General features: G+C 38.0%; 2 protein-coding genes across 2 annotated transcripts in view; both read right to left on the bottom strand.

Moving 5' to 3' along the window:
* Positions 1–14,428, bottom strand: part of LOC129744568 (ubiquitin-conjugating enzyme E2 R2) — a 77,490-nt gene extending 63,062 nt beyond the window's left edge. Inside the window, exon 1 of the mRNA XM_055737154.1 lies at positions 13,678–14,428. The gene's annotated coding sequence lies outside the window, so the exon portion shown is untranslated. The remainder of the gene's footprint in view (positions 1–13,677) is intronic.
* A 20,035-nt stretch (positions 14,429–34,463) lies between these two features.
* On the bottom strand, positions 34,464–65,093 carry LOC129750146 (titin). The gene is made up of 5 exons (XM_055745389.1): positions 62,388–65,093; positions 45,899–46,051; positions 45,732–45,829; positions 45,029–45,126; positions 34,464–44,962 (listed from the first exon to the last, which is right to left on the bottom strand). The coding sequence occupies exons 1-5, from the start codon at positions 64,425–64,427 to the stop codon at positions 34,674–34,676; spliced, it is 12,678 nt and encodes a 4,225-aa protein (XP_055601364.1). The 5' UTR covers positions 64,428–65,093; the 3' UTR covers positions 34,464–34,673.
* Between the last annotated feature and the right edge of the window lie 6,996 nt (positions 65,094–72,089).

Raw genomic sequence — 72,089 nt, 5'->3', positions numbered from 1 at the left:
CCAACACAAAGAAGAGAAGAGGGAAAAAAACTTTAGTATGCGCATAACTGCCCCAACAGACACACAAAAGAGTTTCCCGAAAGGTTGTCAGTCCGTCGTCATTCAGTCAGTCAGTCTGCATCAGATACCCAGAAAAATCGGCCAAGTTCTCGACCGTCGACCGCGATTCCGCCTTTTTTTGTCGGCCTAATTTATTACTCGGAAAAATCTATGTCACCCACAAAGAAAGATGATCCTTGTGTCAACTGTAATTCCCTTCGAAATTGGAAAAACAAACCCACTTCCCTGTCGCCGGAGGAGAACAAAAATAACAGTTTGAAAACCTTGTGTTTTTTTGCGCGGCGAGATTGAGTCAAGGTCAAGGCACATGTATCTACCGAACAAAAATGGTGAAATGCATTCCGTTATTTGCACGTAATGTAAGATAGGTTCAATTAAACCTTTTTTTTAGAAGGTGAAGATGGAACATGTGTGCTCTGTTAAGGGTAGTTTTGTAAGGTAACAGTTCAGCTGTAAACTTACACCCGCTCTTGACTGTCAAAATGCCGCAATTGGAAGTTTGACAGCTTGTAACTTTTTTAGGAGCTTCCAAATAAACAATAATTCTGGGACTCTAAATAAATTAATGTTGTTTTTAATTTTGCATCATTCATTTTTTTATGGACGTTCTCTGAAAGCGCATACTAAAATACACTCTAATGATATGATATTTTTATTAACCCTAATCCTTGAGTGTAAATATGATACTGTTGGAAGTTTGGCGGCTTGTAACTTTATTCGGGTGCATCCAAGTAATACAATTTCTTGGGAGACCCTCAATGAATTTTCGGAATCTTTAATTTTACATCATTAGTTTTTTTAATGACGCACCCTGAAAGCCTAAGAAAAAAACTTAATTAGACCTTGAGTATAAATTTGACACTCCTCGCTTAAACAGTTGTATCTTTCTTGTTTCTAAGACGATTTTTCAAAATTTATAGTTTTGGAAACCTCGTAATGCAACTAAAATATTCACCTACAACACTTCAGTTTTACGTTATTCAAAGTCTAAGAAAACAAAATCCAAAAAAACATGCGTCGGAAAAAATGTAAATCAGCTACGGAATGCTCAAAAAAAATTTTCACTTAGTGTAAAAGAAAGCTCAATTTAGAAGCTATACGTTGGACATAAGTATAAGTTTTTTTTGGAATTTTTTTAAGATCATGACCACGAGAAAAGTTATAAAGTGGTGTTAAAACTGTACTTTTTAATAAATGAATCGTCAAAATTGTTTAAGTTATACCAGAGAAATTTTGAAAAGAGGATTGCAAAGTTCATGTAATTTGGCAAAATTTCGCATCTCTCGAATGTCAAAATATGAAACACAGAATTTTGACGAATTCTCAAAAGTAGCTGTTTTCCGAACTTTTTATCAATTTGCAACTTCTCAGATTTTCTTGCACTTAAATTTAACTTTGCACTTGATTTTGAGTATAGCAAGATTGTCGCAATAAATATATATTCATCAGAAGCTAGCCGCCTCAAGCTTGAAATTCTGGGACTGAAAGAAGTCCGTTGGCCTAACGCTAGAGAACACAAGACACAGTCCGGGCAAGTCCTGCTTTACTCTGGCAGACGAGGAGAACATGCTTACTCGGGAACGAGGAGTTTGGTTTCCTGTTAAGCCCGGAGGCCCATGCGGCCCTCATAAGATGGGAACCGATAAACGAATGATCGTAGCCAGACTTAGAACACGGGTTAGAAACTTTACAATGGTCCAGTGTTATGCGCCAACTGACGTTGCCGATTTACAGGAGAAAGAGCAGTTTCACAGTCAACTGAACAGCGAGGTTGAGAAAATTCCGAAGGGTGACATTCAAATCCACTTAGGTGACTTCAACGCAAAAATTGGTTCCGACAATCAGGACCTTGAGCGCATCATGGGGCGCCATGGTCTAGGACAGATGAGGTTTTTGTAGAATTTTGTGGCAACAAGAACATGGTGATTTGGAGTTGAAGATTTTTAGATAAATTTGACCTGCTCAACCATATTTTTTATCAGTCTTGTGAAGAAAACATCCCAAGAACTGACGGAAAAGTAACAAGAAAGGCCACATTCTGGTGGAATGAGGAAGTCGCACTCGCAGTAAAAACTCGTAGAAAATATCTTCGTGCTATGAAAAAATTACCTCCAAACTACTCTAAATTTTATGAATACCACAAACAATATTGTATCGCACGGAATGATTGCAGGAAAATCATACGCGAGAGTAAGCAGCGCAGTTGAGAAGAATTTTGAACGGCATAAGGTCACAATCAACCTTCACTGGGTTGTGGAGACGGGTGAACTCATTAAACGGAAAAAGAAGTGTAAAGGGTGTCCACGATGAAATTGTCACACACAAAATTGATTCGCAAAATTCGAGTTTTCGTCCGATTGCCATAAAATTTTCAGGGATTGAAAAGTAACTATTAAACTTAATTTTACCATTTTACTCGTATTTTATTTACATTCCATACGCAAATGCCCGAGCCTTGGCCTTAACTCCGGCCATAAGATTCTGCACAACCTGTGAATAAACCGTTTTTTGCATGTAAACCCAAACTTTCTTCAGTTCCTCGAGCGTCTTCACTACCTTAGATCGTTTAAGAAGGTGCTGCTTCATAATCGCAACATTTTCGGCACGAAATTGACCTTATTGTTCACATACCAGGAATTTATTCGCAAATTTGGACATGCTCAGAAACGCTGAACTTATCCTTGGCCGCGAAAAACAGGTTGCCGGGGATCTGTTTGAAGTCGGCCTTGACATATCTTTTGTTGTCAATTTTTCCTGTAGGGAAGAGCCCACTGCGACCAGTAGTTGATCTATTGTGGTGTTTACCCTGCGTTACTATATGCTATTGATTGGAGTGACAGTTGATTGCTGACAAAGCATTTTATCCCAATCGGGTATGATATCAAAGATGTATGATATAACCTTCTTAGGGCTTATATGCAACCATATGTCTTGTGCGCTTATTAACTTTGCCCCAAGTACACGCTCTCTCCTATTTAGGAGGGCGCAGCAGTTGCATAAGAGATGCTCTGCAGTTTCTTTTTCGAACCCGCAGAACCGACAGTCATCGTTTAGAATTATGTTTATCCTTTTGAGATGCTGTTTTGTTGGACAATGTCCGGTCAAGAGACCTGTGTAAGTACTTAATTCGTGCTTACTTAAGTTTAACATGTTTTTTGAGAGTCGTGCGCTTGGTTCAATGAATCTTTTTGCCTGAGTTGCTCTCTCCGCTGTTTTCCAGTTGGAAACAACAGTGGTGCTTTCCCAGTTCTTGAGCTTCATAGTCAAGACACTTCTCGATACTCCGCAGAAAGGTTCAGGTCCAATCAACAGTCCCTGAGATCCTTCCCTAGCTAGTTGGTCTGCTTCGTCGTTCCCTAGGATACCGCAGTGGCCTGGTACCCAGAATAAAGATACTCTGTTCCTTATGGCCAGGTTTCTTAATGCAACTATACACTCCCAAACTAGTTTGGAGTAACATGTGAACGTACTTAGTGCTCGGAGAGCAGACTGGCTGTCGGAGAACATGCAGATACTTGTGTACCTGTATCCCTTTTTCAAACAGGCTAAAGTGCATTCTAGAATTGCTTGAATTTCAGCTTGTTGGCCAGTTTCCCATAGGAATTGAGATCCTGAGTCTAGGTCCGAAAACCCCTGCCCCAGTTCTTTTATCCATTTTTGACCCATCAGTGAAGAATAGGATCGATCTGGGAGGAACAGCAGGTCCACCTGACTCCCACTCGTCCCTATCATTGATAGTTGCATTGTATGGTATGTCTAGGTTGAAAATGGGCTCCATCCAGTCATCATTTTTCACAATAAGTGAGTTTAATTTAAATTTCTTTACGATTTTGAGGTGTCCTGTAAGATCTCCTTCATAGAGAGTTTTGTGTTTGGAGAGTCTCAAGGCACTACGTTCCGCCTCTTGATGTAGAGGCAGAATATTTAGTAGTGCATTTAGAGCCTCATTCGGTGTGCTGTTATAGCTAGCGTTGCTAGTCTTTGGAGCTTCGCTAGTTTTTTCTGGGCCGTACTTTGCATAGTTTTGGTCCACCATACTAAGGAAGCATAAGAGATTTTGGGTCTTATAATAGCTGCAAATATCCAGTAGATAATTTTCGGCTGTAGTCCCCATTTTTTCCCTACTCCTTTGAGGCAGACCCATAGAGCTGTTGTAGCCTTAGCGATTACATGCTCTATCTGTGGGTTCCATGATAGCTTTGAGTCTAGTACTATGCCTAAATATTTCACTTGTGATTCGAGGTTTAACACTTCCCCATCTAATGTTAGAGGTTTTAGTGTAATTTTTCGTCTCCTAGTGAAGGCTATCACAGTAGTTTTGGAAGGGTTTATGTTTAGTCCCTCTTCCCTGCACCAAAATAGTGCGTAGTTGAGTGCAGTTTGCATTCTATTAGACAACACATTCTCGTGTTTTCCCCGAACTATAATAACTACGTCGTCTGCAAAGCCAATAACTTCGAATCCCATGGATACAAGTTTGTTCAGGAGGTCGTCCACTATCAAGGACCACAACAACGGTGATAGGACCCCGCCTTGGAGACATCCCTTCCTTGGTGTGGCTTTGATTGTAAGTCCTCCCAAGCTTGCATAAATGGTTCTGTTTATTAGCATCGCACTAGTCCAGTTAACAATTGCCGAGTGGCACCCTCGTCTTTTCATAGCTGTTTCGATTGAAGTGTGAGATGCGTTGTCGAATGCCCCTTCAATGTCTAAAAAAGAAGCGAGTGCTATTTCTTTTGCCTCTACAGTCTTTTCTAGTTTTTGTGTAAGGGTATGTAAGGCCGTAACCGTGGACATACCTTTTTTGTAAGCGAACTGGAAGTTGTTTAGCTTACTTAAGCTAAGATACTGCGATTTAATATACTCGTCAAGTATCTTCTCCATTATTTTCAAAATAATGGACGTTAGGCTAATAGGTCTTAACGCCTTAGGTTGTGTTTTATCTTTTTTCCCTGGTTTCGGGATAAAGATCACGCGCACCTTCTTCCACTGAGTTGGAATATGACAGAGGGTCATACTGGCGACGAACATCTCTACCAAGGCAGGTGTTACCATTTGTTCGTCGTCCATGATGCAGCATTCAATTTTTGTCAGCATGTTGAGGTACAACTTCCTGTCACGGGTTTTGGCGGACTTGTTCTGCATCTCGTCACGATTGGGGGCCTTTTGTACCTCGAACGTTCGAAGCCCAGCCTTAGTTTCGGCCTTCTGGACAAAACTTCGTCTTAGGTGCAACTACTTAACCACATCCTGAACGGAGGCCTTCGGGTTTCGGTTGAAGGCCCCAACTACGCGGTTGTGATTTTTGGTGTTGTACGGAATACTTTTTCCTTCACTTCTGTGCTTCCGAACGGTGGTCAATCGTTCCTCGAACCGCTTAATCACTCACTAATTCTACCCAACGGTTAAAAAGTTAGAGCAATTCCATCGTGGACACCCTTTAAAAAGCTCTTATAATTCTTTACAGTGTTACTAAAAAGTCCTGTTTCAAGACTATTTCAAGTAAAAGTTTACAGAAAATTTGTTAAATTTCATTCAAATTTTTTGTCCGGATCCGGTAAAAAATCAGTAACATTCTTTTCTCGTTAAATATTCAAGTTTTAAAAAGTGTTACTTGAAGTTTTTTGGATAATTTATCCACTCATATCTGTATCGAAAAAAAATTGAAAGATCAACATAAAAAATTTCAAGGATGATTTTTCCCAAACAAACCTTTCGTACGAGATAGTTTCCTATTTAAAAGCCCACAAATTCAGGAGATATAAAAATTTTCGTTATTAGGTAATTATGTTAAAAAATACACCGTGCCGTGCGTAAAGATGATTTTTAGATTTATTTTTAATTTTTATGTCTTGTGTTTAACCTTGAATTAAACGCTATCACTGGAAAATTGTAATATTAGCCCTTTTTTACATATCCAAGTTTGCAACATTGATTTCCGGTATCAAACTTTGTGTCAGAGGTCGGTAGAGAGGGTCGTCGATATTTAATGTTCACTGTTTTGCGATATTGACGTTATTATGCATAGAATTGGAATGGAAATTTGCATATGAGTGTTTTTTAGGGATGGACAATTGATTTCTGTTTTCAAATTTTGTCTCAGGGGTCGTCCAGATTAACTGTTCACAGTTTTTGTGATATGGATGTTACTAGGGGTTATCGACACATCGGGGTTTTACGAGACGGGTAATTGATTTTAGGTATTAAATTTTGTATGAGTGGCCGGAAAAAAGGGCCGTTCATATTAACTGTTTATTGTTTTTGCTGAATTGATGTTATTCTGCATCGGATTTTCATGAAGCTATCACTTTTTGTGTAAGGTGTCGGCAAAAGGGATCGTCCATTTTACCAATTCGTATTCATATTGGCTTATATTGGCTTAGTTGTGTATGGAGTTGGACTAAAAATTGCGGAAAATTAGAGTTGAGAGTCGAAAAAAGCAACGAATAGATTAAATAAAAAATTAACACGAGGGTTTTAGACCCGTCAGTTTAAGGGTGCTGTTATAACTCAACGTTTTTTGAAACACGAGGTTCTCCGACTTTTACAGTAAGTAGGCGAGGAGTGAGCGGGGCTCTCAGTGAGTTTGTTTACAAACATTAGATTTCTGCTTGAATGAGCGCCCAATCGGTTGGAGTAAAATCGGTCGGGATTGAAATATTTTGTACAAACCATCCAGGATGATCCTCCCAATCGGGGTGGAGATGGTTTTTTTTTTTTGTTGCTGTTGCTTTTTTCGCCAGCAATCGTTTCTGCTCGTGTGAAATATGTTTGTATAGTGTGTGGGCGAGCATAGATCAAACAATCGTCGTAGAATCATCGAATTTGTACAGGCCATTTGTGTTGTCTATGGCCCCCTTAATGATAAATTAAAAAAATCACCTCGGCCAGGAATTGAACTTGAGACTGCTGATTACCTCTCCGACATCTTATCAATAGGCTAAAGCGTCAGATGTATATGAGTCAAGCTGTAGCTCTATAATTCAGTTGACTTCATCGAGATGAATTCGCTGCTAGATTCTACGGCAGAAAAATCAAATCGTGCCTCGATCAAAAGTGCTCTGTTTGCCCCGAGTCAACAAATTAAAGTAAAAACGCGTTTTAAAATTGATTATAGTGAAAAATTTGATAATGGTGAAAGTTGAGGTTCAATGTGTACATCATGTAGCAGTGCATTATAGATCGAAATGATTTAGCGATCATAAGAGCTTATTTTCTGGTGCTCAAAAATTATAATATTTCCGTCACTTGATAACCTAGTTGGTTTTTCTTGAATATTTCTGTAAAGATGATAAGGAGATTTCTGGTTTGCTGAAAAATTAATACTACACGAAATATGAAACTAATCCCCATTAAAATTTATTTAAGAAAATATCGGTATCGAATTTTGAAAACGGCGAATGCGCCAACTGTAAACAAATCCAGATAATCACATAAATGCGTTAAACTCTTTATTTTACATCCGAAAATATGATCTCCTTTTAATTTTTCTTATTTTAATGAAGTTAAATTTAATTTTTTAACCCTCATCCGCATTAGGGTGTCATTTTGACACCATTGCAAGTTTGAAGGCTTGTAACTTTTTTCAGAAGCTTCAAAATACAAAAATTTCTTCGGGGACCCTAAATGAATTCAAAAGTTCTTCAATATTGCATCTTTACTTTTTTTTTGAACGAACCCTGGAAGCCTGGACAAAAAAACTCCCTTTTCCGACTTTGGGTGTCATTTTGACACCACAAAAGTAAAATCTATTTAAGTCGTTTGGATTATTATAAACTTCATATAAAACTTATATCAATAGACACCTTGTAATGTCAGTAAAATATGTTTAGAACATTATATACAGCTAATGTTACAAGTTTTCTCGTTATTCAGCATGAAAGAAAAAAATCCGAAAAACATGCCTCACGAAAACTGCTGTAGTTCATATGTTACACGTCCAAAAAAATATTTGCCTTGTGCATATGAAAGCTGAAGTTAATGCCTACATCATGAAGACAAGAAATTTTTTTTTAATGAAATGGTCACAAAAAGTTCAAAAGAGTGGTCTAAAAAACCTACTTTTCATTCGATTGCTAGTAAATACTGTTTGAGCGATGGTAGAGTTTTAGAAAAAAATATGACAACAAACTTTATTCAAATTCTAACATTTTGCTGTCTTTAGATTTTTGATGCAACAAAAATTGAAATAACTGGAATTTTTCAAAGTTCATTACTTTGCGCATTTTTTTTACAAATTGAAATTTCATCTCTTTTTGTGGTCCACCGTCAGGTTGTACCCGGATTTTCAGTGCTTTTACTTTGTTTGGACCAATCTAAAGTATATTCATTGGAAAGCACATTTAATCTACATTCTAGTGAGGTGCAACAATTCACGCTGTAAAATTTCACAAAAATATGAAAATTATAAACGTAAGATCATTCCTGAATTTCTAGAACCACAAGCAGCACGTCCAGCAAAACGTGTTTGTTTGCTCTCCGAGTAGGTACGGTGGGTGGTGATTTGGAAAGAGAGCCAAGCCGAGAGCCGAAATAATGCCGAAATCCAACCAAGAAACGTACGACACGCATCATTATTTCGGCTCTCGGCTTGGCTCTCTTCCCAAATCACCACCCACTGTACCTACTCGGAGAGCAAACAAACACGTTTTGCTGGACGCGCTGCTTCTAGAAATTCAGGAATGATTTTACGTTTATAATTTTCATATTTTTGTGAAATTTCACAGCGTGAATTGTTGCACCTCACTAGAATGTAGATTAAATGTGCTTTCCAATGAATATACTTTAGATTGGTCCAAACAAAGTAAAAGCACTGAAAATCCGGGTACAACCTGACGGTGGACCACAAAAAGAGATGAAATTTCAATTTGTAAAAAAATTGCGCAAAGTAATGAACTTTGAAAAATTCCAGTAATTTCAATTTTTGTTGCATCAAAAATCTAAAGACAGCAAAATGTTAGAATTTGAATAAAGTTTGTTGTCATATTTTTTTTCTTAAACTTTACCATCTGTGGTAACCTATCTTATACTTTCCGGACGGATAAAAAAATACAAATTTATAGTTCGGATGCACAATGTATAATATATATTTTCTTTGACATTTTATCCAAACCTACTATGATACTTTTCACAATGTTAGATCGCACATCTCGTTTTTCATATAACTTTTAAAATTAATTGAAAAGTAGAATCGATATTACAATTGAATTGCAAAACAAAACTATCTAACTTTCATAGTAATCTTCTAGTTCATTATTTATTCTTCAAATCTTGCTCGCTTGATGAGTGTTCGTTCAGTTCAGTTGGATTTGGATCTATCGATAAATGAGAACTGCAACCCTCGTTACAATCAACCAAAATCGGTCATGATTCATCTTCAATTACATAACAAGTTTTGTTTTAAGTTGTTGATAACTTGTAAACCGGAAACAGTTTTTTCCATTAACCCCATAAACACTATAACCTTTCTCTTATTTAAACGTTTTTACTTGAAAGAATTGATGATTCATCAGAGTAGTTGAGCTACTGTTTCACATAGCCATTTTGCAGTGATTGCAAATTCACAAAATTCTTTTGTAATAAACCTTTTAATTAATCATACATTTTTACTTTGAAAACATGGTTTATCAAAGCCTTAAGATCCCAGTAGCATTTGACGTTTGTTTTTTTTTTTTTTTAATGGAAAACCCCTTTCTTGGTCAAACGGTTCGGTATTTTGTTATATTTTCGAGCATCGAAACGCCTCCAGTTCAAGGTTGGAAGCCTCCCCAACATGAACATTCGTTTGCTTTACGGTCCATGATCGACAACCAGGACTTATCTCAAATACAGTGTTTGATTGATTCACCTGGATGACTTTAACGATACACAGCAGTCTTCCTTCCTTCCTTCCAATCTTTTCTTCAACCAAAACTAGTTTATTCCAGAAACCTTCATATAATTTCAACAGCGCAATAATTTACACTAGTTTCAGCACGTTTCAGTTTCTCCGACATCAAGTGTAACTGATTCCTTCCCTGCAAGAACTAAGAAATGATTAGCTGTTCCGAATCTAACAGGTGATACCAACCAAAGCAAAAAGACTGCACCTTTTCCAAACCCTTTTTTTGCTCACTATTCCTATGCTTATTGAAAAGCTAAAGCACATCAACTGGAAACCCCTACAGAAGATCAAAACTATGCTGATGCCTGCCTTGCAAGTTGAAGATAGTCTTTACATATTGACTTTTAGACTAAGCCTCAAATCCTTCTTTATTTATGTTAATTTAATACATAGATTCGATTTACATTTTAAGAGATGTAGTCGTAACAATTTAGCTTTGATATCTTTGTTTTTAACAATTTTTAATTTTTGTTTTTAATATGAAAGTTGAAGATAGTTTTGAAGCTTGTCTTCCGTTTTTGTTATTAATTTTCCTTAATTACATATAGCTGTTTTTAAGATTAATTTAATATAAAAAAAAAGTCAGTAACAAATTATCTCATTAGTTTTCTTTGGTAAATTATGGTTTCTAAATATTTTATTTTCTACAGTTTCCACAGTCGGTGGAGCCCAAGAATTTCAAGTTACTTTTGAAAACATTCTCCTTATTTAAAGTATGTTTTTGGTTCTTAGCACTTACTTGGAATACTATTTTCAATGTCACCATAATTGGTTCAGTCTATATTGGCCTTTGTGTCGACCATGAAGTTGAAAACTCTTTGAAAAAAAACATGGAGTTTGAAATTCGGCAAACACAGTTCTAATATTAGAACTATATAGCTTCATCTACGAAACACGTTTTTGAAATATTAGTTATACATCATGAAACTGTTGAAAATTTGTTAATAATTATTTTGGTCCAGAACGCTTACCTGATGGGAAGTATGTTAAATTTATAGTTACCTCAAGTGTCAGGATAGCTCAATAAATGGAGCAAGAAATCCTTAAACCTACGGGCATCGTAATTAAAGCTTGCTTTCTTCAGCATTGCATATTACCTCGGAAATGTAGTTCACTGTTGTCAAACCACTAATATTGGTGAGACCCGCGGTGATGATCCTACACGAGTACTACTTGAGCAACATTATCGATAACGAAAATTGACGCTTAATTTTTCTTGAATTCCGGTCATATTAATCTTGGTCATAATTTGTCCGTTACTCTCAGCGCCTCCAAGCAATAAGCTTTGATTCCACAATAGTGATAGACTTTCAACTTCGCCACCTAGTTATTGGTGTTCACTTGTTCGTATCTTAATCCAGTGATAATGTTTTAGTTTTAAATATTATTCTAAAAATGTCTCAGGAAAATTACTAAATTTATATCTCACTCTTTTATTTCCTTTAAGCTGAAAACAAATGTATACTGATTAATGTTGTCATTCCAACACATTTAATATTTTTATGTTTTTTTTTCAGTTAAAATGGAATGAACTCAGGTTTTAAGCTATTTCCTGCTAAGCAGTAGATTGTTCTACTTGAACTTGCGGATCATAATAATCAGACTATTACGCCAACTCCCTGTATAGCAGCGGATCTGAATACTCAGGCTATTACGCCAATTCCCTGCAAAGCAGCGGAGTGTCCTGCCTAAAGCAGTGGATCTTTATACTCAGGCTATTACGCCAATCAGGCTATTACGCCAATCAGGTTCTTACACCAATCAGGCTCTTACGCCAATCAGGCTCTAACGCCAATCAGGTTCTTACACCAATCAGGCTCTAACGCCATTCAGGCTCTTACGCCAATCTCTGCTAAAAAGCAGACTCTTTGGTTTTTTTTTATATATCCAAAGCTATTTTCTTACCAGTTTCGAACTTTCCGGTTTATCCTCGTCGCCAGATGTGGTAACCTATCTTATACTTTCCGGACGGATAAAAAAATACAAATTTATAGTTCGGATGCACAATGTATAATATATATTTTCTTTGACATTTTATCCAAACCTACTATGATACTTTTCACAATGTTAGATCGCACACCATCGCTCAAACAGTATTTACTAGCAATCGAATGAAAAGTAGGTTTTTTAGACCACTCTTTTGAACTTTTTGTGACCATTTCATTAAAAAAAATATTTCTTGTCTTCATGATGTAGGCATTAACTTTAGCTTTCATATGCATAAGGCAAATATTTTTTTGGACGTGTAATATATGAACCACAGCAGTTTTCGTGAGGCATGTTTTTTCGGTTTTTTTTTCTTTCATGCTGAATAACGAGAAAACTTGTAACTTTAGCTGTATATAATGTTCTTAACATATTTTACTGACATTACAAGGTTTCTTCTGATGTAAGTTTTGTTTAAATCGGTTTAACACGCCAAAAGTTATAACGATTTGAGCTTGTGGTGTCAAATTGACACTCCTAGTGCTTATTAGGGTAATGAAATCTAATGCGGATGAGGGTTAAATAAGGCGAATAGCTTTTTTTATGAGTGTGTAATCCTACAGTTCATTCGCCTATTTCCCCTCAAAATTTCGTCGCGAACAAAAGGGCCAATAGTTATTTCGAGATGGAAAAAGGGCATTGAAGTTTTTGAAATTGTTTTTCCAGGACGAAGAGAAGCAAAAAATCAGCATTTATCAGATCGTTGAATGTGCTAATGTGTTAATGTGATCATTTGGACCCGCTTTCAAGCCGAAATTTGCTTGAATATTGCTTATTTAATGAGTGATCCAAAAGGCGAACAGTCATTCTGCAATTCAAAAGGGCGCTCCAATTTGGCGAATGAACAAAATGAGAGCACCAGTCTGTGGTAAAAGGGCCCACAGTTATATTTATTAATTTTTAGAAGTAATAAGTACGGAAAAGCTATATTGATCGATCGGGTGATGAAATTAAATCAATTTGAAAGCGTTTTAGCGACTTATTTAGGAAAAATGATTGTACGCAGCTAAATAGGAAATTGATTTTATTTTCTGAACTTTGGAATGCGTTTTTTTTGTGGCGTTTAAATAGCTCGGGGAGCTGACGCTGGAAATGCAAATTAGAGATAGTTTGGAGAAGTAAATTTGTAAGTTTAGAGTAGGCAGCGTAGAATAGTAAGCGATCATGAGACGTTGGTTTGACCATCATGCACTTCATTCCGGCTGGATATGTACAGAATGCATCCCCTCCTGATACCAGTTGGAGGAAGGACAAGGGTGGGTTCGAGACTGGCCTCTACTTACTCCCCAAGCATCTTGGCAACTTATGGGATTCGAACCCAAAAGTTTTTCTTGCCGATACCGGGAATCGAACCCAGTACGCCAGGGTTACCAGACTCGCGCCAGCCTATCCACTAGACCACATCAGCGCTATTTTCTGAAACTTGGAATGCGTTTTTCTCAAAACAAAGGTCTTGGCGCATTCGCCGTATTCAAAAATCGATACCGATATGTACATTTGTAGAAAAGAGGAGTGCTTACTATGCTCCGGGTGCTCGTTATGCCCTTATCTCCCCTATCGGATTGAAACAAAAAACTTCTAATATTTTTAACATATTTTAGAAGAAAAAAAGGCAGGTCACTGATAAAGCCCTTTTCCTAGGTAAATATCATCGCAGGGTTTTATAATTTGGCTGTAATATTTCCAGTATTTTTCGAAACCCAACCCACTGTGAAAAACAACCATGGCGGAGGAGAAATAATATTTACCTGATTTTGATAGCAGGAACCTTAAAATCCACGTCGGAACACTCGATAGGTCGACGTCACTTGCAGTGGCTGGGGCTGGGAAAATGTTTACATTCGCCACGTTTTCGATGGCAATGGTAAATCCTCCGAGATGAAAATCTTAACCAAAGTAAAATAAGCCCAGAAATGGAACGACTGTTGATTTGCTTATTTTATTCACTGTTTCACAACACTTCACAGAAGGAAAAAAAACTCCACACAGATTACGATCAAGTGTGCGGAGGAAAGAGAACACTTGGCACTCAGGCGTGTGTTTTTTTTTCTACTTTACCATTGACCCTCTCGTTCTTACTCACAAATGGAAAGGCAGGAAAATAATCATTAGCAAAAGCAGTGCTGTTGCTGTTTTTATTCCGAAACCAACGGAATCGAAAGGGAAACTACTCAGCAGCCAGCCGCACAAGGAAATTCTTTATGTGCGACGTTGTCCCCGTTATGCGATTTTTTTTCTACCCCGAAGGTAACACACTGAAATACACCTTTTCCCGAATGATAATCGTACTTTCGCGTACTTCACCACAACCCGAAATTTACCGTGTTTGCTTTACAGCGGACGCACCGGAGCAAGAACTAGAATTTGGACAGTAAAAAGGGAATTTTTCAAAGGAATAATAATCTCTTCGAATGGCTGCTGCTGCGCTGTTGGTAATAACTTTTTGTAACACAAGCACGACGATCGACGGACGAAGACTGCTGCGACGGGGCAACTCGACTGAACAAAACGAAAGCGACGTCGCGTTTTGCTCATGTCTTTATTTTGACAACAAAGGAAATGTATTGGATAAATTGCCGAACGTCTAGCAGATGTTTGCCCAACATGGAAATAAATTATTCCAAGCAGATTCAATGAAGATATGGGAACGCAGCCAGAATCTGACAGCACTAATGAATAGAACGCAGCTGGTTCAAGAACCGTACTTGCAAAAAGGTGAACCGAACACAAGTTTCCAGGGTTCTTCATGAGGTGGCGCCCTCGTCGCTGAATCTTGTTACACCGAACCATTTTTTTTATTGGCGTATTTTTTTTTGATTCCGGATTTGGCTCTGGAACCGTCAGAATAAAAAAGCGATTTTCGGGTTTCGAGTTATTCCATACGTAGGTGTGCGTGAGAACGAGCGCAATGTTTACATGCAGCTGTCATTTTTTTTCTCCCTTCTAGATTTCTTCATTCGGTTCTTCACATCCGGATTGCCTTTTTTCGTGTCCGGATTGCACTGGACAGCAGATAGTACGATTTTGCTTGGCTGAGAGGTTCAAAATCGCGGCAATCATCATTTTCCCGTTCATTATTTTAACTGTTTTGCTTTCAGCCAAAAACAGCTGTTTAATGTTTTGACAACAACGTTGAGAGTATTGGTGAACTTCTCGCAAAACTCACTTTCTTCTCAGGGCGACTCCGTCCGTTTTCCGAGCGAACCTAGGTTGCCTCTCGAGCAATAAATGAGCACGATGACAGCAGTTAGAGCGAACCTAGGTTGCCTCTAGTTTGCCTCCAGGTGAAAAAAATACGGTATAAATTTCTTTATTGACAGAACCGATCAAAAATTTTAAACTTATTCGATTCAAAAATATCTGGTAGGTAAGACTGGTCGTCATTAATGTACCTAATTGACTGGAATTAGCCGATTAGTCCTCTGATGATAACCGTTCAAGAAGTGGAAGACTTATTGTAAAACTGTTAATTATTTCTATTGCCTCAGTAGTGCAAAAATAAAGGAATAAATAAAAGTTAATCATCAGTACTTTTAAACAGTTTTTAGTTATTGACTTTTTTCGGTGAGTGAACCATTTTTTTTTATTTATGTAACGATGGGTGAAGAAAAACGTCAATAAGTATAAACCGTAAAAATAAAGGAAGTTAAATTCTGTCCATTCAAAAGTAGCTCTTATTGCATTTGTCCAGCAATAAATTGAACCTGTTTATTTAAAAGCGACATTAGTTTAACTATTCATGAGTTCATATACGATTACGCCTTTTCGAAAACTAGCCACTTGAAAATTTGATTTGTAACTTTTGAACGGCGCAACAGATGGCACTGTTTCAAGTCAATTTCTAACGTATTTTTTGGATGTCAACATTTTGTAATTTTACACACTTTTTTGAAGATTTTTTGTTCGAGTTGTATTTCCAAGAAAAAATCAATTAAGAAAAGTACACCCACTGACACCCTGTTATTTGACACGGTCAGCGTCACTGGGGGACCAAAGAGAATTCCGTTCCGAACAGTCATGGTCCGGATCCCTGCCACTGCAAAATCTGCCGTCGAGAAAGAACTGATTAATTTCAAAAACATAAATCGTTTTTATTTTACTTAAGAAACTAACCACTTTAAGAAAATTATAAAGATGCTGGAACTGCGTCTTGGAACGAAGAAACTTGGTTTCCGAATAATGACTCGACTGGCAAATGGCACAGACAAACAGTATCATTCAGTTTAAAATCAGATAGATATAATTTGGACGCTTAATTTTTACATCACGGGATGTGAAAGTATATCCAACAATTATATCTTTTTTTTTTTTGAAAAAAGGCTCAAATTACAAATTATTTTACTGTGTAGTTTTATCAAAAAAAGTGCACAAATTTATTCAATGAATTTTAACGGTTTTTAGAAGTTTTCTCGAGAGCTGGTAGAAAAGACTAATTGCATATTTGGAATCCGAATGGGGAATCGATGCACATATGAATTAGTTTCTGATACTGTTCAATTTTGAATTTCTTTTTCTTTGCATGAACGAACACGTGACACATGACACGTGACAATGACAGAATGGGCAGCGGCAAATTGTTATTTAGGTATGAGAAACGTCTGTTCAAAATCACCCGTTTGAAAAGTCCAGTACCGTAATCCGGAGTATTTGTATGGGTATGAGAAACGTCTGTTCAAAATTAATAAAGGAAATGGATTTCGGCCCGGAAAATAAATCACGCAAGACGAGATAAAATGTAAAACACGTTTTATTCGTTCGGAGTCTCGATATAAAGTAAAGCAGAAATTGCAAACGGTAAACAACGGCTGTTGCCGTTAAACTGTCAACAACGGCAGGGATGCCAATAACAACGGTCGTTACATAATTTGCCTACACGCTCATTATAAACTCATCACCCCTGCTCAAATTATGGAACTCATAGGACACCTATACCCTCTCGAAGACGCTTGAAGGTCGCAGAAGGTAACCCTTTCGTCATAATATCAGCCAATTGTTGCTCTGAAGGAACAAACACAAGCACTACTTGTCCTTCCTGAACCAATTCTCGAATGAAATTAAACTTAATGTCCACATGTTTCATACGACGACTATCTCTTGGTTCTTCTGACACTCTTATACATGACTGATTGTCTTCGAGATACTTCACTGCACCGTCGATCACCACGCCGAAGTCCAGCAGCAATCTGCGCATCCACACACCTTCGCATACACCAGTGCAGAGCGCAACAAACTCGGCTTCCGTCGACGATAATGCTACGGTTTGCTGCTTGCGAGTGAGCCATGCTACAGTTCCGCCAAACACACGAACAATATAGCCACTAATCGAACGCCGGTCGTTTATGTCGTTACCCCAGTCTGCGTCAGAGTAAACGACCATGGTTTCAACTCGCTCACCTCCAATGAACTCCAGTCCTACGTCGAGAGTTCCTTTCACGTAGCGCAGAATCCGTTTCAAATAACACCAATGTTCAGCCGTGGGACAACTCTGGTATTGGCTAAACATGTTCACTGCGGCACACAAATCCGGTCGGGTTGTCAATGCAACGTAAGCTAAGCACCCAACGAGTTCTCGGTACGGGCTACTCGTTCGCTCAGCTTCTGTTCCTTTCTTCAGCTTCAGGTGGCATTCTAGTGGGGTACTCACTGGTTTGCACTCTTCCATGCCAAACCGCCGAAGCAAACTCTCCAAATATCTTCGTTGCGTGATCTTCATCTGCTGCTTTTCGATACTTCTCTCGATACGCATACCGAGAAAACACTTTACGTCACCTAAGTCCGACATCTCGAACTCACGCTTCAACTGGCACTTCACTTCTTCGATTCCTTTCGGTTTCTCCCCAGCAATGAGGATGTCGTCGACATACAGCAACAGGAACAATCTCTCTCCTTTCTTGATGTAGAGACAGCGGTCGTTCTCACTGCGCTTGAATCCCAGCTTTGACACATATTGGTGGAACCGCTCATTCCAGGCTCTGGACGCCTGCTTGAGCCCATACAGCGCGCGGTTCAGCCGACACACCAATCCGTTGCCTACCCGAAATCCATCGGGTTGTTCCATGAAGATTTCTTCCTGCAACGTGCCATTCAGGAACGCTGTCTTTACGTCGAGCTGGTGGACTTGAAGACACTTCTGATTCGCGACTGCTAACAGAGTCCGAACCGTATCAAGACGAGCTACTGGGGCGTAGGTCTCAGCGTAATCGTAGCCATACCGCTGAGAAAATCCACGGGCTACCAGTCTGGCTTTGTATCTATCTGGTGCGCCGTCTTCTCCTCGCTTTATCTTGAAAACCCACTTGCAAGACACGGGTTTTCTTCCTTCAGGCAGCTTGGTAAGAGTCCACGTGTTATTCTTCTCGTGTGAACTCATTTCCTCCTTCACAGCTGTCTCCCAGTGCTTCCAGTCGTCGCGCTTCTTCATTTCGCTCACCGTGGCTGGAAAGTCTTCCACGTAGTCTACGGCACTCAGAGCGTATGCAGCAAAGTTCATTTCGTAATCTTTGTGCCATGCGGGAGGAGCCCTCTTGCGACCTTGCGGAGCTTCGGGGGCTTCATCTGCCCCTGCTGAATCTGTGCCGTTTTCGTCATCATCGCAATCGACAAACTCGTCATTGGAATGATCGAGAATGGATTGCTCTTGCTCGCTATCACTTTCGCTCTTGTTATCGGAATCATCAATCTTTCGGATTAGGACCACATCCTGTTCCGGAGGACCTTTCTCGCTCACTTGGTCCCCGGAGATACCACCGGATTCGTCTACGATAACATCTCTCTTGGCGACGACTTTCTTACGCAATGGATCCCAGACTCGATATCCATTGCAGTGATAACCCAGAAAAATACCTTTCCAGGATTTCTGGTCTAGCTTCCTCCTGTGCTCTTTGGGGATGTGGCAGTATGCAGGGCTCCCCCATACTCTCATCATAGACACATCAGGTCTACGTCCTTCCCACATTTCGTAAGGAGTTTTTCCATCTTGGACCGCACTTGCTGGACTCCTGTTCACGAGAAACGCCGCTGTCTCTATGGCCTCACACCAGAACGCTTTGTCCACCTTGGAGCAGAACAACATGGACCGTGCCTTTTCAACTAAAGTACGGTTCATGCGCTCGCTAACACCATTCTGCTCCGGCGAGTATGGGATAGTGCATTGCATCTCGATACCTTTCTGCTTGCAAAACAATTCAAAGGGTTTATTTTTGTACTCACCGCCGTTGTCCGAGCGCAGTCGCGATATTCTCACGCCAAACTTGGCCGTGACTATCGCTTCGTACTGTTTGAAGTACTTAAGAACCTCATCCTTCGAGCGCATCCCGTAGATGATCGTAAAACGGCTCCAATCATCTACGAAGCTGACGTAATACCGACAACCATCGTGGCTTACCGGAGAGATCGGGCCACATACATCGGAATGCACTATCTCCAACACTCGTGTTGAACGCCTTTCTGTACACTCTCCAAACGGCTTCCGCGTCTGCTTCGCATCGATGCAGGATTCACACACTATTTCACTCTTATCATCACTAATGCACTTTTCTAGTCCTTTCACTATTTGGTCCTTCATCAGTCTGTTCAAGTTTGTGGTGCCCGAAACGACGGTGCCATAGTTCATTGCATTTCCGAATTTTTCCACACGAGTACATTACCGATCCGTTACACTTGCCATAGAAATCCATCTCGTACTGGAAACCGCGACGCTTTCCACTCGCGAGTACTTCCGAATTTTGGAGAATTTTCACCACACCGTTTTTAAACAAAACCTCCATTCCTGCCATCTCAACTTTCCGGATTGAGAATAAATTACAACGGAGATCCGGCGAATAAAGAACATTCTCCAACGTACACTCACGACGATCGTTCCCGGCAATTGCCAACACTTTAACCGATCCCGAAAACTTAGCGGTCGCACACTTTCCGTTCAATGCTACGGCAATATCAATCGGCTCTTTTAATGGCACCAGCGTTTCGAAGAGGCTCTTGTCGTTTGACATATGCTCTGAGGCGCCCGAATCGGCATACCACACTATTTTTTCTTTCCGTGTGCCTTCTCCCCCAGCAACAAAACAAACACTTTTCTTCTCGGAAACATTTGCACTGGATCTTCGGTGTTTCTTATCTTCTTTCTTTGCCAATGGTTTCTTCTCCCTTTGGGGGCACTCAGCCGCCTTGTGGCCCAACTCATGGCAAACAAAACACCTCCACATTTTATCCACTTTCGGCTTCCCAGCAAAAGCTGCCGGTTCCCGTTTCGAACCACTTGGTTCCTCACTTTTTCCCCGACACTTGAGCTCTTCATCGAGCAGCCGACATTTAACAAACTCGATTGATAAATTGTCTTCCGGCATCGTCTCGATCGCGGTAACCACTGTTTCGTAAGCCGGACCCAGGGTAAGCAGTAGATGGCACACAATATCCAGATCATCTAATACTGCTCCGGTATTTTTATACTCCCGCACTACCCGATCAAACAACAAGAAATGTTCTTGTAAACACCCGCCATCATGGCGAAGTGCAAGCAACTTTCTTTTCAAGTGCAATCTCGTTGCAACCGTTTTTCTTTCGAACACTCGATTCAACGCCAACCAAATTTTTCTGGGAGAATCTTGGTCTTGCACATACTCAAGCATCGAATCACTAATACGCGAAATCAAAATCGATTTGCAATGGCGGTCTTTCTTCCGACGCTTCTCAACAAGCCTTTCCTTTGCTTGCCGAGCCCCCGCGTCATCTTCGGGTTTGACCCGCAGCGCTTCCACTTCCGCCAATTCCTGCTGGATGCATTCCAAGCACTCGTGCTCCTCTAGCACCACTTGCATCCGGAATTTCCATGACGGGAAATTCGTGCCGTCAAACAATGGAACCCGCACAACATCCGTCGATTCCCGATTGTCCATCGCGATTCAATTCGTGCTAATCCGACAACGAATAACTTTTACTATTTTCCGCGGCACTCGCGAATACCTGGGCCCATAACCTAATAAAGGAAATGGATTTCGGCCCGGAAAATAAATCACGCAAGACGAGATAAAATGTAAAACACGTTTTATTCGTTCGGAGTCTCGATATAAAGTAAAGCAGAAATTGCAAACGGTAAACAACGGCTGTTGCCGTTAAACTGTCAACAACGGCAGGGATGCCAATGGGCGATGGGCGCGCTGACAAACCCGGTATACGATTTCTCGTGTGTTAAACAGAGAAAGCAATAGCCTTCACTCCAATTTCACTCCGATTAGCTGTCATTCTTATGGAAATCTGTGTAAGAGTAAAGAGCAAGCTTTATTCTTTTTAGCAGGCCCAATCCCAATAACAACGGTCGTTACATAATTTGCCTACACGCTCATTATAAACTCATCAAAAATCACCAGTTTGAAAGTCCAGTCCTAAAAAATCGGAGCCGAGATAGAAACGAACGAAGTGATAAATACCATCCTTAAAAAAGTTAGCTCACTTTTGAAGCCTAATAACTTTCTTATCTTAACTCTAATTGAAATGCAGTCTTCGGATGAAATACTTTTCATAATTTAGGCTTTAAGAAAAACCGTTTTTGAAAGAAATCGGCCGATGGGAACCAAAGTTATTGATGAAAAACTGGTTTTTAATGTTTCTCCCGAACAAAATGTCTCGAAATCCCATATAAACTTCAGGCTCGTTGAGCGACCCCTTCCCGTGATCCGATCTGGCCCAAATTTGGCATGAGATCGTGTGCTATGACTAGGATCAATTTCAGCCTGCAGCGCATAACATTTCACAGGTTATGAATTTCCCATACAAATTTGGGGCAGTCTAGTCTCTAACAAAAAAGCGTTGTAACGGGAAGTCTAATAGAGAGTTGAGATGAAAGGTCCAACAGAGAAAAAAAATGAGACGGAAGGTCTTTAACTTAGCGTTGGAATGGAAGGTAAAATAAAGGAAAACGAAAGCTTTTTAACTTAATCAATATTGAAACAAGAGGTTCAACAGGAAAATTAAAACAAGAAGTCCAATTGATAATGAATGATATAATATCCAATCAAACTCGAGTTTCCAGTTGTAGCAGGAGGACAGCAGAGAAAAGGTTAGGCACAATTTTCCCGTATGTTTGAATAAAATGCCGATATTAAGTTTACCCCTTTTCTGAAACCTGCAAAGTAAACTGAGCAGTTCATAAGCCCGGAACTCTCAGACAAACATTATTTGTTACTTAATAAACTAGGTACGTATTGCAAAGCTTCCACAAAGTTTTCACTAACAGCTCATGACGAGGATTGAAAAGGTGAAATGATGAATGTCACCACAATATACTTTTGAAAATACCCTCGAATTATCGACTATCGAAAAGTTCCAACTTGTGTCATTTGACAAAAGGTTTATGATGGTACTACTTGAGAAGAAATGTTGGCACGAATAAGCGCAGAAGGAGGTTTCTCTGAGCTTACAAAAACTGTTTGATTAAAGTTCGACGAAAATGAATGAAATATCCGTATGTTTGCACATTGTCAGTTTGAATTTTTACCACAAACATATTTTATTTTCGTTATTTCATTTTTGTGTAGGGGGAGATGTGTAGTCGATAATTGCGAGCACGACACTCTATTGGTATTTAGATAGGCCTTTGCGAGTCTATAATCTCCCTAAATCGTCCCTATAACACAGAGAACAGACGTACAAGCTCGAACAAAAAATCGTCAAAAAAGTGTGTAAAATTTCAAATGCTATCACCCAAAAAATACGTTAGAAATTGACTACAAACAGTGCCATCTATTGTGCCGTTCAAAAGTTACAAATCAACTTTAAAGTGCCCAGTTTTCAAAAAGGCGTAATCGTATATGAACTCACAAAAAATGAATCCAATGTCTCAGTAAAATGGACGGCTTTAATTTATTGCTAAATAAATGAAATCAGAGTTTCTTTTAACTGGGCGAAATTTCACTTTCTTTATTTTTGCACTACTATGATAGTTAAGATAACTAACAACTTCGGTTTAAGTTTTCGTACTTCTTGAACTGTAATTTATGTAAGAAAATGCATCACCTATATACAGTCAAATACAAGAACATTCTTGACGATCAGTCTTACTCAGCAGTATTGATTCTAGACATCTCAAAGCGGGTGACTTTCACATATCACTTTAGCATCCAGCTGTTTAAAACTATGTATTTCTAACAAATTTGAAGGAAAAAGATAATATGTGACTTTTATGATTATTTTTTTCATGCAACATGATGAACGTTCGTTCATCAAGTTTCGAACGAAACTTCAACAGCGATTATCTTGAAGCATGCTAAGCAGCACATACGACCTATAGAAAACTGACTGAAACTTAGTCAGCTTTGTTTTGACAGTTCTCTTTCGTGTGTTTGGAGACATCTGGTGACCCAACCAAAAGACAAAAATTGGTTCAAAAAGGGTGTTGGGATTTTTACACAACTTTCGTGGGCTAGCTTGTATGTCTGTTCTCTGTGCCTATAACATGCACACACACGACGAACTGTCGTGTCGTAAGCAGTCGTCGGTCAAGAAAATAAATAAATGAAATAATATGTTCGAGTGAAAAACGGCTCGACAATCATGATACTTAACGATATTTGATATAAGCAAAGGTGCTTGCTGCTCTGGGTGATTCTCAACGACACGGACCAAGCTCTGCACAGTTTGATTGTTTTTTTTTTGTAATTTTTGGACTATTACACTGAGTAACAAAAAAAGATTTTTTGAAAATAGTCCAGGGTTTTCCAACTGAATTAGACTATTTAATATTGACGCCCTGAGTCCGAAAATGACCATGGTTTTGTTCAATCAGGTCAAAACCCCTATTACTAGCATATTGAAGCGTACATAGCCATATGGCTGTATCTCAAAAAGTTGACCTGATACAGCAAAATCAATGTGATATTCTAACTCAGGACACAAAAATTAGTCTAAATCAGCTGAGAAACCCCACACAGCAAATTTTTTTTTGCTGGAAACCAGCAAAATTTTGCTGGTTTTTGTCCCGCTGACTTTCCAGCAAAATTTCCAGCAATATCGATTGCTGAAAAAATCAGTTAACATCAATGCTGGTTTCCAGCAATTCAAATTGCTCGAAATCAGCAATCCAGATTGCTGGAAACCAGCTATTTCTATCAAAGCATTCGGCTGAATTTGGTATCAAATTTATATTTCAATTCAAATTTAAATATCGAAAATGGCTGTGCACATGATAAGTAATAAACAACATTCGTTTTCTTCCATTTTTTTTATTATGCTAATTCATTTAAGCAGAGATATATGTTTTGTCAATATATTATCTGTGAATATATTAACACAGCCTCCGGGGTGGCAGCTTTGTGCCAATGTGATAATCATCCGCCACCTGAAATAGAGATTTGATTAATTCTTTTCATGAATCTAATAAATCCATTTTCCAATACAAACTCACCCTTGACTTGATGTCTGGTTGCTAGAATATAGAGGAAAATAAAAAAATAGTATTAACATAAACAAAATTCGTGAAAAAGAATCTCACCGTGCTTCAGCGTACGAAAACAAACAGACTCCAATTTGACAACTCGATTGCTGATTTTCCAGCAAACTAGACCAATTGCTGGAAAGTCCAGCAATTTGAAAACCAATTGCTGATTTCCCAGCAAAAATGACAAGAACACAACCGAATGCTGAAAAATTCAGCAATAAGAAAATCGATTGCTGGTTTCCAGCAAAAATTTGGATTGCTGAACGTTTCCAGCAATTTTTTTTGCTGGAAACCGAGGCAAAAATTTACAGTGCAGACTATTTTTTGGCTGTCACCCAGTGTTATTTGACTTTAATTGACATGTCAATTTTCCAAGAGTAAGCCTGTATATAGGACATAGGAGAATGGGTCGGAAATGTATCAGATAGTGAAGTTTGAAGAAAACAAAAATGTGATAGTGATAATATCAAGGATTTACATGGAGGTGAAATTTCATTAGCTCTGACCATTCAAATATTACGTTACGCATTTAGGGGAGAAGGGTGTGTAGTAGCTTGTTACGCTTTGTGGATTTTGGATGTAAAATTTGATAAGAATGTGTTACGTAGGAGGAGAGGTTGAAAATAATCGAAAATCGTGTCACGTAATATTTGAACGGCCCCTAACAAATATTGAGATATGTGTGAATTTTTTGCCCCTGATCTTATGCAGCATCATTGTCCATCTTTTGATGATAAATGTTTTGGAAACGAAACGTAGTAAAATCAGTTTTTTTTTTTTTTTAACAATTCTTTATTTGAAACGGCTCATACCTTCAGGCTTTAAGGAGCCAAAATCGATTTTGGTTGTTTACAATTGTTTTCTTAACTTAACACTTTGTGAGAGGAGAAAGGAAGATAGAAAGGGAAATATGAAAATAAAAAAGAAATTATAGACGTTGATCGATAGCTTTTAGAAAAAGGTAGATTTCGAACATGTAGTCCAAATCTAGCACAGCTAGTACATCTCTCACTGGAACATGAGGTGTGTCGTGTCTGAGCTTTTCCGTTAACGAGAGAGTCGATTTAAGATCGTTCGCGAGTGACCCGACTTCGAATGTCATATACGAAGAATAAACAAGTCAGTCGAAGCTGGACTATCGAGCTGAACAGTTAACTATAACTCGTGTGTTTCATTTCCCCTATCGCAGGAAGCCCCAGACACTTTAGTGGCGACGAGTGGAAAAAAACTAAAAATCTTATTTATTCGTTCGTGTAATTGGCAAGCTGATTTGAAGTGCGTCAGGAAGTTTTAGCTGATTTGGTAAGCTGATGCGTCAGAAAGTTTGAGGCCATAAAACGTTGTTTTATAACGTGGGTTTCTGATCGGCTACCGTTTCGGACGCGGGATTTAGCGTTGCATTTTGGATTTGTGAACAATCAAAAGTAGCTACCAGCGGTGTGCAGTGTGTCTTAAACAGTAAGAAACGCTTGGGTTTCGCTAAGCATTGTTTCAGTGCTATTATTCACTGTAGCATTGTTGTAACATCATCAGCATCCGCCATAGCTATTTATCGCCGTCCGTCATCGTCATCGTAATCGTTGCTCGCCACCGTCAGAATCAGTCATCGTCATCGTCATCCATCGTCATCATCACCGATCGTCAAGCACCAAATCAACAGTTGTTTAACTGGTGTTGGGTTCCTCGGAGTTGGGAGAGTATATAGTGAGAGGTGAGTTACTAGACTTAGCAAGTTGTTTAATATTATTCCCTCTTGTGATATCGTTGCTATAAATCGTGTGCGGTCGTGTGCAACAAAAGGGTGTGACAAATTTATTGAGTACCACGCAACACTGTTAATGAGAGATTCACTCATTGTTTACTAAAGCAATCATTGCTTGTTTTTCTACGCAGGTAGTGTGAAGTGAAGATTGCTGTTCAGCATCTGTTTACGACAAGTTTTGAAGCGAGATGTCTACGTTCATCGGTTCGGTTGAGCCGTTTGTACCTGGTACATCGTTTTCAAATTACGCAGAACGCCTACAATATGTATTTGATTACAATAACGTTCCCGAAGCAAACCGAAAATCGTTATTCATTACGGTTGGGGGAGCTGTAGTTTTTGCAGAAATTAAAAAACTTTATCCCGGCGTTGAATTAAATACCCTTAATTATGAAGACATAATAATGAAGCTAAAAACGCGGTTTGATAAAACAAGCGGAAAAATGGATCAAAGAAAAAAGTTTTATGAACGTCAGCAGGGAGCGCAAGAGTCTGCTGAAGATTTTATCTTGGATGTAAAACTGCTCGCGGAAAATTGTAATTTTGCTGAACAAGAAAAAAACACCTTGATAAGAGATAGGCTTGTTTTAGGGGCACATGACAGCAAGGCCCAAGAGCGTTTATATGAATTAGAAGATCCAAGTCTTGATGAGACTGAAAAGGTGTTGATAGCTAGAGAACAAATGATGAAGAATTCGGAACTTTTGGGCAGCTACGACAACAGAGTGAGTGCTATAGATCGTTTGGGTCCAAAGTATGATTCTGGTAGGCCTTCTGGAAATCGAAACGGTCGAAGAGAAATGTACCCAAACCGAATGAGACAAAGTTCGGACAGGTACCAATACAGAAGCAGGAGCCGTTCGTATAGCCGTCAGGATAGAAGGAACGAAGGCGTTCCTGTCTGTAGCTTTTGTCGTCAAAGAGGACATGTTCGTCGGAACTGTTTTGAAAGGCAAAGACAACATCAATCCATTAGATTTGTCAACGAGTCCACGGAAATAACTTCAGAAAATTCAAACTTCAAGCGTACCGAGAGACTGCAGGATAGTGACTCAGATGAGGATCTGGAGTGTATGACGATAACTGCTGGAATACAGGCGTTAGAAGGTCCGACCGAATAAAGCGAAGGCGTCAACAGGCCTTAGGTTCTACAGCTGCATGAATTATGTTTGAATTAAATGAATAGTTTTCGAATTACAAGATTTAGCATGAATTATAATTACAAAACATACTTGAAGAATGAAGGATTGTCGTGTCTGAGCTTTTCCGTTAACGAGAGAGTCGATTTAAGATCGTTCGCGAGTGACCCGACTTCGAATGTCATATACGAAGAATAAACAAGTCAGTCGAAGCTGGACTATCGAGCTGAACAGTTAACTATAACTCGTGTGTTTCATTTCCCCTATCGCAGGAAGCCCCAGACACTTTAAGGTGGTTTTCCTCGGGCCCTAAGGGAGTCTATTAAATTCGTTCTGGCGACAAGATGGACCTCACACGACCAAACAATATGCTCGATGTCATGGTAACCTTGGCCGCAACTGCACAAATTGCTGCCAGCAATGTCAAAACGATAGAGTACCGCGTCTAAGGAACAATGATTGGACATGAGACGGGAAAGTATACGAATAAAATCCCGACTCAGGTCCAACCTATTAAACCAGGGTTTAAGGCTTACCTTTGGGATAATCGAGTGGAGCCACCGACCATCCTCATCCTCGTCCCATTTGCGCTGCCAGTTGACAAGAGAGTTCCCTCGTACCAAGAAGTAGAATTCGTTGAAGACGATTTCACGTGGATACGTGTCGCCTTCCGTCGCCCCAACCTTTGCCAGAGAGTCTGCCTTCTCATTGCCCACTATCGAGCAATGCGAGGGAACCCAAACAAAGGTGATGGAAAAGCGACGTCTTGTTAAAGCACTCAAAATATCCCGTATCTTCTCTAGGAAGAACGGCGAGTGCTTTCCCGGTCGTATTGAGTGTATTGCGTCAACTGAGCTTAGACTATCCGTTACAATGTAGTAGTGCCCAACAGGCCGTGAGGCGATGCTGTCCAAGGCCCAGTGAATAGCAGCTAACTCTGCTATATATACAGAGCATGGTGACTGGAGGTTATAAGAGGCGCTAGTTGTTTCGTTGAAAACTCCAAATCTCGTTGATTCCTCAATCAGAGACACATCGGTAAAGTACATTTTGTCAGCATTGACGTGTCTATATTTAGCTTCGAAAATTCTTGGAATCAGAAGTGGGCGATGCGAATCCGGGATTCCATGAATTTCCTGCTGCATAGACAAATCAAACTGGACAGAAGAATTATCGTAGTCTGGGCTGAAAACACGAGTTGGAGAGTACGAAGAAGGGTTTACCTGCATTGACATGAGGACATGGTATATAGACATAAATCTAGTATGAAGATTTTGCTCTAGTAACCTTTCAAAATTAACGATCACCAATGGGTTCATGACCTCACACCTGATGAGGAACCGAAGTGATAGTAGATTGTATCGATCTTTCAAAGGGAGTATTCCTGCTAAAACTTCAAGACTCATGTTGTGCGTTGAGGGCATACAGCCCAAAGCGATGCGAAGACAACGGTATTGGATACGCTCGAGTTTGATGAGGTGAGTTTTGGCAGCCGACTGGAAACAGAAGCTACCATATTCCATCACTGAAAGAATAGTTGTTCGATACAATTTTAAAAGATCTTCTGGATGGGCTTCCCACCAGGTGCCAGTGATTGATCGGAGAAAATTGATTCTCTGTTGGCATTTTCCTTTCAGATACTCAATGTGTGCTCTCCAGGTACATTTGGAATCAAACCAAACCCCAAGATACTTAAAACACCTCGATTGAGTGATCGTTCTGCCAAGAAATTGGAGCTGTGGTTGAGCTGGTCTATGTTTTTTAGAGAAAACTACCAACTCCGTTTTCTCTGGAGAGAACTCGATCCCAAGCCCCAAAGCCCAGGAAGACAATCTGTTTAAAGTATCTTGTAAAGGTCTGTGCAGATGTGGCTCAGTATCACCTGTTACAGATACTACGCCATCATCTGCAAGTTGTCTTAAAGTGCAGCCTTCAGAGAGACAGCTGTCGATGTCACTTACGTAAAAGTTGTACAAAAGTGGACTCAAACATGAACCCTGCGGGAGGCCCATGTAAGAGGTTCTTCTAACTGCAATATCTCCGTGAGCAAAGTTCAGATGTTTCTCACAAAGCAAGCTGTATAAGATGTTGTTCAAAAGAGGAGGCAGACCCCGGGAGTGCAATTTGTCTGACAACACTTCTATTGAGACTGCATTAAAAGCTCCCTTTATGTCTAGAAACACTGAAGCCATTTGCTCACGTTTTGCGTACGCCATTTGTATCTCTGAAGCAAAGCAAGACAATCGTTTGTTCCTTTGCCCCTTCGAAACCCAAATTGAGTATCTGAAAGGAGGCCATTTGCTTCTACCCATTTATCCAAACGAAACAAAATCATTTTCTCCATCAATTTGCGTATACAAGACAACATAGCTATTGGACGGTACGAATTCGCATCGGACGCTGGTTTTCCGGGCTTTTGGATAGCGATAACTCTTACTTGTCTCCACTCTTGGGGAACAATGTTGTTCTCCAAGAATTGATTAAATAAATTCAACAAGCGAAATTTAGCGGCGTCCGGAAGGTTTTTCAACAAGTTGAATTTGATTTTATCAATTCCCGGAGCTGAATTGTTGCAAGAGAGGAGGGCAAGTGAAAATTCGACCATCGAAAAGCTGGAATCTAGACCACACCTATCCGAAGGCACGTTCCGGATTATTTTTTGTACAGGTGTAGAATCTGGACAGACTTTCCGTGCGAAGTTGAATATCCATCTATGTGTATATTCTTCACTTTCATTTGTAGATGATCGATTACGCATGCTTCGTGCAACTTTCCATAAGGTACTCAAGGATGTTTCCCGTGATAAACCACCCACAAAATTTCGTCAATACGCCTTTTTTTTCCCTTTGATTAATTTTTTGAACTGATTTTCAAGGGAAACATATGACTCAAAAAGGACGAGGGTTCCATGTTTTCGAAAATCTTTGAAAGCTTTTGATTTGTCCTTATAAAGCTTGGAACACTGCTGGTCCCACCATGGATTTGGAGGCCTTCGAAGAACAGATGAATCTGGGATGGGTTTTGTTTGAGCGGAAAGTGCACTTTCATGGATCAAACGTGAAAGAAAGTGGTACTCCTCCAAAGGAGGTAAAACATTCATAGAATCAATGGCATTTGTTATTTCGTCCGAGTACTTTTTCCAGTCGATGTGTCTTGTAAGGTCATATGCCATATTTGTTGAATTTGAAGTACTGGCCCCATTGGTGATTGTAATTTTGATTGGCAAGTGATCACTACCATTGGGATCAGAGATTACCTTCCACTGGCAATCCAATGATAGTGAGTTTGAGCAGAGTGAGAGGTCAATTGCACTTTGTCTTGCAGGAGGTTTAGGTACCCGTGTTTTTTCACCCGTGTTCAAAATTGTTAAATTGAAACTGTCACAAATGTCATAGATAAGAGTAGAACGACTATCGTCAATTTGTTCTCCCCAGACAGTTCCATGTGAATTGAAATCACCCAGGATCAACCTTGGCTCAGGCAAAACTGAACACAGGTCCTCTAGGTGACTTCGATCCACTGCAAATGAGGATGAAGGCGAGTACTTTTTAACTCCTTCCACGACGGTGGTAGTGTTGAGTTGGCGGCAATCCAAGATTTCGACCGAAGTCGAATCAAGGCTCTTAAATTTACCAACGCCGTGGGATTTAACGTACCCGGCCTCCAAACTCATTTCTGAGATCACGCCCTCTATCTCTACGTTTCGAAACGGAACGTAGACGTGGTACTCTAAGTTAATGAATTTGCTGGCAACAATTTCATTAGCGGATTTATGATTGTCCACGACAACGCGCAACTTATTTGGTCGCACCTTCGTTACGCAGGTTACGGAGGGCCACCTCGCCAGATCTTTAGTGATCTGCACTACATTGAGCTGTTTGCCGTTAGCTTTGGGCCGGATGAAAACCACCCATGGCCCAGAAAAAGACAAACCATCTGTGTAGGTTCGGAGTCGAGGAGCTACACTGTCAACTGTGGGTGATGAAGAATTATTAGACGTACGAGAATGATTAGCACTTGAGGGACCAGCATCATCTGAATCCTCCAAATGCTCTTCATTCTCGTACATGGCTTCCTCTTCGCCCACCGATGACGAGTTTAACCCCCCGCCTTCGTTCATATTTTTGCACGGGAACACGAATGTCTCCTGTGTTTAAAATATAACCGAAGTAATCTATGTTCAAAATATGTACAGGGAAAATAATAGATAATAGAATAGAGAAAAAATGAAAAAAGAGACTTACAAAGGTTCTTGCACTTTTCAATTGCATTGTATTGTGCATGTTCAGCAACCACGTGGTCCTCTTTAGAAGAAGATGGCGACCTAGTTGACTCTTTGCTGCTGATAACGCTCTTAAACGTAAACGACCGAGACCGATACGTCCTGTATCCTGCTACCCACGGCAAACAGCACCGGAACCAACGGCAACAGCTACCTCGTTATCCACACTCGGGTTTGTCGGGGGAATAATTAACACTTCCCCGATGGCGACAACACTCGCACCGATGATAATGGCCAGATGAAATTCACGCAAATTTCGATTTCTTGTCTCTGGATTCCGGCAAACGATTTGGTCGGTAGAAAAAACAAACCACCACGTTCGGACCAACTGCACTGTCCGTTTCACTAAAGCAGCGAGTTAAAAAAAACACACTCCGATCGTAACTTTGTGGAAACACAACCGTACTGCTTGAGCGATTGAGTTGGAATGAAAAAAAAAAAATCAGTTTAGTCATAACAAAAACTACTGAAATCGATGTTTTTATGCAATTTATGCTAAATTCCAAAACAATAATTTTGAAGTTGTTGGGATAAACCTGATACCCCGAAATTTGAAGCTCTTGAAGTTTAAACTCTGGTTTGTGATTTAATTATAGCCACTAATGATCATGCTTTATACTTCTTTTCTCAGTCAGTGTTTTATAACTTCTAAGTGTTACAAAATGCAATCCCTTTCAAAATATTCAAAAATGAATGAAAAAAAGTGATCAAAGCTCCCCCAAATTTCGATACCGATTTGATTTCAAACAGTGCTATCTTGTCGGACTCGATACTCAGAATTAAATTGGCTTTCGTGGATTTTTTTTCTGCAGATTTCAATATGTTCAGTACATTAGAGCATTTGGATTTTTTTTCATTCTGAGGTGGAAGGTTCATACAACTTTTAAAATTCGTGTCCCTGGTATCGACAGATCGGTCCATCAGCGATCGATCTTCAAGCCCAGTTTTTTTATGTGTGGATCAATGGGCCGTTTAACCAGTTTAACTGAATCGATCTAGGAATTAGGAGATAGATCTTTTCCTGAAGATCGAACAGTGCTATAAGGGTATATACGGACGATAGTATTGACGAAAAATTGGCCTCAGCCATAACCTCAAATTTTGATTTGCTGGCGGCCTCACCAGTGATGCTAGTTGCGTTACTGAAATCAGTATTTGCTTGTTTTAAACTAATTATAATATTTCTGAATTGATTAAATTTTTTAACTATCAACAGCTAAACGTTTGAATTCATTACGGGGCGTCCATAAATGGATGAAGATAAGCTATCTTTTGCTAATGAATGTTCAAGGTGAATTAAAAACATCTGAAATATATTTTCATGTACTGCTCGGTAGATTAAAAAAGAGTTGTTTCTAGCTTCTAAACGAATGCAAAATCATTCACTGTTACAAACAAGCTTAAGTGAAAGCCCCGTCTTTGTTGAATTTGAAAATAATCGCCTGCATGCTTTGACTATTTTCAACAAATCCACATAATTCACTTCTTCGCTTAAGTGTGATACAGTAAGTTGTTCTTTCGTTCAGATAAATCATGCGTTTAATTTCACATTCGAATATAAATCTACGGGAAAGTTGCAAATCCTCAGTACTCATGAAAAGGTTTTTCAATAACAATGCTTTTAATTGCATAATCATCTTATTCCAAATATCAATGCACTTGGCAGCCCTGAACACCCAAAAAAATCAAAACACGAACATCTGTGTATCACTTTTCCACAGGGCGAATTTGTCGATTTTAGTACCGGAAAATCGCGTTCATCGTGCGCCCTTCTCAAAAATCGATTCTGTTCTCCCATGGTTTGAGGTTAGGGCTGAGGCCTTCTGTTAAAGTGGTGTTCGTGTAGAACTGTCAATATATCCTAATAACTATTGTTCGCATAACATTTACAGTACCGTTCATAATTGTATAGAAATTGGAAGCTCGCGCTCTGTTATTTTGACTTGGAATTTCCATAACTTTTTTCTCTGATGATTTTTTTTATCAAATTTTATGCGTAAGATAGATCAACTATCACATTATCATATCACGAAATATGAGCTTTCTAAAGATTGTGAGGCCATTGATTCTATAGAATTTTGGACGAATGTTTCCATAGGAAAATCATATTTTATGTTCAACAACCATTAAATCTGTTTAAATCAAAAACCTACAATAATTTTGTGAGATTCTGATTTCAAAACACAAATGGATCATTTATTCTTTTCTTCATTGCTTCTGTCAGACATTATTTGAATGATTTGTGGATAGAAAAGATATTGTCTTCACGAATCGTCCAAAATTCTAAAGAAATCGCGTTTTTAGGTTCATGTCTGAAATATTGTACATCGCGTAACTTTTGTTTCATCGATAGAACTTTTCAAGAACATGTTAACTTTAAATTTCAACAATCACTCTGCAAAATTTCCATAAAAAGTGGTGCGTACTTTCTGATATATTGCAGTTTGAATGGTAATGGAAATGGTGAATGGAAAGGCCGAAAAGTCAGAATTTCGTAGAATTACTGTATCTCTGACCACACAATTTTAAGAAAGCTCAAATTTTGAGATATAATAGTGTGATAGTTGATCTATCTAACGCAGAAAATTTGATCAAAAAATATCATCAGAGTTAAAAGTTAAGGAAGTTCAATGTCAAAGTGATAGTCTGCGTGCTTCCAATTTCTATACAATTATGAACGGTACTGTATGTATCTAGAATATTTGACTTTAACCTACCACCCAGTGATCAAGCTCCATTTAGTATGCGGTACTTTGTCGAAGTGCTCCCCGTTAGTTGCGAAGTATTTTTTTAGATTTTTGCGGAAAGTCATCACGCCGTTGTATAATGTGTAAAAGATGAACCACATTTGAATAAAAAAATTTATATTTTTAAATCCGTTGACTACACTTTTAGAAATTTTCGGATAACATTTTGACAACTTTTTGCAATATAAGAGCCTTTATTTTAATTCCATTGTTTTTAATGCGTAGCAATAACAGTTTTATAATATACCAATAAAAGCAACAATCGTTTTGTTTAGTTTATTTCAAAGTATTTCGTTGTTAAAAGAAAATCGTAAGCTGGTTTCTCTCGCAAGCACTGAATTTATATGGTAGGTTAATGAAAGTTGGTTGTCTATAGCTGCGCGTTCATCGTCTGTCGTGCAAATAGTACGTATGCTGCTTGGTGACCTTCGACACCTTGAAGGTATCGTTTAAGGCATGAGCTGGGCATCGTCCATCGTTCTGCTGCAAGTATTGGGTCTTGTACGAACTGGTGCCGTGGAATTTGTTATCGTCCCCGAACGAAATACTGGATGCGTTGGCCTTCGTCGAACTTTTGGTTACGTTCAGGGCCGAATGGTAATCTCGAAGAATTTTAGATGAGCTCTGACTGCTCGAGTGTTGCCCGATCACATTGCTGCTTGTACTACTGCTCATGTTGGAACTCGTAGTAAGTGTAGGCGGAGCACATGGTTGCACCTTGCCACGGTTTGTTATAGTACCTGATTCCAGTGTTTTCACATATGTTTGCATCCTAGCGTCTGCGGATTCTTTCTCTCGACGATGCAAGGAACTATAACTGGTACGATTAGTGGCTGACGTTGCATACATCGCACTGTCGTTCAGATTAGAGATACTTTTTCGCTGAATAGATCCTGAGATGCAAATGCCAGGGCTAGCAGGTTGCACGTTAGTTTGATTTGGACGACAGAGAATTGAATTATTCGCATTCTCGGATGAGAAGGTACTCTTGCGATTGAAATGTTTGTCACTGGCACTCGTTTGATGGCTGGATGATTCCATTGATTGTGTCATTTTCTTCGATTCAGTTTGCATCGAGCTTGTGCTTTCTGTTTTCATCGACTGCGTATTACTTCTATCAGATACAGTGTTTACAATATTGCTTGATGATTTGGTATGACTGCCATTCTGAGTTGACATTTGATTGGCACTGTCTCCTGCAGATACGTGTACCAATTTACCACCGACAATTCTGGTAGAAGACGAGTGTGTTTGCGAGGACGAACTCGTTCGTTCATCACCCAAGACGATGCTAGAACTACCGCGACGCTGCGTTTTACTTGGCTGTGTTTGAGTTCTTGTTTCTGCCTCGTTGTTTGATTTGACATGAACTATCTTTCCACCTATCAATTTTGTTGTCTGTGACGTGCTGGTTTTCGACGAACTAGTTTGCTGAGAACTTGTACTTGTTCTTGTACCAGCCACTTCCTGCTTAGTACTTCCTGTCTCGGCAATGTGTGCCGTTGAATCATGATTTTTGCTTATGTTTTCCGTGCTAACAGTTTTAGTTACCCACTTTCCTCCGACTAGCTTTTTTACCTGGGATGTTGTTCCATTCACTGCATGACGATTACTGTGCACCGCGTTAGAACTGTCATGAATTATGTTATTTCTTGCATCGCGAAGAGTCCCTGTTTGCTTCCTGCCATGAGTTTCATTCGTTATCATTTCACCCTTGGCAGTCAACTGAGAATGCTCATCATATCCAGTGGCATGATTTTGTTTGTATTTAGTGTCTATTTTAACCATACCGTCCTCGATTTTCTTCTCCATTCCCGACTGTTGGATCAACGTTTTATCGGTTACAGTTTTACCGTCGATAATTATTTTATTTGTTGCCGATGAGACCGATTTAGCCGTTACATGTTCATGTGAACTTATCTGAGGCTCGTGTTGTGACGAATGCTGGAAAACATCGTTGATTGAACCTCCTGACTGATGTATGGTAGATACCTTGGAATGCGATTTTCCATGGGTTGAAGAATATTGCCCATGCTGACTATTAGTCGTATTTCGTTGGGAGCTGCTTTGGTGCGAATCTTCGAAGTATGCTACATTTGACGATGATTTTGACACAGTTGATTTGCTTGATTGAAGATCTGAAGATACCAAGTGCTTTGAAGAATGGTCAACATTTTGTAATGTCCTAGAGTCAATTGCATGTTGAGACGAGTGAGTTTGATTGAACCCTTGCATTGAGCTGCCAGATACCGATTGCCGTACATTTTGTGTATTGATCATGTCATGAGAGGACTGTTTCTGATGATATCCTTCAACTGATTTGTGCACTGAACTTGATTCTACGTTTGAAGTCGTGGTCGATAGCTTCTCGGTTCGATGTTCAGCGACATGTGATTGTACATCCCGACTTTCCTTTTCGGACATTGTAACGACTTTCCCGGTAGCTTTTGGTTTATCACCCTTGAGAATCGTGGTAACAGTTTGCGTTGTCACTAAAACCGCTCCATCTAAGATTCCATTTTCATGCACCTCTTTCAATTCGGTTTCCTTGCGTTGCTTCAACTCATTGTACTCCTTCAAAGATTGATAATCACCTTCCATATGCAAATTATCTTTGGGTTTGACCTGTTTTGGCCGCTCAGCTGGCTTGAACGTTGGCTTGGTAACCTTTTCGAATTCTCCTTCCGGTCGGAGATTATCATCGTGGCGGATGGGTTTTTGTCTTTCTCCCGGAGTATATTTAGGTTTTTCTGGAGCTTCAAATCTTCCTTCCGTTCTCAGATTGTCTTCCGGCTTAACTTGTTTCGGACGTTCTGCAGGGACAAATTTGGGTTTCTCAGGAGTTTCGAAATGACCTTCGGTTCTGAGATTGTCCTCGGGTTTCACTTGTTTAGGTCTCTCCGCGGGCCTAAACTGACTACGTTCTGGTCGTTCAAAGTCACCTTCAGGACGCAAATTATCATCATGCCGGATGGGTTTCTGTCGTTCACCAGGCTGATATCGAGGTTTCTCCGGAGATATGAAAGCTCCCTCCGGTCTGAGATTGTCTTCTGGTTTAACTTGCTTGGGACGTTCAGCTGGTCTGAAAACGGTTTTCTCCGGACGATCGAATCCACCTTCAGGGCGCAGGTTATCATCAGGTCGGATCGGTTTTTGTCTTTCTCCTGGTTGATATTTCGGCTTATCCGGGGTATCAAATGAGCCTTCCGGCTTAAGATTGTCTTCATGTCGAACTTGTTTCGGACGTTCGGCTGGCCTGAACGGTGCTTTTTCTGGGCGATCAAAGTCTCCTTCCGGTCGTAGATTGTCATCATGGCGAATGGGTTTCTGTCGTTCTCCTGGCTGATATGTCGGTTTCTCTGGTGATGTGAATTGTCCTTCTTGGCGCAAATTGTCTTCTGGTCTTATTTGCTTGGGTCGCTCAGCAGGTTTGAAAGGCGTTTTCTCCGGACGATCGAAATCACCTTCTGGCCGAAGGTTGTCATCGGGACGAATTGGTTTTTGTCTTTCACCTGGTAAATATTTCGGCTTGTCGGGAGTCGTGAAATCTCCTTCTGGTCTCAAATTGTCATCATGACGAATTGGTTTGGGTCGATCTCCGGCTATGTAGACATGCTTTTCAGTTCTCTCAAAACTACCTTCCAGAAACAGATTGTCTTCATGTTTGATTATCTTTGATCTTTCCACTGTACCTATAACTGCTGGCTGTGGTCTGTCAAAATCTCCTTCAGGTTTGAGATTATCCTGGGGTTTGATCTGCTTGGGTCGTTCGGCGGGAACAAATTTCGGTTTTTCAGGTGATTCAAACTCTCCTTCCTGTTTCAGATTATCTTCCGGTCGCACTTGCTTGGGTCGCTCGGCTGGACGGAACGGTCTCTTTTCAGGACGCTCGAAATCTCCTTCAGGTCGAAGATTATCATCATGTCGAATAGGTTTTTGTCTTTCACCTGGCTGGTATGTTGGCTTTTGAGGAGACTCGAATGACCCTTCTGGTTTGAGATTGTCCTCCGGTCGAACCTGTTTGGGTCGCTCCGCCGGGCGGAAAGGTGCTTTTTCAGGGCGTTCAAATTCACCCTCCGGGCGTAAGTTGTCGTCGTGACGAATTGGTTTCTGCCTTTCACCTGGTTGATATCTAGGCTTCTCAGGAGTTTCAAATGTGCCTTCGGATTTGAGATTATCTTCAGGTTTGATCTGCTTGGGTCGTTCTGCTGGCTGGAATACCGTTTTCTCCGGTCTTTCGAAATCTCCTTCAGGACGGAGGTTATCATCATGTCGAATTTGTTTGGAACGTTCTCCAGCAACATAGATATGTTTCTCTGTTCTTTCAAAGGATCCCTCAAGGTACAGATTATCTTCATGTTTTATTATTTTTGACTTTTCTGCAATGCCCACAGTTTGAACTTGAGGTCTCTCAAATTCACCTTCGGGTTTGAGATTATCCTGAGGCCTTATTTGTTTCGGTCTTTCAGCTGGAACAAACTTCGGTTTTTCAGGGGACTCGAACGCACCTTCAGGTCGAAGATTGTCTTCTGGTTTCACTTGCTTTGGTCTCTCAGCAGGTTTGAATGTGACCTTTTCAGGACGCTGGAAATCTCCTTCAGGTCGAAGATTATCATCATGACGAATTGGTTTTTGCCTCTCACCAGGCTGATATTTAGGTTTTTCGGGAGCTTCAAAAGTTCCTTCAGGGCGGAGATTATCCTCCGGGCGAACCTGCTCTCGACGTTCAGCTGGTCGGAACGGAGATTTTCCAGGTCGCTCGAAGTCACCTTCAGGACGAAGGTTGTCATCATGACGAATTGGTTTCTGTCTTTCACCTGGTTGGTATCTGGGTTTCTCTGGTGTATCAAATGTTCCTTCTGGACGGAGATTGTCCTCCGGGCGAATTTGTTTCGGACGCTCAGCTGGTCGGAATGGAGATTTTTCAGGACGCTCAAAGTCACCTTCAGGGCGAAGATTATCATCGGGACGAATTGGTTTTTGTCTCTCACCAGGTTGATACTTCTGTTTTTCTGGAGTTTCAAATGTTCCTTCTGGGCGCAAGTTATCTTCCGGACGTACTTGTTCTCGACGCTCAGCTGGTCGGAACGGAGATTTCTCTGGGCGCTCAAAGTCTCCCTCTGGTCGAAGATTATCGTCATGACGAATTGGTTTCTGTCTCTCACCAGGTTGGTATCTAGGCTTTTCAGGAGTTTCAAATGATCCCTCTTGGCGAAGATTATCTTCCGGGCGAACTTGTTTTGGTCGCTCAGCTGGTCGGAATGGAGATTTTTCAGGACGTTCAAAGTCACCTTCAGGGCGTAGATTATCGTCGTGGCGGATAGGTTTCTGTCTCTCCCCTGGTTGATATCTAGGCTTTTCGGGAGCTTCGAATGTTCCTTCCGGTCTGAGATTGTCTTCAGGACGTACCTGTTCTCGTCGTTCAGCAGGTCGGAAAGGAGATTTTTCAGGGCGTTCGAAGTCACCTTCAGGGCGAAGGTTGTCATCATGACGAATTGGTTTTTGTCTCTCGCCTGGTTGATACTTTTGTTTTTCAGGAGTTTGAAATGTCCCTTCAGGTTTAAGATTATCTTCTGGACGAACTTGCTCTCGCCGTTCAGCTGGTCGAAACGGAGATTTCTCAGGACGCTCGAAATCACCTTCAGGGCGAAGATTATCATCATGACGTATAGGTTTCTGTCTCTCACCTGGTTGATACCTTTGTTTTTCAGGAGTTTCAAATGTTCCTTCTGGGCGGAGATTGTCCTCCGGGCGAACTTGTTTTGGTCGCTCAGCTGGTCGGAATGGAGATTTCTCAGGACGTTCAAAGTCACCTTCAGGTCGAAGATTGTCATCATGACGTATTGGTTTCTGTCTCTCCCCTGGTTGATATATAGGCTTTTTGGGAGCTTCGAACGTTCCTTCCGGTCTGAGATTGTCTTCAGGACGTACCTGTTCTCGTCGTTCGGCCGGTCGGAATGGAGATTTTTCAGGGCGTTCAAAGTCACCTTCAGGGCGAAGGTTGTCATCATGACGAATTGGTTTTTGTCTCTCGCCTGGTTGGTACTTTTGTTTTTCAGGAGTCTCGAATGTTCCCTCAGGTCTGAGGTTGTCCTCTGGACGAACTTGTTCTCGTCGTTCAGCTGGTCGAAACGGAGATTTCTCAGGACGCTCGAAATCACCTTCAGGGCGAAGATTATCATCATGACGTATAGGTTTCTGTCTCTCACCTGGTTGATACCTTTGTTTTTCAGGAGTTTCAAATGTTCCTTCTGGGCGGAGATTGTCCTCCGGGCGAACTTGTTTTGGTCGCTCAGCTGGTCGGAATGGAGATTTCTCAGGACGTTCAAAGTCACCTTCAGGTCGAAGATTGTCATCATGACGTATTGGTTTCTGTCTCTCCCCTGGTTGATATATAGGCTTTTTGGGAGCTTCGAACGTTCCTTCCGGTCTGAGATTGTCTTCAGGACGTACCTGTTCTCGTCGTTCGGCCGGTCGGAATGGAGATTTTTCAGGGCGTTCAAAGTCACCTTCAGGGCGAAGGTTGTCATCATGACGAATTGGTTTTTGTCTCTCGCCTGGTTGGTACTTTTGTTTTTCAGGAGTCTCGAATGTTCCCTCAGGTCTGAGGTTGTCCTCTGGACGAACTTGTTCTCGTCGTTCAGCTGGTCGGAATGTGGATTTTTCAGGGCGCTCGAAGTCACCTTCAGGGCGAAGATTATCGTCATGACGGATAGGTTTCTGTCGCTCGCCAGGTTGATACCTGGGTTTCTCTGGTGCATCGAATGTTCCTTCAGGGCGAAGATTGTCTTCTGGTCGAATCTGTTTAGGACGCTCGGCTGGTCGGAATGGGGATTTTTCCGGACGTTCAAAATCACCCTCAGGACGAAGATTATCATCGGGACGAATTGGTTTTTGTCTCTCGCCTGGTTGATATTTTTGTTTTTCAGGAGTTTGAAATGTCCCTTCTGGTCTAAGATTATCTTCTGGACGAACTTGTTCTCGCCGCTCAGCTGGGCGGAACGGAGATTTTTCAGGACGCTCGAAGTCACCTTCAGGGCGAAGATTATCATCATGGCGTATAGGTTTCTGTCTCTCACCTGGTTGATACCTTTGTTTTTCCGGAGTTTCAAATGATCCTTCTGGGCGGAGATTGTCCTCCGGACGTACTTGTTCTCGACGCTCAGCTGGTCGGAACGGAGATTTTTCTGGACGCTCAAAATCACCTTCAGGTCTGAGATTATCATCATGACGGATTGGTTTTTGTCTCTCGCCAGGTTGGTATCTGGGTTTATCTGGCGTTTCGAATGTTCCTTCTGGGCGAAGATTGTCCTCCGGGCGAACTTGTTTTGGTCGCTCAGCTGGTCGGAACGGAGATTTCTCTGGACGTTCAAAGTCACCTTCAGGACGTAGATTATCGTCATGTCGAATAGGCTTCTGTCTTTCACCCGGTTGGTATCTGGGTTTTTCAGGGGTTTCAAACGTTCCTTCAGGTTTGAGATTATCTTCTGGGCGAACTTGCTCCCGACGCTCAGCTGGGCGGAACGGAGATTTTTCTGGACGCTCGAAGTCACCTTCAGGGCGTAGATTATCGTCATGACGAATCGGCTTTTGTCTTTCACCCGGTTGGTATCTTGGTTTCTCTGGAGTTTCAAACGATCCTTCTGGACGCAGGTTATCTTCCGGACGAACCTGCTTCGGACGCTCAGCTGGTCGGAATGGAGACTTCTCGGGACGCTCAAAGTCTCCCTCCGGTCGAAGATTGTCATCATGACGTATTGGTTTTTGTCGCTCGCCAGGTTGATATCTTTGTTTTTCCGGAGTTTCAAACGTTCCTTCTGGTCTAAGATTATCTTCTGGGCGAACTTGCTCCCGACGTTCAGCTGGTCGGAACGGAGATTTCTCTGGACGTTCAAAATCACCCTCAGGACGAAGATTATCGTCATGGCGGATAGGTTTCTGTCTTTCTCCTGGTTGATATTTAGGTTTTTCTGGAGTTTCAAATGATCCTTCTGGGCGGAGATTGTCCTCTGGACGCACTTGTTTGGGACGGTCGGCTGGTTGGAATTGAGCTTTTTCGGGACGTTCAAATCCACCCTCAGGGCGAAGGTTGTCATCATGTCTGATTGGCTTCGATCGTTCGCCAGCTATGTATACATGTTTTTCAACTCTTTCAAAGTTACCTTCCATTCGAAGATTGTCTTCATGTCTAACCATCTGCGATCTTTCGAAAGTTCCTACCACTACCGATTGTGGCCTCTCAAACTCTCCCTCAGGCTTGAGGTTATCTTGTGGTCGAACCTGTTTCGGTCTTTCAGCAGGAACAAACTTGGATTTTTCAGGTGTGGTAAATTCACCTTCTTGCCTCAGATTGTCTTCCGGACGGACTTGCTTCGGACGTTCCGCTGGCCTGAATTGAGTCTTCTCTGGACGCACGAAATCACCTTCTGGCCGTAGATTGTCGTCATGGCGAATCGGTTTCTGCCTTTCACCAGGGTCGTAACGGGGCTTTTCAGGCGTTTCAAATGATCCCTCAGGTCTAAGATTATCTTCGGGACGAATTTGTTTCGGACGCTCTGCTGGTCGAAACGGAGATTTCTCGGGACGTTCAAATTCTCCTTCCGGCCGTAAATTGTCATCATGACGAATCGGTTTCTGTCTTTCTCCAGGTTGGTATTTAGGTTTATCGGGCGTTTCGAATGATCCTTCCGGGCGAAGATTATCCTCCGGACGAATTTGCTTTGGCCGTTCTGCTGGCCTGAATTGCGTTTTCTCGGGCCGTTCAAAATCTCCCTCTGGACGTAGATTATCGTCATGACGAATTGGTTTCTGTCTGTCACTCGGTTTGTACTGTGTTCTTTCCGGAACCGTAAACTCTCCTTCGGGCCTCAAATTATCTCCAGGTATGATTGGTTTTGGTCGTTCACCAGCAACGAAGACCTGCTTTTCAGTTCGTTCGAAAGATCCTTCAAGGAACAAATTATCCTCATGCCTTATGATTTGAGACCGTTCAACGGCACCAAACGTTACATGACGGGGTCTTTCAAACTCGCCTTCTGGTTTCAAGTTATCTTGCGGTCGTATCTGTTTCGGGCGTTCTGCTGCTACAAACACTTGCTTTTCCGGTGACTCAAACGATCCCTCGGGTCTGAGGTTATCTTCTGGGCGAATTTGTTTCGGTCGCTCAGCTGGTTTGAATGGAACTTTTTCGGGACGTTCAAAGTCACCTTCAGGACGTAAGTTATCATCATGGCGGATAGGTTTTTGTCTTTCTCCAGGTTGATACTTTGGTTTATCGGGGGTTTCGAAAGATCCTTCCGGTCGAAGATTATCTTCTGGACGTACTTGTTTAGGACGTTCAGCTGGTTGGAATGGAGCCTTTTCGGGACGTTCAAAATCACCTTCGGGTCTCAAATTATCATCATGACGAATTGGTTTTTGCCTTTCACCCGGCTGATATTTAGGTTTTTCGGGTGATTCAAAAGAGCCTTCTGGTCTAAGGTTATCTTCAGGTTTGACTTGTTTAGGTCTTTCAGCCGGCCGGAACGGAGTCGATACTGGTCTATCAAACTCACCTTCCGGCCGAAGATTATCATCGTGTCGAATAGGCTTCTGCCTCTCTCCTGGCTGATATCTTGGCCTTTCGGGTGTTTCAAAAGTACCTTCAGGCCTTAGATTGTCTTCAGGACGCACTTGCTTAGGACGCTCCGCAGGCTGGAATGTAGTCTTTTCAGGTCTTTCGAAATCACCTTCTGGACGTAGATTATCATCATGACGAATAGGCTTTTGTCGTTCTCCAGGTTGATACTTTGGTTTGTCCTGTTTAGTGAAAGATCCCTCCGGTCTAAGGTTATCCTCTGGACGTATTTGCTTCGGACGTTCAGCAGGTTGGAAGGGACTTTTTTCAGGTCGATCAAAATCTCCTTCTGGGCGAAGATTATCGTCATGTCGTATTGGTTTTTGTCTTTCACCAGGCTGATAGCGCAGTTTCTCGGGACTCTCAAACGAACCCTCGGGCCGCAAATTATCCTCTGGGCGAATCTGTTTCGGTCTTTCTGCTGGTCTGAATGGTAGTTTCTCTGGACGTTCAAAATCACCCTCAGGTCGCAGATTGTCATCATGTCGTATTGGTTTTTGCCTTTCCCCAGGTCTGTATCCTGGTTTTTCGGGGGTTTCGAATGCTCCCTCGGGTCTCAGGTTATCTTCCGGTTTAATTTGCTTAGGTCGTTCAGCTGGTCGGAATTGAGTCTTTTCTGGGCGGTCAAAGTCCCCTTCAGGGCGAAGGTTGTCATCGTGGCGTATAGGTTTCTGACGCTCGCCAGGTTGATATTTGGGCTTGTCTGGAGTTTCAAATGAACCTTCTGGTCTTAGGTTATCCTCCGGTCTAACTTGCCTTGGTCGTTCTGCTGGTTGGTAGGGCAATTTTTCTGGTCGAACGAAATCACCCTCGGGTCGCAAATTATCCTCGTGGCGTATAGGTTTCTGACGTTCGATAACCACGGTCGTTTCTTTCAGTTTAGAAAGATCTAGATTTTCGAAATCTTCCTTGGTCCATGTCAAACGACGATTGGTAACGTTCTGCTCGGTACTGCTGCGTTCGATTGTCGAAGATTCCACACGATTTTTGTACTCTTCGACGTCTTCTTTGGTCCACGTGCGACGCCTCACGAAAGAGCTTTCTGCGTTTAGTGTGTCTGAAAATAACGTAATAATAAGCTTATGAGTACAATAAATTTGTTTTGTTTGACGTTTACACTTACCTTGCTGATAAAAGTTTTCTGAATTACTCTCGGTTGCGAATCTTGTCGATGTACTGATTTTCTGAACGCTGCCTCCACAGTTGAAACAATTGTGACGACTGAAAATAAAAGTCATATTATAGAAGTTGAAAACATTCAAGGCTATAGGTCGAGAAAACATTGCTCTTAATCAATCATAAATGTAAATGTCTACGCATACCTTTATTTCAAGTAGGCAATCTTCTATCGATTTGTTTATCGATACACAACATAAAGTTCTCTATATATTGAGGTATATGTATATTTTAAAATTTTCTATACGTCGTAAGCTTTCTCTCCTAACTCAACAATTCACAATTGCCATACAAGAAATGACGAAATGCTGATGTCACCGTGCTCCGAAATATACGGCCAATAAGCACTAATTCCAAGTAAATATGACAAAGAGAGAGAAGGAACGTATGCAAATTTACACTTTACGAGTCTGGCGGACGGAACGAGATTACAATTGACCATCTATGGCATACAGACGGGTACGGTAAACAGGTTTCATATATGACCATGACAGGGAATGAACATCGCCAAATACACCCCACCTCAACCGAGTCTCGAAAGAGAATTCATTTCATACGTCCGTCCAATTCTGGTCGTTATTTTTCGCTTTGCTTGCGTGGGTTTCGTTCGTATTTAGCCTTTCGTGACAATAATTCAGGTATTTACTCACCCACATGTACAGATCTCACATATGCACTGCTCCTTCACAATTTTGTCGGTTTTGTTCAGTTTCCGCTGGTCGTGGATTTCACTGATGATGGTCTTGTCCTGAAGTGCAGTTCAAGTTTATTATGATTAATGCATAAAATTTTTCATTTGCGAAATATGTCTACTCACCACCGTATCGATAGATTGTAGGTTCTTCAGCCGCTCCGATTCGTTAAGCTCTGTGCGACCTCTGCTCTCTTCCAAGTAGCTGATCTTCTCCAGCACATCGGTGTGCTTCTTCTGGTCCACCGTTTTCCACTGCTTGGTTTTGGCATCATAAACCTGCAATCAGAATAGATATCATCATAATTTGATCATTAACATGCAGCATGTCCTTAAACTTCGTTTGATTGTTGTATGACTGCAGATTGAGATAAACATAGTTAACCCAATACGTTTGGTCAATTCAACGTTTTTTTTAATAAAAAAAAAATCACTAACTTACTGATCGTGAAGAATTTACATCGTTTAAAAATTCTTAATTTAAATGCCTTAATAAAACTATTTGTAAATAAAAAAAAATCTTATTGAATACATGTAAAACTTGAATCTGAATGTGAATTTTGAATCTGAATCTTGTATCTTGAATCTTGAATCTTGAATCTTGAATCTTGAATCTTGAATCTTGAATCTTGAATCTTGAATCTGAATCTTGAATCCGAATCATGAATCTGAATCTTGAATCTTGAATCTTGAATCATGAATCTTGAATCTTGAATCTTGAATCTTGAATCTTGAATCTTGAATCTTGAATCTTGAATCTTGAATCTTGAATCTTGAATCTTGAATCTTGAATCTTGAATCTTGAATCTTGAATCTTGAATCTTGAATCTTGAATCTTGAATCTTGAATCTTGAATCTTGAATCTTGAATCTTGAATCTTGAATCTTGAATCTTGAATCTTGAATCTTGAATCTTGAATCTTGAATCTTGAATCTTGAATCTTGAATCTTGAATCTTGAATCTTGAATCTTGAATCTTGAATCTTGAATCTTGAATCTTGAATCTTGAATCTTGAATCTTGAATCTTGAATCTTGAATCTTGAATCTTGAAACTTGAATCTTGAATCTTGAATCTTGAATCTTGAATCTGGAATCTTGAATCTTGAATCTTGTATCTTGAATCTTGAATCTTGAATCTTGAATCTTGAATCTTGAATCTTGAATCTTGAATCTTGAATCTTGAATCTTGAATCTTGAAACTTCACTGATACAAATAAATCAGAATCAAAGTTTCAAATCAATGCTATTTCCGATAAGTTTTGAATGAATAATTCATAATGATGATTCTTATTCTGAATCAGATATATCAAGTCAATATTTTCGAAACACAGAAAACAAATGTGAGTTAAAAATTTAGAATAAAACCAGAATTTAAAGCATAAGAATCAGTGATTAAAAAATGTTAGGCAAGATGATATTAGTTGTTAATGATTAACCATATTTACATTTCTTTTCTTCATTTTCAATTAAAGGGTTGATTGAAAATCTCCTCTGTTTTTGCATTAAAAAATCATTAGTTTGAGATCTTCCGAATCTTAGTTTGATAGATCACCTTGTTGGTGAAAAAATAGTCGACCGATAGTGGGATACTTTCAATTCATAAGAGAAAAATTAAAACATAGGCAAACTGATTTTGGAAAATTTTTGTGTCATAAACTCGATTTTTTGTCAAATTTCGTATATCACTTCTAGTTTTGTGGCGTTTAGAAATTTGAAAACTTATCAGTTTAGGGTTGAATCGATCAGTGATAACTGATAAAGTAACCTACAGAGTGTTCAATAAGTTCGAATACAAATTAAAATCAACATTATTTAAAACCAATTGTTCAGAATAAAATTTTTTTTTTACTCAAATTGAAATACAGTTCAAAAATGGTCATTCACACCTTTTGTATTGATTTTTTTTACCTCAATCCAATATTATTAACTTCAAAGATTTCTCAGTCCTCTGTACGCGACACGCCCCTCTATTATTGACATCTCATTCCACATAGGAATAGGAATGGTTACGATTTAATGTAGAGTCAAAATAGGTGTCCAGTAATTGTTTATTCTCGATAACATGTATTATACAACTACCAACCCGAGAGAGTTAGTTTTGAAGGGCAAGAAATCTTTAATTTTGAGCCAAAATTTCCAAAAATCCGTATTTTTTGTGTAAAATGGCCTATACAAATAAACAATACATGAAAAAGAAGCCCAAGGAACCATTAATGACGAATGTAAACTTAAAATAAAGTTACACAAGCACATATTTGATATGATGTGTAATAATTCTATCCTCCACCACTTTGATTAGCTTTTCAATGAAAACCAGCAGGCACGCAGCTACTTTTGGGATATTTCACATTTCAAATATGAAAGAAAAAGATTTTATATGAGAAAAATTTCGGTATTTCGAATTTCTCGACAAGATCAATGGTCATGAGAATTGAGCCAAAGGAGACATATTAGGTAAACCATTGGTAAAAAAATCGGGTTTTTGCCTGTAACAGTAGGGTAAATGATCTTGAGCGGAACTAGTCGAAATCTGATCTTGAGCGGAACCATTTATTATTCCTAAGATATAGGCAATGATTGTTTATGAATCTTATCAAAATGTTGAAAGAACACTTTTTCAAAATCTTTTCAAACAAGCATTAACATTTTTGCTAAAGTTTATTAACTGAAATAATGTTATTAGAAGATTTAAAAACATACGCATTTCTGCTGCAATTTTCATCAATCTACGCTGACTTTGAACGTCAATTTATGTAACCCTTGGCCGTTATAAACTGATTCTTAATGACTAAAATGGTAGAAAAATTCTTAAAGAAGCATTATTCGAGTTTTAGTAACAAGTTTTCTATCAAAATATCAATAAATCGCGTAGTTCTGAAAAGTAAAATATGATCTTGAGTGGAACCATCTTTGATCTTGAGCGGAACTACTAGCTTCCGAAATAAACCGCTAGGTGCGCTGCCTTATGCCTAATGTCTCACACGTGATTTTAACCCCTGAATATATGCAGCACCTTTGTATTTTCAGCTTTAGGGAAAGAAAGATGTATAATTAAATTCGAATAAAACAAAAATTATTAATTGATGTCATAGCGTACCAAGCTAGGCACACAAAAAGTTTAAATTTTTGGGGTACAAGAAATGTGTTTTTGATTCTTTCTTGAAGAGGGTCGACGGGAAGGAGGAGGAAGGCTTTCATACATATTTTTTGGCATAATTCGAGAACTAATGAAGCCAATAAAGTTAAGTCATTATTTCAGAATAAGAATTAATCTTCATTGCCATTACTATTCGTACTTTAAGAAGTAGCTTTCATTTGAAGAGGTTGTTTTATATGTTCAAATTACAATTGAAAACGATATTCTACCTAATAAACAAAAATTTAAATTGTTTTTAACACACATTCCTTCAGTTTTACAAAGTGTAGCAAAGCACACCGGGTTAGCTATTTTATAATACTCCACGATTCAATTGGTGGCCCGGTATTGAAACTCTATCCAATTCCCTTGTGTTTGATTTTACACTTGAGCTCGAACTGGAAGTCGGTTTTGTCGTGATCCTTTCTTTCAATTTCACTTTAATTTTTTTTTTTTCACAAAAAGAACGCGGACCATATAAATTCATCATTCGAAATTTTAACTTTTATTTAGATTTGAAGGTCGGAATAGAAACACTTAATTAAAATCATAAATAACCAAACATCCGAATTATAATTATAGATTCATGAATGAGGTCTCTGAAACTGATTTCTGTTCATTTTATGTTCATTTCAGGAAACGTATTAGAATTCCGAAACAGGTAGACAAATCTGTCGTGATCCTTACTTTCAATTTCACTTTAATTTTTTTTTTCACAAAAAGAACGCGGACCATACGTACCAAAATTCGTTAATAGACTGACCGTAAATTCCCCTCTATCTCTCTCTACTCAAGTTATTCGCTCTTTTTTTCTTTCGTTAAGTTTCGGCAGGTACACTCAGAAAATATCGATATTATAAAATCGCTGAGTAAAATAGCAGTTTCAAAATAATAAATTTCAACATTTTTGGTTGTTTTCAATACCATTGTTTTATTTACAAATACCAGACCTATCTGTATAGTAATGACTCATTATTATTTTATTTGTTAACAAGTATTTTCTGCTATGTTTTATTTCCATTTATCTTATACTATTATTCTCTACAGGTTTGAGAAATGATTGTTTCATCAATCGAGCTAAATAATTAATGTTTCCATAAATTTTAAATATAAATAAATTTAATCTTGATTCATAAGAAACTGGAATTTAAAATAAATTTTATTCTTCGAATGAGCTGCTTAGAGCAAGATTGCCGAAATCACAGAAAAATCTGTTTTTCACAGAATTTTGAGGAAACTTTCATCACAGATTTCACAGAATTTTTGAACTATGATCGGATTTCCATAATTATAATTTTTTTTGGTCAATATTAAATTTAGTTTTCTTACTTTGAATTAGAAAGAGGTATGAAAAAATTCTCAACGTAAACTGATTTTTCCCAACTAAAATTTAAAAATGATCCATTTTATCATGAATTTCCAATGTAATTAAAGGATTTAAGGGAATGAGAAATGACAAAAAATCAGTTTTTTTCTCAAAAACATTGATTTAGAGCAATGTACAGTTTTTTTTTGCAAAATCTGTAATTAAAGGCATCTTCTTATGTATTTCTGACTCTGTCGTTACCTTCAAAAGTCGTTCGGGTCAATATGACCCGAAGCGCAGATTCAAAGCATCTTAATCATAATTACAACATACTGAGGAACTGACGTTTTTGAGAGACCAAATATGATCTATGAAATGTTAGTCAAATTAACGACAAAAAACTAAAATTTAAGTTTGAAATATCAATTCGTTAAGAAATGAGATACAGCGATGCAAAGATAAAATTGGATGTCTTTGTTTTGAGTTAGATTTTTTCTCTACCGGAAAATCCAGAATAGCGGTCAAAAAATTCATTGGACCCCACATATTTATACATACATCGTCGGATAGATGTATTCTTAACAATTCTAGAAATTAAAAAAGGACCAAAATACTGCAAAGTTGTCAGAAATTATAAGCAATTTCAAAATAAAATTGTTTCTTGGGACTTTTTTCATTCAGAGGCAACTACAGACAACCTAGTAGAAGAAATTCACTTCCATTTAAAATATTTAGAAACTAGAAAAAATAACCTACACAATGAATTCAATATCATAAAAATCGGTCACATTCCCGGTCACATTTGCGGCCACGGGAATAACAACAAATAACAAGTCAAATTTCCCCGAAACGCAGATTTTGCGAACAGCTTTGGAAGGTTAAGCAAGCAATAAATTTGAACGGATATTTTGAGAACAACTTTGGAACGCTAAGTTCCCTTTTTACGTAAAAACATTGATTTTTTAACTTTAAAATCTTCAAAGATGAAATTTAATTGAAGTTTCACAGTTACACAAGTATTAGGAATGAGAGCTATAAAAGATGTTGACAGAAGAAAAGTGTATCCGAACATATTGAACACCCTGTACATGAACAACAACAAAATGTTTTGAATCTTTTCGTTCATTCAACGACACAGAATACAAGGGAAGAAATTTGTCTAAATAATCTTGTTGAAACAACGATTTGAAAAAATAAATTAAACATTTTCTTTCCGAAATTGAATAAATAACATAATTTACTATTGCTAACATCGCAAAAAGATGATTTGTTCCGTTAAGTATTGGCTACTGAAAGTTTTGATCTTATTCACAACTATGTTGAAGGCTGAACAGCATTTTCACTTGTGTATTAAAAAAATATCCAAGATTGATTTTAATTAAAATGTTTTCAAAATTCTCGTATTTTACAAAACGGGAAAACATATTAACTTTTATAATTTTTACGCCCAGAAGTCACAGTAAATCACCCACAGTCTTTAGAAAAATTGATCATTAAGTTAAAACCATTTTTTTCTAAATCTTTTTGTTATTATTCACTTTTGCTAAAAAGTGCAAAATTATTTCAATGAATTTTTACCTCGTATTTTCTATACCGAAAACAAGAGTTCTGGATATGAATTTTAATCTCTTTAGCAAAACACCAATTCCTTCATATTGAAACCTTGAGAAATTGATTCAGAACCTCAATTCTTATTTTGCAATCTTATCATAAATTCACTGTAATTGCAAGTGAAAATTGAATTGCATAAGATTTTGGAATTAGTTAAGCACCCTTTAGACATCTGATATGACTTTGAAGAGTTTAAAAATTTCTCATTATACCAACTGTAAACAAAAGAAAAATTACAGAGTTCCAAATTCTAATTTATACTTGAATTTCAAATGCGTATCAGCTTTTAATTTTTAAAGTAAAGTTTTATTGGAGGATATTGTCCTGATTCTGAATTGATGATTTTCCTTAGATTTGTAAAATATTTTGAAGTATCTTCAAAAAAAAACCAATGAGGAACCCTCCGTTGCCCGAAACTTCATCAAAAATTGATTTCATGCACCATCAACACTTGTTGTATATTATGATTGATTTTGTTTTGTGAATTATTGGTGACTATGTTAAAAACAAGATTAGTCTGCCTATTGAAGTTCTCTGTGATTGAAGTCATACGTTCCTTAAGTGAGTTAACTACTGGAGAACTGATCACTCCAATGGAGAACTCAACTACAATATTAATTTCTTACTATAAAAGCAATTTAAAATTTGAAGGCCATGTCTTTTTTCACTTCTTAGAACGATCAATATCTGGTAATCCTTTAAACATGGGGTAGAAATTACTGAAAATTAAAGTAAATTTTATGAAGAGATTAACCACCGTAATTTTTGTTTGTTACTTTTATTTATCGGCCTAGCGGTGAAAAGTGATGTCCTTTTTTAGTAGGGACATCTAAAGATTATGAAATTTTTATATAGATGGATAGAAGGTTAGAAGAAATGAAAGATGGTGAAAATGAGCGGGTAGAATTTGTCTAGAAGCATTACCATCACATACCAAATTTTTGTTCCTCACGAGCCTACTACTATGAAGTGGTAGATACAGATAGAGTTGCATCTACCACCACACATTAGTAGGCTAAGCGTGGCGTAACAAACAAAAATTACGGTGGTTAATCTCTTCATAAAATTAAATAACTTTGGCCAAAAAGAAAATAAAAAAAAAAACACGACATCATAGCATCGGTGGTTGGTCACTATCAGACTATCGACCGTACCGTTTCGCATGCAAACCCCGCATGTAACGAATGCGAAGATAACAAACTGAGAAGACTTAAACATCGATAGATGCGTTTCTGAGTTAAAGGGAGCTTATCTGAGCGATCACATATCATCTTTTTGTTCGTCCGCACTACAAGTTCTCGCTTGTGGGGCGGACCACGCTTAGCCTACTAATGTGTGGTGGTAGATGCAACTCTATCTGTATCTACCACTTCATAGTAGTAGGCTCGTGAGGAACAAAAATTTGGTATGTGATGGTAATGCTTCTAGACAAATTCTACCCGCTCATTTTCACCATCTTTCATTTCTTCTAACCTTCTATCCATCTATATAAAAATTTCATAATCTTTAGATGTCCCTACTAAAAAGGACATCACTTTTCACCGCTAGGCCGATAAATAAAAGTAACAAATTAAAGTAAATTTTAAATGACATGATTCGGTTCATATGTTTAAAGTTTAAGGTATTTTTTGTTTGTTTTTGTCTATCTGAGCGAAAAAAAAAAGAAACTGCATGGTAATGGCAATAAATGAATGACGTCAGCAAAAAAAAGTTCAAAAATTACAGTATTATATCAACATTAACCCCTCAATGTGACTTTTTCAATATTGTCATTCCAAACAAAATGAAGTTACGCCTGATGGTGGTACCAAGAAGGACATCAAAACCCGGATCAGAAAAGCCCGATTTGCGTTTGCGAGTCTCCGAAACATCTGGCGCTCACGCCAGATCTCTCTACGAACTAAGATCCGAATTTTCAACTCAAACGTCAAATCCGTATTGCTGTATGGGTGTGAAACTTGGTGCACATATGCGGTGACGAAGCGAAAACTGCAAGTTTTTGTGAATTGCTGCCTGCGGAACATCATCCGCGCTTGGTGGCCTGGCAACTTCAGCTCTTCAAAGAAACATGAAGTTTCACTGAGATCCTATATGTGTGTGTTCGTTTTAAAAAAAAAAAAAAAAAAAAAAAACTGGGTCTCAAACGTTGAACTTCATCGCCGGTGTCATCAAAAGGCGCTAGAAATCGAGATTCGGGAACGTAAGTGGAGATGGATTGGGCACACGCTGCGAAGAGATGAAAACGAGATTTGCAGAGAGGCGCTTGACTGGAATCCAGATGGGCATCGAAGAAGAGGCAGGCCCAAAAGCTCGTGGCGGCGAAGTCTAGCCGCTGAAATCCGCACAGTTGACGAGAACCTTGGCTGGCAGCAAGTGAAGACGCTGGCTCCGGATCGCCAGCAGTGGAGATCTTTTATCTCAGCCCTATGCGCCGGTCAATCGGCGCTGGACCCTTAGGTAGGTAGGTAGGTAGGTAAACAAAATGAAGAATTTAAAGGCTTCCCAAGCAACCAAAAGTCTCGTTTTTACTTAAAGATGGAACTCCGAAGTTCACATTTGGCTGAAAAAATGTTTTACGGGAACTTCAGGTGACTCTTGTCGCGTAAAAATTACTCAGGAACTTCCAACGCCCTTTGAAAGGTTAGACCACTGCAGTGGTTAAACTATCGATAACGGTACTTCTAAGCGCTTTTAATGGAACTTCTTTCAAGAAGGTCAATAACGTTCGCGTAACATTCCAAAACGCACCATTAAGATACTTGAAGGTGTTTTAAAGAACCTATATAGGAAATCTAAGCGACATGTCAAAAATGTTCTTCAAGAAGGTCGATAATGTTCGCGTAACATTCCAAAACGCACCATTAAGATACTTGAAGGAGTTTTAAAGAACCTATATGGGAAATCTAAGCGACATGTCAAAAATGTTTTTCAAGAAGGTCGATAACGTTCGCGTAACATTCTAAAGCGCACCATTAAGATACTTGAAGGTGTTTTAAAGGACCTATTCTAAGCGAAATGTCATAAATGTCTGTCAATTTCTTGTCATGGTATTTGTTTTGTTTATATCTGTACTGATATTTGCAAATGGAATTCAAGATTTTTTCGAATTTTTCTTACAAATGTTAAGATATTCGAATAAATTTTTGATGATGCGAATTTTTGTATTGATTCATATTGTGTACTGAACGTCCTTTGAACGAAATAAGGTACCTTCTATTGACCAACCCACTCAATCATCTCAAATGACATTAAGTTTAAATACTAATCATTACATTGGCAATTAACTATTGCTGGATTGGCCGAGAGGCTGGTGAGTTTCATTGCAACCTAGAGCGCAGCGGTTCAATTCTCTAGGCGTGTAAGCAGCTTTTGTAATCAAAACAATATAATTAAAATCAATGAGATAGACCATGATAGACCGGCAACCTAGCAATCTGACATGTGGTTGTCAGAGCAATCTGTCAATCGGATTTTTTTTTTCGGCGCGTAGAAGTTTCTTGACATTCTCTTAGAAGCTGAATAGCGTTCTCTACAGCCATCTAAACGAACTTGAAAGAAGCTTTAAGAACTTAAATTTTGGGCTGATTAGCATTCTCTTCAGATACAAACGAGAGCTGATTAAGCTTCTATGGAACCTTTTTAAGGGAATTCTGGTTGCTTGGGTTATAATTACAAAATTTATTACCATTTACTGATTAAAATTATATCCATGCGAAGGAAATTATTTAGAGGAAATTCAAAAAAAGTTGTACCTACATTTCATTTCTTAGCTCAAATGTATAGTGATAAATGGTCAGCAAATTCAAAGTCAGAACACTAAGTAACACGACCCAAGTTATTTCGGTCCAGGGAATTGCAAGCTACAGCTGCTTGAGTTTGGTATCTTGAGTCTTAAAGTAATAAATAACCTTCTTCGACTTAGCCCTCGCACGAAGTGTAACCTGTATACGACGCTTATTAGACCGGTTGTTCTCTACGGGCACGAGACATGGATATTGCTCGAGGAGGACCTGCGTACACTCGGAGTATTCGAGCGACGAGTGTTAAGAACCATCTTTGGCGGCGTACAGGAGAACGGAGTGTGGAGGCGAAGGATGAACCACGAGCTCGCGCGACTCTACGGCGAACCCAGTATCCAGAAGGTGGTGAAGGCTGGCCGGATACGCTGGGCGGGACATGTTGCGAGAATGCCGGATGACTGTCCTGCAAAACAGGTGTTCGCCACGAATCCGGTAGGAACAAGACGAGCAGGGGCGCAACGAGCAAGGTGGTTAGACCAAGTGGAGCGTGATCTGGCGAACGTGGGGTGCCCGAGAAATTGGAGAACGGTTGCCATGGACCGAGTGAATTTTAGGAATTATGTTCGTCAAGTTATGTCGTAAGACGGAATACTATGTAAATAAATAATAACCTTTTTCGTTCAGTAAACACTCCCAAGGAGTGGACAAAATTTGAAAATTTCAAAGCACATCTAGGAAAAGTTTAAAACTTTTATAGATATTCGAGCATTTGCGAGTGTTTTGTAACGGTTTTTTGCCGCCTGGGGGAGGGGGGATGAATCTGGGTGATAGAAGATAGAAACGCGCATGAGTACGACGGACGTACGTGAATATGGATGTTGGGCAGCTTCCAAGCCAAAAATTTGATAAAGCCGCTGGTCGGGGAAATGTCCCGGGAAGTTCAAATTCGGTTTTGCCGATAAGTTTACAAAAAATGTGTTGGATCTGGCAAGGTATTTGCAGCTGCGGTCGAAAAAACCCCGGTTTTTGTGACAAATAAGACCATACACTCCAAAATTTACAAGGAGGAGTGCCTGAGAAAACGTATTCTTCCGTACATTAGATCTCACAAAGGACCAGTAAAGTTTTGGCCAGATTTATTATGCCAGATTTGGCAAGCTGCAACTACAGCAAAAAGACTACAACGGTATCGAGAAATTGGGGTATATTTTCTCGAAAAGGACTTCAACCCATCTAACTGCCTTCAATTGAACCCTATCGAAAAATATTGGGCAATTGTTAAGCAGAAGGTAGGACGACTCGGGATGCAACAGAAATGAAGAGATGGTGGAACAAAATGGCCGCTGAGGTGGAAGTCTGGACCATGATGGAATCTAGATATGGTGGTCTCACTTTTGCAAAAAGTAGACGAGGGTTGGATGCGGAGGAGGGGGCGAAATTTGACAGCTGGCTGTTAGGCTGGCTACTGGCTGGCTGGGATGCCAGGTGCTCTGATTTTTTGTAAAACACGAAGTTTTGCCAATCATCAAGATATTGCTTAGACAAAGATTTCGCCTTGATTTTTGCAATTATAATTCATAGAATCGAAACAAAATCTTGCGGCTGAGCTCCGGGCTGGTAAGCAAAGCTGGAAGAGGTTGGACCTATAAACGACGGTGCCAGCTTTGTCGGTAGCGGTGAGTAACATTAATTTTGCATTACTTATGACAAATTTATGCTTATTCAACACTTTTCTTTTCAAGAGCTATCTAGAAGCAGCAGAAAGTCATCGAATCGGATGGTAACATGGCGAGGCGTTACGTTCCATCGTTCGAGAAGCGGCTGGCCCTCCGGCAGGAACATCCGATCTTCATCGAGATGAAGAACCAGATGAAGTTTTTGGCACTTTTGAACGAGGGAACCGATGAGCTAAAATAGGAAAATAGGCGCAACGTTAGGCGCCTGAGCAGCATGACGATAAGTCCGATGAGTAGGTTGGGGAATCAGTTCGATCCACTGCCGACTGTTGATGGTAAGGAATGGATTGAGCCCCTGAAGGATTCCTGCAGGTGATTTTGTCCAATTGCTAGTCATCCTCGAGTGCAGCAAAGCTCCAGCCCAGCGCTGCTCGTGGGTGGTGGTGAAGGTAGATTAACTGAATATGTTAAAATCAAAAAAGGCTTAAGCAGTATTTACATGGTGCAACAGTTATTTGAAAATAAAATTCCGAATAAAAAAATCGTTTATCATTTAATCATGGAAATTATCACTAGCAGAATTTATAGCATTCTTTTAGCAGAACCGATTTATTTTTATTTTCATCCAATACTTTTCGATTGGAGGGAAACAAAATAGCTCTTTTGATAAGGTAACAAGAATAAGGGACAAGCAACATCCGGTTTAGGGTTTTGGTTGTTTGTTCCACCCTTTAAGATCCTTTCTATCATAACGGTCAATGAAAAGTTTTTCTTTTTCGGAACATACGGAAAGACTGAACTGTATAGTGATTTTATTAAAAAAGAGTGTTTAGAATACATATTAATTCATTGAATATACTCATATCATTGCTTTATTTCCGAAAACTCAATTTAAATATAATAAAATAAACTAAACCCCAGTACAGTTTTAAATCTTTTGATCTTTCGTTTACGATTAGCTTGTGCACATACACACTTTTTTGCCATCTGATTTTTTATCTCTAACACCTGGCATCCTTGGACCCCTTTTTTCGTAAACACTACAGCCAGCTGTCAAAACTTTTTTCAATATGGCTGAATGGCGATTTGGCATTTGAGATCACCATCCTAGACGCATCATAGTCTGGACTTCCCAAGTCTGACAAAGGAAAATTTAGTAGGTACTAGATTGTCGAAAGTCTGCACAGCACAAAATTTCTAAAAGTATACGCAATCTAAAATACGAGTGATCTACTTTTTGACCAGTGTAATTCAAAACTGATGTAATTTTACACTCTTTTTGATCTATTTTTGAATCGTTGGTATAAACTTAATTTTGTATGATGTATGTTTACACGCCCTGATCTAAAAAATATATCTCAATATAAAATTACATCGAAAATAATGTAAAACACGACAGATCCTTTTTTTTTCTTTTTTTTTCGCGGCATAAATTGTTCTGTTTTTATCCGAGATGGTGGTATATTGTACGAAAAGAAAAAAATTCGCTTCCGCAGTTAATTTTGTATTAAAACCGAACCAAATTCTTTCAGAATTACATTAAAAAATGGTAGGTTATAGTTATAGACAAAATGAAAAAAAAGGAACTTAAAATTCTCTTTCGATTGCAGGAATTGCAGTTGGTTCAAGAGCCGAATCAATGTTGAATGTTTCTAATGTTTAGGGGATTCCGATTACTATGCTGTTCCGGAAGGATTCAAGAATGCTGCCTGACGCTGATCGGCAAAACATCGCCCTGCTGGGGATCATCGGACACAACCACAATTCTAGCTGCCAATGATGGTGGATGTTTTTTGTGTTTGCAGTGTATCGGCAATATATGTTAAATAAAATGACACATGTGGCGTATTTATTCATAAACAACACCCAAAATCTGATTATTTAAAAAAGATTTGTAATATTAACCGTAATATGTTTTGAAATTTACATCATTGTGTATTTTTACACGACGGTTTATGTCATCCGTTTTCGTGCATTGTTTTCTATCTAAATTTACACGCCTCAAAAATTACATTGTTGAGAAAAATACACCGTGGTAGAATTTTATATCAAAATCGATGTTCCGTTTTCGTGCATCGTTTTCGATCTAAATTTACACGATTTTTTCTTGCTGTGTGTGTTCAACTGTCAATTCGCGATTTCGTACACGGTAATTTCAAATTATTCAGAGTCTGATTTGTTTTGATTCAGGAGTCGCACAATGTATGAAGATGAAAACAACTGAGTTGAAATCCATAAAAATTCTGAGTTGTTTTCATCTATTGACTTCCAAAGCCTGGAACTTAGCCAAGACGCATATGTTTTCGAACAAAATAGATGCAAACAACTCAGAGAGCTCCAAAAACCAGTGTTGATTGTTTGGATGCGATGATCGGGACAGTTGACGAAATAATCAAGGTGAGTACAACTTTTAATTACATTTACTATTGAGTTAGAAATTAAGTGGTGCCGAAAGAATAAATTAAAAAAAATAACAAATTTATCTTTTCTTCCAGCAATCTCTATGGAAGCCATCACTCGCAACTGTAAGTATAATTTTCTCATAATTTTGAAGTGAATTTTCACCTATATTGTGTTTTCTTTTTTCTTGTCTTTTCAGATCAAGTCAAATTAGACAGAGTGTGCTGGCGGGCTAGCGTGTCGAGTGGAACAGCACGAAGTTCCACCGGCTGGATGCGGTAAAATGGCCCGGTGGCACTAATTTTTTCGTGGTAAAAATAAACCAACCGGATAAAAATGCACGCATCCATCTTCTAAACACACCGCACAATCGTCTTTTTCTTTTTGAAATAAGAAATTCCCCTCAATACGGCTTTAAAATTTCTTGAATTTTTGATTTTTTTTCATTCAGTCGATCCATGAACAAGCCTAGACCACCCTGAACAAAAACAACTCAGAATTCGCGAAAACCCTTACAATTCAGTTTTGAGTTGTGCCGCTCTAATCAAAATTTGAGTTTTCCTAGTTTTGGCGCATTTTGAATTGTTTTCCTTCAAATCTGAGTCAAGGAGAATTAGAGTGTAGCTAATTTTTGACAGATCGTGTGCGTGCAAAAAAATGTAAACAATCAGGTGACAATACCACTGACCATACTGACTGGACACTCGATTTCGTTTGTTGGATAATTTTCCAACAGTACGCAATGTCGATTCCAGAGTGCGCGTCGATCGATTTGAAGAAATGCTATCCCAGTTAGAAAGTGTCACCCAACTTTAAAAAAAAATATAGGCAATTTCTTCGACAAAATCGGGCTAAACAGATACATTTTTCCTACAGGGCATTTTTTGTTACATTTTGCAGGTTCGCCACCTACCGTCGGTATTGCGAACCTGCAAAATTTGACAAAAAAAAAATAGCCACAAAATGATTGAACTTTTGTTCTAAGTGTCATGTCAGTGTGATCAGTGGCAATACTAGCTTGTAATAAATCTTTATTTTCTCTGATTGGGTTAAGATTTTCAAAATATGATGGAAACAAATTTAAAGGAGAAGGTTCAGAGATTGTTGTGAGCTATAGGCAAAAATGTGTATGTGCCGTGAAGCACCGCAAATCGACAACAAGAAAAGATCAATTTTTTACTACTCCAAAAACCCTTCTGAGTATTTCAGGCAAAAGCACATTTTCAATTGCAGTTTGTGAAAAGAGAAGTCAATTAACATTCCTTCAAAATTTGGGAAAGACCCAACAATTGGTAAGCAAGAATTTTTTGTTCGAAATAACTTAAATTTTTGCTGTTTTCTATAAGGTTTCCTTCTGCAGTTGCATACAATCAGGCGTAATAATTTAAAGCTGGAAGGCGAATTTGAATATTTGATGGTGGTTGAAATGAAAAAAAAAATATATTCTTGTATTACTACACAATTTAAGTTTACTTTGGTGCTATTCAATTGACATTGTTCAATAGTTATATCATGTTTTGTACGTTTATCGGACCTTATGATCTGAATTTTTCGGGAAATTTTATTAAAAATTAAACTTATACAACCACTAGCCGTACAAAATTTCATAGTAAAATTCAACATTTTATACTTTCTGAAATTGAAACTATTTAAATTTTTATATAATATATTTATTAAATGTAACATCTAAACCAAATCCAATAGATATAGTTTGAAGTAACAACGAATAAATCGTTCATGCATACAGACCAGCGAGAATCGCATAAAGTTTAATATGAACATTAAATTAAAAAAATTTATAGATAATTGGAAAAAATTAAGAAGTTTAGAAAATGGACGAAAAGATTGATTTACGTGTTAGTTTTTTCTGACCGAATGACTATTTTTAAAATAGAACTTTCAAATAGATTTGACTCTTCTACCACGCTAATTTATTCCAATTTAATTAAGAACAAACTGAAATATTTCAAAGGAGTGTTTTTTTCACAATCATTTGGATTTATGAAAATTTAACTCGAAGCAATGTCAAGTCGTCTATAATTTATCGTTCACCCGGAATGTTGCTCACGCAACATCGTACTACCGCAGATGGCAGCAACGCAGCTTCGAAACAGCGGATTCACCAGCGACGTTTCTAAAAATTTTTATTAAAATTTCCAATATGGTTTTTGGCCTGAACTTTCACATAATGTAAAGTGTGGTCAAACTTATCGTTCTCTTTTACGTGCACCACCCCAATTTCATCATGAGATTATTTTGTTTGTAGACTTCTTTAAAAAAAAAAGGGAAATCGAAATGTTAAGTTTCATAACAAGAAAAATTGCAATCAAAACTATTGTTGTCTATTTAAAGCTTGGTTTGAATGCTTTCAAAACCAAATTGTATCTTTATTATAAAGATTGTTGACGCTTTTGAGAATTTTCTCGAAACTCAACAGTTTGATTTTTGGTTCCTCAAATTACTGTTTTTTTTGTAATTTTTTTTTTTATATTTCGTTATTGGAACTTTACCATCCTCGTGGCTTCGTGTTGAACGGCAGGATTGAAAATTATAATAATATTTTAAAAACCTTAACAGTTCTGTCTTTTTGTTTTGTTGAAAAACAAAATACTCATACATGGTGTTTCCAGCCAAAATCCAAGCGCAAAATAAAAATTCCTTACAAAAAAAAATCCTTTTTTATCAAATTGCAAAAAAAAAGTTTTTTAAGTCTTCGAAACAGAAGTTCCAAAAACCAAAGATTTACCTTGGTCAGCTGAATGGTGGTAGTGATATTGGCCAGTTCCGGTCGCTCCACCTCAAGCTCGTGCACAATCTCTTCGGGGATGGCCACGGTGATGTCCTTTTCCCGGATCGTTTTCTGATCGACCAGTTCCCAGCGTTTCGATTTCGGGTTGAACAGTTTGGCCTCGAAACTGGTCGTGGTCACATTGGTCACGTCGTCCTGAATGTCCTGGATGACGACATCCCGGGGGACCACTTTTTCGTCGATCAGGTTGAGGCGTTTGACTTTCTCGTCGTAGATTTTTCGTTTGAAGATCGCAGCGTTGGCTTCGCGTTGCTCGTAGAAATCGGTCACCTTCTGGCGGGATGTTGAGGACTCGTCGGATTTCTCGAAGTGTGAAGATTTCTCATGAACTGCATGCGATTGGGTCTGTTGCGTTGATTCGGTGGCCAGTTGGGAGCTTTGAATTGTGCTGGCCAGCGAGTCATGGGCTGAAGATAGACTGGTGATTGTGTGGGCTGATGCGTTTTTAGTCAGCATGTTGGACTGGGACTGTGAAACATCCTGAAGTTTGTAATTGTCCAGGGTTGTTGAATCGATGATGGCCAGATTGGTGCTCGAATCGGTGTGAAGGCTCGATTTTTGCTCCGAAGATGACATGGTAGAAGAAATTTTGGAAGTGTTTTTACCGTATGTCAGGGTGTCTTGAAGTTTTTGATTGGCCAAATCGACGACATTGAGATTCGTGCTGGAATCTGTATGTTTTGAAGAATGTTGAGCACGCTCCGTTGAAGATGAAATACTGGAGGACATTTTCGATGTGCTGACTGATGATTGATTTGTATCGCGAAGGGTTGACTTCAAAGAGGATTTGTCATCCGATGAAATTACCATTGGGCCACCACTGCCACTGGTCTGGAATGATGCAGATGCAAATCCTTGCGCCGATTGCGACGATGATTCGGTCGAGGTAATTTTATTTCCGGAGGAATCGTAGAATACTTCTGTTGTCGGAGCTTGGGTCTCCGACATAGAGTAGCTGTGACTGTCGGAGAACATTTTTCCTCCATCGGCAGTATCAGAACGGAATGTACTGGACTGAACTGTGGAATGATTTCCTAAGTCTTTTAATTGATGGTTGTTCACTGTTAGCACCGAGTCCTTGCGTAGATCATCGGACTTTTTCAGCAACTTTGAATCGGAATTATCGACGTGGAATGTTGCAGTTTCAAATCCTTTGGAGGATGTCGAATGTGAACTGGACATGTTGCTAGATTTCACTGAATGACTGCTTGACTGGTGAGCGTGTGAAGAACTAGATGAGCTAACGATTTTTTCACTACTCAACAGCTCCGTCTTAGACGATTGCTTCTGTTTTATGGCACTGGTGTTTGATGCCGAACTAGTGGTGCTGCTGCTGCTTTGCACAATTTTACCACTGGTGGCACTTTTTTGTACGTTTGACCCATACGAGACACTCGTTGTTTCACTGATATTGCCTTTGGTAGAACCTTGGATGTCTGATATGGCCGACTTGGCAACTTCATCGAAATTCGTCAAGGCTTCACGGAACTCTTTGTCACTTTTCGAGCTGTCACTACTTTGCTGTATCGTTGAAATGCGTTTTGTTGAATCAACCGTATCACTGGCTATGTATTTGATTTCTTGTATTATGTTGTCGATTTGCTTTGACCCAATTTGAGATGTTTGAATCGATTCACCGACCTTTTGACCTTTGACGATCGACGATTCTTTAGCACTGACAGACCCACTAGAATGCACTTCACTCATCTTCTGGCCAAGGTTCTGACTTGTCCCCTGAGAGCCACTGATCGATTCTTCCACGATCTGCTTACTCGATGAGCTGCTGGTCGAACTGGATGTCTGCATCCTGCTAGTGCTGCTACTGCTGTTCGTAGAACTTTGCTGGAACGTATCCACACTGGAAACATTACCAGCTCCAGGATCTATCCCGATCACTCCCGAACCTTGCCCTCGTTCAGAGTCAATTAAGCTCTGGCTCTTCAGTTTTTGTTCCTTGCTACGTTTGTTTAACCCCATCTTGACTGATTGCACCACAACGAACCGTTATTAATTTTCAATTGACTTTTATTTTCACAATTTTTTTTTTCACTCAATTGCACGTTTGCCGCTCAGTCAGCAAAGATCACATGCTATTCTAAATGAAATGGCACTTATTGATCGCTAGATCACTTGTAATCATCACAGATGTTATTGCACTTATTGCTTGGCACCACAAGGCAGTTTCTCAGATCATTGATGAGGTAATCCACCGCAAAAGTATCACTTTTTTCCTGCTTCTTTCACTGTTTCTTACTTAGCACACACTTCGAGTCACACGGCAAGTCCCGAGAGAGATCACTTGTTCACTGGTCCACGATTTCGACACTACTAAGAGGTGTTTGCGAGATTCATTCCGTTAAATATCACTGCAAAAGTCGCGCAAGTCGAGTCTGACACCCGCAAGGTCTTTTCAATCTAGGCGCGTTCACGAGACGAGTCCGGAGAATCAGTGGCTGTAGCGCACAGCATCATCCGGGGCGCCGCGTGGGACTTAAAACACCTACTCTCGCGTCACGACACGCGTCCCGCAAAGCCCACGAGCCCCAACCAGGCAACCCAAACTTTAACCTACTCGCGTTGAAGAAGATTCACTAGTAAATTCGGAGGAGAGAGCGTACCGAGAAACACAACTGCTACTACCAATGACACGAAACCAACTAAACTGTATGCGCGAAACTTAAACGCTGCTGTCCACTTGGTCCGCGAGTAGCGCGTTCAGTTCAACTTATCTCCGACTCCGGGCCGGCTGATCGCGTGAACTACGCGTAAAGCACCTGAACTCTCGCGCTCGCACTGTCGCGTGTACTCTACTCAGATCGTTGTGATGAACCACAACGTCTCATTTTTTTATTAATCACCCTCGGTGTTCGTCGTAGCAGCAGCACAACAGTCAGATTCATCTCGCAACTTCGCCGAGAGAAGCTGAGAGCACAACTTAAATACCTACCTTCATTCATACAACATCGTCAAGTGAACGCAAACCGGCGGCGACAATACCGCAAAAGTAAAGTAAATACCCACAGATTCCGATGTTCTCGGGCAGAAATGATCGACCCGGTCTCAAATAAAAAAAAACAGAGAAACATGTCCCATCAATTGTCGCAAAAGGAAAATTTGGTCTTATCCTACGACATCACCGAACACATTCTGTTCAATATGTTTGAGCTGTTAGGCACTTAGACACATTTTCGAACTCAGTTTAAAAAATAGAAGCTTGCGCGTTTTTTTCTTCTTTCCTCGCATTTTCAACGGAAAATCTCTCCAGCTCAGCCGCAAGTCGTTTGCAAGCCAAGTTTGGTGATAAAAAGTTTGTTTTTTAGTTGCTGCCTTACTCACCTTTACCTGTTCGAACGTCGTCATCAGCTATATTTTCCATATATGTGTGTATTTATGACCAACGGCCGGACTAAAGATGACCGCAAAGGTGGAATTATATCTTGGGGCAATGATTCAGATTTTAACGGATGCCGGCTAGCGGTGACAAACATCTCCTCAGAGTGGGAAACGTCCACTTCAGCCGGATGAGGCGTGGGAGCTTTCTTACTCCTACGAAAAGTTTGATTCAACCTTTTTTGGATCAAGTTTAGGTTTCGTTTTGGAACAATTTTACCAAAAAAAGTATCAAGTCGATGTGTTGGGATCGTTTATAGTAAAGCGGTCAATGAAATCAATTTTTTTTTTAAGTTGAAAGGTTTGAAAAATTGTAAGGATTCATAAATGGAAAATATTTCAAGCATTAGGAAAACACATTGAAAAATACTTTTTTACTGTTTCAATTAGAGGTTTTTATATAAATTTTCCAACAGAGACTTGATTTTTGAATTTACATTCAAAATGCCCCGCATTTTTGGCTTTTTCTGTGTGTTTTTCGAGTTTCAGACAAGCATGTGGCACGATTAAGACAACGAAAATTAATTAATCATTGGCCTACCAAAAATTCACATGCAAATTTGACGCATTTTGTTTGGAAGAAGCATGATAAATTACTTTAAAGTATGAGTAAGTGACACTACTCAAAGTCTCTATAGGGGAGAATGAGGATACTTGATCCCTGGAGATACTTGGTTCCTTCGCTATCTCTCGAAACAGGAATGTCTTACAAATATCAAATGATCTAGAAAAAAGTGCCAAGTAGTACAAAACAACAAGATATCTTAACGAATTTTCAAAAAATTTCTCGAGTTGTTGAACTTTATTTGAAAAATTTAACAAAATGTGATTTTAAGATCTTTTTATATGACTTCAAAATATTTCTCTCATGAAAAAATTATAATTAAAATATGCATTTCAATATGTCAATCGTTGAAGTGTAATATGAACCTCATAATGCCATATTTTCAAAACAACAGTAAACTCTCAATTTTTTTTTAAAAAAAAGAAGTTTTTCTAAATGTATGTTATGGATATAATTGATCCCTAGAGTCCACAAAGATATATTTTTCTTCTAAATGGATCGTGATCATTGTTTATCATGAAATTACTAATATCTGTGCAATAAGTTGTAATTATCTGGACTAAAAATACTGTATTTATCTAAAAACTAGAAAATTGCGCCTTAAAGTATGCAATGACTCTTGGGTTGTAGACAAACTTTTAGAATTCTCTTTGTCTAATACTTACAAACTGTGAAATGAGAACTAATATGGCAAACAAATAGTCAACGGGCCTTTTGTCTCCGGATTTTACTAGATTTTTGTCTAGGGTCAGGGCACCCTGAATTAAAGATCAAGTCTCCTGTAACTTCAAAAATATCACAATTTTTCTAGTCTCACGAAAATCGTTTTGACTTTTGGAGCATGTAAACTTGAAATTACACGCCGCCAGAAAATGCAAAAGACGTCGAATTGCTTAATTTTCCCAAAAAGATATGATGAAAATAAGAAAAGGGGATCAAGTATCCCCATTCACCCGTAACAATAACAAAAACATGATGAACATCAAACTTCTCATTCACTGTGGTCTAATAAGCTTTTTGACTAAAAACTTATCCATGATTTTCAGCAGAATGTAGAAAAATAAATCGTATGTCTTATATTTGACAGGGAAAATTGTGTTCTAAAAACAAAGATGTTTATTTCTATTCTGGAACCGAGTCATTTAGCCATTTTGTTGCTAATTTATAAAATAAATTGATGGAAATTTTCTGCTGTACTACTTTTTCGCGAGTAAATTTAGCATAGAAAAAAATAAAAATAAAAACAAAAATAAAAATAAACACCTAATACAAATTTTATGTTCAGCTTGCCGGAATAATGAACAATAAAAAAACATTTTTTTTTGTTTTTAAAATGTTTGTTATTTTTTAACATAACTTTCTATATCTTTCGTAATGCTTGGAATATTAGTCAAATATAAGCCAAATATTAGCCATTTTTGTCATTTTTGTTATTTTTGTCATTTTTGACATTTTTGTCATTTTTGTAATTTTTGTAATCTTTGTAAATTTTGTAATTTTTGTAATTTTTGTAATTTTTGTAATTTTTGTAATTTTTGTAATTTTTGTAATTTTTGTAATTTTTATGATTTTTGTTTTTTTTTTTGTAAATTTTGTAATTTTTGTCATTTTTGTCATTTTTGTCATTTTTGACGTTTTTGTCATTTTTGTCATTTTTGTCATTTTTGTCCTTTTTGTCATTTTTGTCATTTTTGTCATTTTTGTCATTTTTGTCATTTTTGTCATTTTTGTCATTTTTGTCATTTTTGTCATTTTTGTCATTTTTGTCATTTTTGTCATTTTTGTCATTTTTGTCATTTTTGTCATTTTTGTCATTTTTGTCATTTTTGTCATTTTTGTCATTTTTGTCATTTTTGTCATTTTTGTCATTTTTGTCATTTTTGTAATTTTTGTAATTTTTGTAATTTTCGTAAATTTTGTAATTTTTGTAATTTTTGTAATTTTTGTAATTTTTGTAATTTTTGTAATTTTTGTAATTTTTGTAATTTTTGTAATTTTTGTAATTTTTGTAATTTTTGTAATTTTTGTAATTTTTGTAATTTTTGTAATTTTTGTAATTTTTGTAATTTTTGTAATTTTTGTAATTTTTGTAATTTTTAAAATTTTTGTAATTTTTGTAATTTTTGTAATTTTTGTAATTTTTGTAATTTTTGTAATTTTTGTGATTTTTGTAATTTTTGTAATTTTTGTATTTTTTGTAATTTTTGTAATTTTTGTAATTTTTGTAATTTTTGTAATTTTTGTAATTTTTGTAATTTTTGTAATTTTTGTAATTTTTGTAATTTCTGTAATTTTTGTAATTTTTGTAATTTTTGTAATTTTTGTAATTTTTGTAATTTTTGTAATTTTTGTAATTTTTGTAATTTTTGTAATTTTTGTAATTTTTGTAATTTTTGTAATTTTTGTAATTTTTGTAATTTTTGTAATTTTTGTAATTTTTGTAATTTTTGTTATTTTTGTAATTTTTTTCAATTTTTGTAATTTTTGTAATTTTTGTAATTTTTGTAATTTTTGTAATTTTTGTAATTTTTGTAATTTTTGTCATTTTTGTAATTTTTGTAATTTTTGTAATTTTTGTAATTTTTGTAATTTTTGTAATTTTTGTAATTTTTGTAATTTTTGTAATTTTTGTAATTTTTGTAATTTTTGTAATTTTTGTAATTTTTGTAATTTTTGTAATTTTTGTAATTTTTGTAATTTTTGTAATTTTTGTAATTTGTAATTTTTGTTTTTTTGGTATTTTTTGTCATTTTTATAATTTTTATAATTTTTTGCAATTTTTGTCATTTTTGTCATTTTTGTCATTTTTGTCATTTTTGTCATTTTTGTCATTTTTGTCATTTTTGTCATTTTTGTCATTTTTGTCATTTTTGTCATTTTTGTCATTTTTGTCATTTTTGTCATTTTTGTCATTTTTGTCATTTTTGTCATTTTTGTCATTTTTGTCATTTTTGTCATTTTTGTCATTTTTGTCATTTTTGTCATTTTTGTCATTTTTGTCATTTTTGTCATTTTTGTCATTTTTGTCATTTTTGTCATTTTTGTCATTTTTGTCATTTTTGTCATTTTTGTCATTTTTGTCATTTTTGTCATTTTCGTCATTTTCGTCATTTTTGTCATTTTTGTCATTTTTGTCATTTTTGTCATTTTTGTCATTTTTGTCATTTTTGTCATTTTTGTCATTTTTGTCATTTTTGTCATTTTTGTCATTTTTGTCATTTTTGTCATTTTTGTCATTTTTGTCATTTTTGTCATTTTTGTCATTTTTGTCATTTTTGTCATTTTTGTCATTTTTGTCATTTTTGTCATTTTTGTCATTTTTGTCATTTTTGTCATTTTTGTCATTTTTGTCATTTTTGTCATTTTTGTCATTTTTGTCATTTTTGTCATTTTTGTCATTTTTGTCATTTTTGTCATTTTTGTCATTTTTGTCATTTTTGTCATTTTTGTCATTTTTGTCATTTTTGTCATTTTTGTCATTTTTGTCATTTTTGTCATTTTTGTCATTTTTGTCATTTTTGTCATTTTTGTCATTTTTGTCATTTTTGTCATTTTTGTCATTTTTGTCATTTTTGTCATTTTTGTAATTTTTGTCATTTTTGTCATTTTTGTCATTTTTGTCATTTTTGTCATTTTTGTCATTTTTGTCATTTTTGTCATTTTTGTCATTTTTGTCATTTTTGTCATTTTTGTCATTTTTGTCATTTTTGTCATTTTTGTCATTTTTGTCATTTTTGTCATTTTTGTCATTTTTGTCATTTTTGTCATTTTTGTCATTTTTGTCATTTTTGTCATTTTTGTCATTTTTGTCATTTTTGTCATTTTTGTCATTTTTGTCATTTTTGTCATTTTTGTCATTTTTGTCATTTTTGTCATTTTTGTCATTTTTGTCATTTTTGTCATTTTTGTCATTTTTGTCATTTTTGTCATTTTTGTCATTTTTGTCATTTTTGTCATTTTTGTCATTTTTGTCATTTTTGTCATTTTTGTCATTTTTGTCATTTTTGTCATTTTTGTCATTTTTGTCATTTTTGTCATTTTTGTCATTTTTGTCATTTTTGTCATTTTTGTCATTTTTGTCATTTTTGTCATTTTTGTCATTTTTGTCATTTTTGTCATTTTTGTCATTTTTGTCATTTTTGTCATTTTTGTCATTTTTGTCATTTTTGTCATTTTTGTCATTTTTGTCATTTTTGTCATTTTTGTCATTTTTGTCATTTTTGTAATTTTTGTAATTTTTGTAATTTTTGTAATTTTTGTAATTTTTGTAATTTTTGTAATTTTTGTAATTTTTGTAATTTTTGTAATTTTTGTAATTTTTGTAATTTTTGTAATTTTTGTAATTTTTGTAATTTTTGTAATTTTTGTAATTTTTGTAATTTTTGTAATTTTTGTAATTTTTGTAATTTTTGTAATTTTTGTAATTTTTGTAATTTTTGTAATTTTTGTAATTTTTGTAATTTTTGTAATTTTTGTAATTTTTGTAATTTTTGTAATTTTTGTAATTTTTGTAATTTTTGTAATTTTTGTAATTTTTGTAATTTTTGTAATTTTTGTAATTTTTGTAATTTTTGTAATTTTTGTAATTTTTGTAATTTTTGTAATTTTTGTAATTTTTGTAATTTTTGTAATTTTTGTAATTTTTGTAATTTTTGTAATTTTTGTAATTTTTGTAATTTTTGTAATTTTTGTAATTTTTGTAATTTTTGTAATTTTTGTAATTTTTGTAATTTTTGTCATTTTTGTAATTTTTGTCATTTTTGTAATTTTTGTTATTTTTGTCATTTTTGTCATTTTTGTCATTTTTGTCATTTTTGTCATTTTTGTCATTTTTGTCATTTTTGTCATATTTGTCATTTTTGTCATATTTGTCATTTTTGTCATTTTTGTCATTTTTGTCATTTTTGTCATTTTTGTCATTTTTGTCATTTTTGTCATTTTTGTCATTTTTGTCATTTTTGTCATTTTTGTCATTTTTGTCATTTTTGTCATTTTTGTCATTTTTGTCATTTTTGTCATTTTTGTCATTTTTGTCATTTTTGTCATTTTTGTCATTTTTGTTTTTTTTGTCATTTTTGTCATTTTTGTCATTTTTGTCATTTTTGTCATTTTTGTCATTTTTGTCATTTTTGTCATTTTTGTCATTTTTGTCATTTTTGTCATTTTTGTCATTTTTGTCATTTTTGTCATTTTTGTCATTTTTGTCATTTTTGTCATTTTTGTCATTTTTGTCATTTTTGTCATTTTTGTCATTTTCGTCATTTTTGTCATTTTTGTCATTTTTGTCATTTTTGTCATTTTTGTCATTTTTGTCATTTTTGTCATTTTTGTCATTTTTGTCATTTTTGTCATTTTTGTCATTTTTGTCATTTTTGTCATTTTTGTCATTTTTGTCATTTTTGTCATTTTTGTCATTTTTGTCATTTTTGTCATTTTTGTCATTTTTGTCATTTTTGTCATTTTTGTCATTTTTGTCATTTTTGTCATTTTTGTCATTTTTGTCATTTTTGTCATTTTTGTCATTTTTGTCATTTTTGTCATTTTTGTCATTTTTGTCATTTTTGTCATTTTTGTCATTTTTGTCATTTTTGTCATTTTTGTCATTTTTGTCATTTTTGTCATTTTTGTCATTTTTGTCATTTTTGTCATTTTTGTCATTTTTGTCATTTTTGTCATTTTTGTCA

This window comes from Uranotaenia lowii, chromosome 2, assembly GCF_029784155.1.
Source record: "Uranotaenia lowii strain MFRU-FL chromosome 2, ASM2978415v1, whole genome shotgun sequence".
Lineage (NCBI taxonomy): Eukaryota > Metazoa > Arthropoda > Insecta > Diptera > Culicidae > Uranotaenia > Uranotaenia lowii.
Note: the sequence above shows the minus strand (reverse complement) of the source record. Positions and strands in the feature narration are given on the sequence as shown.

Excerpts from the sequence above, each read along its gene's own strand:
- LOC129750146 (XM_055745389.1), bottom strand. The coding sequence starts at position 64,427 with ATGGGGTTAAACAAACGTAGCAAGGAACAAAAACTGAAGAGCCAGAGC. Across the intron at positions 45,830-45,898 it reads TACAATCTATCGATACGGTG|GACAAGACCATCATCAGTGA; the intron begins GTGAGTAGACAT and ends ACTGCACTTCAG. Across the intron at positions 44,963-45,028 it reads AGAAAACTTTTATCAGCAAG|ACACACTAAACGCAGAAAGC; the intron begins GTAAGTGTAAAC and ends CGTTATTTTCAG.